The following is a 72,089-nucleotide window of genomic DNA, read 5'->3' as shown; positions in this document are numbered from 1 at the left end:
GCCTCGTAGATATCAAATCGATATTTCAATTTTGTTTTTTCGCCCTTGCCCTTATCTTATTCGAACATAGCTAAGATAGGTATCTGTGACATTTGCTTCTTGTTCACTACGGAGGGTAAGCCATTGGCATGTTGGCTACGCGATCTTTTGTATACCTAATCCATTATCTTATCATATATTATCTAATCCATCGCCTTGGTTGCTTAAAACGGTTATCGAGTTATATTCTAGCTCGTAGTTTATAATTAAACAGAAAGGGATGGAGGTAGGAGTGAGAAAATTCAATTTACGCCAGTTCTGACGTCTTTTGAATAGCGATACAAGATATGACGTGTTATACGAGTATCATTTCTTGACGTTTCATTCTCAATAAAGTGGATACAGAAGCGTTAGAAATTCTAGTTGGATCCGAGTTTCTCAAGCAAGTATTTTTATTTATATGTTGGAGGCTCCGACTAGAGCCTCATTAAAGAAATATACCAAAAATATTTAAAGGAATGCAGTGCAGTTGACTGCGATACTTTTCAATTCGAATCTGACTGACGCGACGGTTCCTCTCAGGATGCCAACTCACCACGGCTGTCATTAATGTCATCTCTTGAATATGTGGCACAGAGAAACATGCAAGCCCTATTTCAAAGAGCATAAATTACTCACTCTTCCATCCATTTATAATTTGGAGGTTGGCATATTCGTTAGGGACAACATGCACTTTTTCCGCCAAATTAAAGATGCGCCCTATAGAAGAATGGTAACTCGACATGAGAATAAACTAGGCCTACCAAAATCAAATTTAACTATGCACAGTAACAGTCCATATGTTAGATTTATAAAAAATTATAATAAAATTCCGGAAAGAATAAAAGCTGAGACAAAAGTCCATCTATTCAAACGTGAATTTAAAAACCTGCTCACAGAAAAGGCCTATTACAAAATAAACGACTTTTTAAATGATAATAATTTGACATAAAATATAGGTTAGATGTAAGTGACAAAGTTAATTCAATGTTTCTATAATTCAATTGATGTAAAACTTAAATTATAAATATCTAATGTGACTGAATGTATAATACTAGAACTGATAATAAATATACCTATGCATGTATAATTAGTAAAAAATTCAATAACATAATGTATGACATTGCAATGCCCTGCCAGGGCCCATATGACTCTGAATGTACCTAGTTGTTAAGATCTGTACTACACTATGGTTGCAATAAATAAATGACTAAATGACTAAATGACTAAATCTTAACCAGCCAGGAACTAATCCATTTAACAGCTGTTCGGGTCATATAAATAACGGACGCTGTATCGCAATCAAACACACTCAAGCATAGACTATTTCCATAGACTATATCTTGACATTCCATCATACGCAGCTGTATTAACAGCATACCAGAACAATGTACCAGTAGATGGTACTTGCAACCTTAAGTTATTGTCAGCAAATTTGACTTAATAGCATAAGACTTTGTGGCTAAGAATACGTATGAGATGGCGTACATGGGCATTTTCAGAATTTGGGTCCCCCCAATTAGCAAAAGTTGTTAACAAAAATTAACTCGCTGTCAGTTTTGTGACGACATTTGAGCATGAAATCTGTCTAAAAAATTACTTTTTTCACATTCTGAATGTAGATTATCGCTTAAAGTTTAGGTAATTAACACAAAAATAATATTTTTATTGAAATTTCACGCTTAATTATCGTCACAAAACTGATAATGAGCTAATTTTTGTTAACAACTTTCGCTAATTGGGGGGACCCAAATTCTGAAAATGCTTACACGTCAAAAATTCCTGTCATTTTTGATTTAACACGTTTTACTTAGTAAGTAACGATTAAAGGCCAGTTGCATCAACCACATTTGACAGACACATCATCGTCACGCAGCAGATGTCTATAGAACTTCCCATACAATAAAATATAACGAACGATTTAACGGTGACAGACGGTTGGATGCAACCGGCCCTTAATTTTGGTGCGTTATTCAGTTTCTCTTTATAGGTATTAATGTAATTTTTTGTGATATTCCTATCGATTAATTATTAAAACTTCATGGTAGCCACACAAGTGACAGGATTCACGATATCCTTAGAAGAGAATAATCCTTTTCTTCAATTTCCTCAAAAAATATTTAGAAAATAAATGAATAAAATAAATAAATAAATAGTATAGGATATTCTTACACAAATTGACTGACGACCACGGTAAGCTCAATAAGTAGGGTACTCAGACAACGATATATATAATATATAAATACTTATATACATAGAAAACATCCATGAGAAACAAATATCTGTGCTCATCTGATACAAATAAATGCCCTTACCGGGATTCGAACCCGGGACCGCAGCGTAGTATACGTACCGACTGCGCCAAACCGGTCGAATACATTTTTTTATATCTCTTAAAATTATTATAAACTACCCTAAAACACTTATTAATACATTTTTTCTTTGAAATATATTATAGCTTGTTAGACTATCTGGCATTGTAAATGGCAATGCAGTCAGTAAGCGGTTGGCGACCATCCAGAGGGTCTTTGGGGGCACGTGCGAGGTCACCCGCATGCTTAATTGCAGGTCAAAGTTAACGAGCTTAGAGACCATTATGCGACCGGCATGGCCAGAAAAAAACCTAATTATTATATTATAGGACTTTCTTACACAGATTAACAGCCCCACGGTAAGCTCAAAAAGGCTTTTAATATACTCATACAATGACACATCATATTATTATCATACATCGGGGTTTTCGGAGCGGGAATTAATTGAGAAAGAGTAGAGATAAACAGATATGTTAGTCTAAGAAAATATCATATTATGCCTAATGAATAACTACCTCTCTGCGAGTTGTATACAATCTGTGACAAAGTTTTATTTTAATTTCCGTAAAAGTCTTATAACTTTTAAGCAGAGATCGGACGGATTTGCGACATTCTTAGTGACTTACGTCATTTTAATGACTTTTAGTATGAGATGACGCACAAAAATCCGATCTCAGCTTATAAGATAACAATAAAAATAACCTTAATTAATTACCTGCTGTAAATTTAATAGTTGACACGATTTTCAGAATAAACTATGAACCATTTTCTTATTTATAAATGAATAAACTTAATTAAAGAGGTTGATAATGAATGGCCATTATAAAATATGTACCTATATGTATGATTAATCTTTATTTATTTTTCAATCAATTATTCATTCGGTAGAAACCTGCTAGAGTACGATCTGTTTTTAAGTAAATACCTACTATTTGGCTAATCTCAAACGTTCCGCTCCGAAAACCCCGATGTATGATTATTATGCAAATACTCAGGAAGAAATATATGTGCTCATTACACAACTAAATGCCCTTGAATGCGAACCCAGGAAGGCAAGCTCGGTCGCATAATGAAACGATATAACGTCAGGCCGTCCTTTTCGCACTATTTGTATGTATGATATGGACGCAGCGATGCGATAAAGTTTATGCTACGGTTATAGAATTAGGCTTATCGACAACACGCCTATAAAGTCACTACGTAGAGTAAGACAGGTGGTAAAAAGTTACAACAGAAAGATGCTTGCTGATGAGGTAAGCAGAAAGTGGTCTCCTAATTTCTTAGTAATAACTAACCATTATCAAAAATGTTTGTACAATACTCACGATTACAAGTTTAAAACTTTAAACAACAAACGAATCCACTACATATTTGCAAAAGCATTGCCCTAATACCTATCCACTTTTAAAAATTGGATGGCCAGCGGATCGCGGAGTTCACGGATGAAAAAACGCAAGAGAAACATCTGCTTTGTCGCAATTCCATGCCGACGTACGGAGCCAATCACGCGGAAACCAATACTTGGCTAACAGCTACCAAGTAATGATAATGCCTTAGATACACGGTGCCAGTAGAAAGGATTTAGTTGCTAGACTACCTATTGACTTGTTTCATCGATCGTTCAAACGAGTCGGCGTGTAAACCACTACTTTGCTGTTTCTACTAGCTGGGTTTAGCTGCTTACTGCCTGATTCTATGTAATTTTAATCAACTTCAAATAATATATTATTATTGTGGCACTATCAAACAAGGCATTTTCTTTGATTCAATTGGGACGTTGGTGGAATCTGTTATTGTCAAAAACGACGTTTTTGTTGGTTCCATTGAAGTGTTTCACATTGGAAAAAATCAAGAAAAACATCTGCTTTGTCGCAATTCTGTGCCGATATACATAGGTATATACTCTATAGTACTACAGTGTAAATACTTATTTACAATGAATGATTAATATTTCATGGTGGTACAAGTTACTGGTATGCTTAGTCAAACTCCAAGGACTACTTGCCTCGTGTAGCCTGCGCTTTACTCCCGCTCCTCAAAACGCCGATGCGGCATGCCAAAGGGGAGATTGTTTTCCTTTTATTTCTAGAATCAAGGAAACCTTAGGTTCTATTTGTTTAGGAGCTACCCACAATCCTCTTTAAAGCATATAGCAGTATTTCTTAGCGACATTATACCGTTTATAACCCCACCTTACGAACAAGACATGTTACTTGAAAGTACTTTTTGGTCTCGGTAGGTATTCTTTGTCATACAGACATAAGAATGCCTGCCTGGTTTAACTGTTTACCTTTAAGGTGTCATGCAATTGTAAACGGGTTTTTCAAATGAAACAAGGTGTAAAGTTGTACAGATATAGTGCGAAAAGGGTTTCCTCCGAAAACGTTCGTATTTTTGATGCTAGTTAAGAATTTCACCACCCCCTTTCTTCCCATGGGTGTCGTAGAAGTCGACTGTGGGATACCGGTTAAATTGTGGCGTAGGCGAGAGGCTGGCAACCTGTCACTGCAATGTCACAATTTTCGTTTTCTTTCAATCCCTTTTTGCCAAGAGTGGCACTGAAACTTGAGTAGTTCATGTGCTCTGCCTACCCCTTTATGGGATACAGGCGTGATTGTATGTATGTATGTAGTTAAGTCAATCTCAGTACATCTCGTACTGACTGACTGAAATAGCATGACACGTTCGTACGTTTCCGTAACAATTCGAAGGCAAATCTTTTCGCACTACAACTTTACTGTAAACAATATTTTCCAAGAACTTCCGACAAAATCACATTGCATCACAATATTCACCAATTCATAACAAAAATATAATATATCCCCATCAACCCAAGAATGCCGCAAGACGATAAACAAAATCTGCCTTTCTTTATCACCGCACACAATTTACCGCTCACCCTTGCCCAGGAAGTGAAAATGCTATTTACGGTACCGACATAAAATTTACAACCTTTTTTACGGTTAAAATCAATGATTTCTCGGTCCTCTTTACTACTCGTACCGTCCGTGTTTAAGGAGTGTAAAATAATCCATTCTCACAGATTACATAGACATGAATGAAGCGTTTACAAAGCACGTGGTCACCAGGGTACAGGGTAGATTTGCCTTCGAACTGTTACGGAACCGTACGAACGTGTCATGCTATTTCAGTCAGTGTCAATACAAGATGTACTGACATTGACTGAACTAGCATGACAAATACGAGCGATTCCGAAGGAAATCCTTTTTGCACTACATCTGTAATGAAATGAAATGAAATGAAATGAAATGAAATATTTATTTTCCAAGTAGGCATATTACAATGCGCTTATGAACGTCAAATAAAGCTACGCCGGCTCTAACCCTACGCCTCAGCCTCGAGAAGATTTCAGTCCCCCCTCAGTTGGAGGGGGGTATCCACTATGGGACCGGCAAGAAACTCGGCGGGCCACTTCTTTTCAAAACATTACATCTTATAATTAACATGCATTAAAAAACGAGATACAATTTAATCAGCAAAAGTATTCATCAAAAAAAAAGAAATATTAAATTAACAGACTAGGTACCTACTCTATGGAAATTCATTTCAATAAATTATAAAAAGTACAAAGCTACTATGATTAATAAGAGATTTTAGAGATGTATAGTCTCTAAGTGTTAAAGTACATCTAAAAAAAAGAAAAATTATACATGATGTACAACCCTGAAGGCTTGATTTTGGCTTCAAGTTCACAAACGCTTACAATCATATCGATATCTCTATCGCTCTTCCATATTAGCGCGAAAGAGCCAGACTGTGTCTCGGTTGGCGTATAGCGTCGACGATTGTCATTCGACTAGGCCGGCAGACATTTAATTTTGTACAGTTTTACTGGTAAAATTCCACGATTTGAGGACAACAATAGAGACATCTTGCACCATTACCATTAACAGTCTAGGTTCAAGCCTAAACCTCTTTTTTTTAAATAGGTATTTCAAAATTACATGAGTGCTGGTTGTAAACGTTGACACAACTAGATCAGGCGGTTGCGTTCCTAAATTACTACGGAAGATCATATTTGTAGTGTCTTTGAGTTGACTTGAATGCTCCGTCGTCCGCTAAGGTGATCTGTGGCTATTCCAAAAGTAGTTACAGCTAGCGTTGAACTTTATGACAAAACCTTAAAGTGTACAATTCTCTGGATCTGGTAACTGCTGGGAATAACCCCGTAAAATTTATCTAGTTGAAATAATCGCGGGCAGACGGTAAGTCGTTACGGTTGGCTACCGTCCAGGGCAGCACGCATCGCCTATTGCCAAATATCACAGTTTTGCACTAAATAGATGTAATACTGAATCCGCATATTGTTGGCCTGGATCCTAAAGATGATCCCTGGTTATGATCATGTTTTGCAGCTTAAAGATGATCACTATAGTACGTTTATGAATATTGTCTTAGGTTACCACTCATTGTGAAAGAAAACTTTGGAATCGGATAATATCGAATTTCAATGAGTTTATCATGACATCCTGAATTTATTCTAACCTTTTGAGCCCTACTCAGCGTTCATCGTACAGTCTAGCTGTGACATTAGTGACCAACCTGGCATTTTTAAATGTTATTGTAAAATTTACTGAGGCACATCAAACCATTGTAACTTCTCAAGTTCTCAGTGGTTCCCTCACGGCTGAGGATCGCGACCAACCAACAGTGATTTCCTTCCACTTGGGTCTAGGGCCATATGGACTGCCATCTGCATGGAACCACAAGCTTTCTTCACGGTGTCAGCCCACCTTATCGGTATTCCACCCCTGCTGGAGCGTCGGCCTTCGACTTTGTCGAGCATAATGTTCCTTTGGAGAGTGTGCTGTTTAGAACGCATAATATGCCCAAAAAACCTGAGTATTCTCTCCTGACAAATACTTGAGAGCCACTTGGTGATATTCAGTTCTCGCAGTATAAACCATTGTAGAAACTCATATATATTATGACGAATATGTGACGTCATCAATTCATCATGGCACCACGTTATTTACCATAACATGGCATTACGTTATTATCGTATAATATTTCTTAAAAAATAGAGATGTTGGAATGAAAAAGCGGTACCACTGTATTGATGATATAAAATGATTTTAAATCCTGCTTACTACTACTGCTGTCTAAATTTTTTGCTATGTCTATGCAACAAACGAGAATACTCGGTCGGGATTATATGAACGGGCCTGTCTTTACATTTGAAATCTTTGCCTTCGTAGTTTGGACATTGTAAATGCCCAGCTTAGACGCTTGACAGGATTTAGTGCACTGGTCTTCGAGTAACTGACAGCATTTTGACAGCATTTAAGTTCAGTCAGACACAAGCAAGACAAACCAGTGCCTATAGTGGATTTATGATATAAAATTAAAAAGTGAGGAAAGTGAATTATTTCAATAAAATAAATCAACGCAATAATAAACACAACAACAACAACCGTACTACTTAGGGCCGTAATCGCGTAAAACTGCAGGGTACTTCAGGCAGGCAAGTATGGTCGCGCGATAAATGATAAAACAGCAGGCCGTCCCTATCGCACTATTTGTAAGTGCGATAGGGACGGCCCGATGTTTTATCATTTATCGCGCGACCATAATTGCCCTGCTGGATGAGATTAGCCCAGGACCTGGATAAGTGGCGTACACGAAGGGAGGCCTATGCTCAGTAGTGGGCGATTAACGGCTGAAATGATGATGATGATGACTTGTACTACTTGCAAAATTGAGAAGTCAAGTGGTCACACTGAGAGAAATTTGTATTGTGAATTTAACAAGTTCGACTTGTTGCGGTTTATTCGTTTGAATCAGCCAAACGTATGTTTAAAACAATATGTGTCAGGTTGTTTTTATAAAATCGACTTGTTGATTCAAATATATTGCCGATTCAAATGACAAGTAGCTTGTTGTTTGAACCAAAGAACACGTAGGCGCTATTTTAACCAAAAAACTTGTTGAACGAACATGAAAACTGGTTGTATTTTCTCTCAGTGCACCTTTCCTTAAGTTTAAAGCCGGAATGCTTGAATGCCTTGAATTAAGTACGAGTAATGTAACTGGCTGTAGTCAAACGAAAGGGTATTGAACACGGTTGAGAGTTCATAGGAGCTGATTGGCTTTGTGGGACATATCTGTCCGTTTGACGGCAATCATTGCGACAGATCTGACACTAACTTAGTTAGGCGATGGCGATTCCGATCGATGATGAGTGTAAACCGGGGATTAGTGATGGACGACATAGAGTAGATAAGATATTTTGTATATATTACTTACTTACTTACTTACTTAGTTAATTTAGATGTATACTTCCATTTAAACTTAGTTGCTACTTAGGATTAAGAAAAAAATTTCAAACATGCATGCCGTGTTTGCCTGATCAGCCTGATGTAATTGGGTGACTACTCGAGCAAGCTTATCTTATAAGTAAATTTAATGTATAAGTATCTTTGTATTACACCTGTTGGCAAACCTAAATAAATAAATAAATTATATTGTTTGCTTTGTAAGCAAGTTAGAAGATTATGCCGTGATAATACATTTACAAGTAAGTTGTCTGTTTGAGCTAATCAAACTTAAGAAATTATTTAGTTATATATAATATGGCTATAAATAGATGTCATTTTGCAAGTTTCAATTGTAAAAACGTTAAGCGCAGTGTTGACAGTGTTAGACAGTTATGTCAAACGTGTGACATCATTGCTCTGCAGGAGACATGGCTGATGCCTGAAGAAATACCCTACTTAAATAGTATCGACAGTAGGTTTAGTGCTACAGGTACGTCGGCTATGGATACGTCGGCGGGAATGCTGCGTGGGCGTCCCCACGGCGGCGTCGCTCTATTGTGGAGGAGTGCGGTGTTTAGTGATGTATCGGTAGTGCCGTGCAATAATTCGCGAGTAAGTGCAATAAAAATAATTACAGCTGATCGCCCCATTGTAGTGATAAGTGTATATATGCCAACGAATAGTATGGACAACCTGCCTGACTTTACGAACTGCTTCGGTACGGTGAGTGCGCTTGTCGACGAATGTGACATTGAATCTGTATACATATTGGGAGATTTCAACGCACACCCAAATGAACTTTTTTATTGTGAACTTATTAACTGCTGTAATGAACTGGGATGGTGTTGCATCGACGTAAAAAAGTTAGGTGTTGATTCTCAAACTTATACCTTCATAAGTGAAGCGCATCATTGTAAACGTTGGCTGGATCATTGCCTTATCACACAAGCTGTCATGTCGTCTATATGTAATGTGTATGTAAAGTATGATGTTACATGGTCCGATCACTTTCCTCTTTTGCTAGAATGCGACTTACGCTTAATAACACCTAGATTAGTTAATTTACCTAATAATATTTATAATCAACATGTAGCGTGGGGGAGGAGAGGGGCGGATCAGGTGGCACGTTATAATAATGAATGTAGTAAAGGACTGAAATGTATCGATTTTCCATCAGAGCTCAGACTTTGCGCAGACAAGTATTGCAATGAAACTAGCCATAGAACAGTAATTAATAATTTATACAAGGATATTGTATCAGTTCTATGTGCAGCTGCTATTGCCAGTCGTAAGAGTAGGAAACGCAAGTTTAAAAATCGTGTCGTGGGTTGGAATCGACATGTCAAGGACGCTCACGGGGCAGCGAGGCTGAAGTTTCATGAGTGGAATCTTAAAGGTAGACCTTCACATGGAAGTTTATTCAATGAGATGTGTGAAACCCGTAAGATTTTCAAATCTCGCCTTAAATGGTGTCAAAATCATGAAACCCAAATTAAAATGGATCACATAGCCTCGCAGCACTCCAAAAAGACTTCCGTTCTTTTTGGAAGGCTACCAATAACATGAAGCTCCGGTCTGGATGTCCAGTGAGCGTTGGAGGCAAAAGTGATTTAAAAGAGATCGCTAACCATTTCAAAGAACAGTTCTTTGTAAAATCGCCGCTCGGACCATCTCTGGAGATGAACAGTGCTGAGGTTATTACGGAACCGGTTGGTCCGTGTTTTACGGCTAAGGATGTAGCTAGAGCTATTCGTTCGATTTCCAGAGGCAAGTCCCCGGGGCATGATGGCCTCAGCATTGAACATCTCCAGTATGCGGGTCCTCATGTCTCAAGGACGTTAGCGATGTTTTACACGCTGTGTGTTAGACACTGTTACCTACCTGAGGACTTAATGAGGACTATTGTAGTCCCTGTCGTAAAAAATAAAACTGGAGATTTATCCGACTCCTCTAACTATAGACCTATTTCCCTTGCGACCATTATAGCAAAGGTGTTTGACAGTTTGCTTAATGCACAGTTAAATAAGTACGTGCACCTAAATCACAATCAGTTTGGTTTTAGACCTGGTCTATCCACTGAAAGTGCGATACTGTGCCTTAAGTATACTGTCAAATATTACGTGGATAGGAAAACACCAGTCTATGCTGCCTTCTTAGACCTATCTAAAGCTTTTGACCTGGTCTCCTACGATGTGTTGTGGAAGAAGCTGGAAGTTATTAAAGTACCCTCAGAGACAATCCGTATACTTAAGTACTGGTATGGGGGCCAGGTCAATAGTGTTAGATGGGCAGGCACGATGTCGGACCCGTACAGATTGGATTGTGGCGTGAGGCAAGGCGGGTTAACCTCGCCCACACTCTTCAATCTGTACGTGAATGGACTACTTGAGGCGCTGGGTAAGATGCGTGTCGGCTGTCATATAGATGCAGTTTGCGTAAACAATATAAGCTATGCAGACGACATGGTTTTGCTTAGCGCGTCGGCTTGTGGCTTACGTCAATTGTTACATGTATGTGAGAAGTACGCCCATGAACACGGCCTTAAATACAATGTAACAAAAAGTTATTTGATGGTATTTGACCCAAAAAATCGGATAAATGAGGTTCCTCCTATTTATCTCAATGATGTTCCACTTGAGAGAGTGGGGAGCTTCAAATATTTAGGTCATATTGTTACGTCTGACCTTAAAGATAATATGGACGTAGAACGAGAACGGAGGGCTCTGTCGGTTAGGGCAAATATGATTTCACGTAGGTTTGCGCGGTGTACAAAGGAGGTAAAACTTACCTTATTTAGAGCGTATTGTACTTCCATGTACACATGCAGCCTATGGAAATTCTATACGCAGCGGACTTACGGAGCCCTTCGGATCCAGTACAACAACGCGTTCCGGGTATTGATGGGGCTGCCTCGTTTCTGCAGCGCATCAGGGATGTTTGCAGAAGCGCACGTGGACTGTTTTTATACGACTATGCGCAAACGGTGTACATCCCTGGTGCGCCGGGTGCGGGCCAGCCCCAACCCTATCCTGTGTATGTTAGCGGATAGATTGGACTGTCCGTATATGCGACACTGCTGTGAAATGCATGTTTCCAGCAGTGAATATATATTGTAATTATTATTATTAGTTTAAGTACTAACATTTTAAACGTAAGCTTACTAACAAATTGTATGAGTCATTAGTTACTCGAAATAAACAATTTCATTTCATTTCATTTCATATGCTCGGCATTTTTTGCAAGTCGAGAATTATAATTATTGCCTCCCACTCCCTTTGCCCATTCCTATTACTTATAGCACACCTCGAACACTGGCGATCAAAATATGAAAGAGGCGCGTTCCTAGCACACATTCTAAGCTCGTGTAGGTGAACGCGTACCATGCTTGTATGAGTGACATATTATGACAGGTCGACTGTTCGCGTTTTTGACAGGCGGTAACTGTGAGGTAACCGAGAGGGGGTGGGTGGCACTTTCAGCGGGGAGCGGGAGTGGCCATACTGTACGAATAGTACTCTTTATTTTACTGTGCTTATAGTAAGTAGACTCAGATGAAAGCTAATTTTTCTGATTTTAATTTGAAACTTTTTTTTTATTGGTATTCAGGATAACAACAGCCGTAAAATATAACTAAGACATACTACTGCTTACATATAAGAAGGCCAATAACAGTTTTATATCTACATTTTGAGTTCAAAACTCGAATAAATGATTTGTACTTACCTACACAACTTACGAAGTTAAGTAGCACATGGGATAATAATTACGGGTCCATATTGGCTCATATAAAATTATTTGTTATAAAATTATTGTTTATACCGATTTGTGCTCCGAATGATCATTTCTCATAATTTTACTTATCATAATTTTGTTTCATTATTATCAATAGTACTACTATCACTGTTCATAATAATCATTTAGTCGAAAATTTTTAACCATAAATTCTATACATCATCATAAAATTATTTAAAAAGTTTTGGGGAAGTTCTATGAAAAATTTACATTAATAATTCGTTTCGGATTCGCACACGGTCAACCTAACACGCTCCTCCTCGCTACGCTCGTCGTCGCACCTAACTGGACTGTCACATGTGATGTCTGTTCTGTTAAAAATAATATAACGATAAATTATATTACTCGCAATCGTTATGATCAATAAGTATATAAACATAAACATTAGTATAAAACGTATTTATGATGAATGACATTATGAACATAAGTCATTCGAAGTTACGATAGTTATTAACATAAAATTGTTATAAATAATGATCGTTATAATGTAAAATTGTATGAGAAACATTTTCGGACTAACAATAATCTATATAACAATTTTATATGAACTTTGGCGCACCCAATAATTATGGATTACCATCATAAAAGAGCCCATGTTCTTCGTCTTCAATAAAGACGATTGTCTGTTCGAATGAAAACATCCTTATCTCACCTGCGGCATAAGGACCCTATTCTAACGGAAAGCCGCATGCACGGTACATGTAGATACGCCGCATAAGTCTTGATATCCCTGAGCTATTTCATTAGTCGCGACGCGGTGACAAGCGCGATCATTCATTAGAGAGAACTTATGTGATCCGTCTCATACGCCTTACGTAATTATGGGAAGGTAGCGTTTACATGAGAAACTTCGGTACGGCTACCATTATGCGGTATATTTCGATTGCTTGGGTATCAATATTAATGCGGTTAAAGAATAACTTTGCCTCTTTGTAAAACAAATACCTATAAATATATATTTTTCCCCTCACTAGCTCGGAAACACGTGTTTTGCCCTTTAATACCAGCGGGTAAAAACGCATTTTATCCGCTAGTGGGTAAAGTAATTTGACCTTGAATAAAATCAAATTAACTGCTTTAAAATTGATAAAAGTAGGTGAATCTAGTAATAAAGATGATTTACCACCTGTGGAACTACTGGAAGCAGTGATAAATGCATTTTTTGCGTTGTAGTTTCCTCGCTATAGTGAGGGGAAAAGTTTTGTGTTACACTCGGGTGCAAATGTATTTTACTTCTCGTGTGTTAAAAAACTCGCAAGTTCCGGATTCTTTTCTCGAACCACTCGCTTCGAACCATTCAACTATAGAATCCTTTCACTTGCTCGTTTTTTCAATTCCACACTCGGCGTTAAAATACAACTTTGCCCCCTTGTATAACAAATAACTATTTTTCGTTTGTCGTTTTGCTGTGCAAAATAGTCTGCACGTAAGTAGTCATGTAACAGTATCGCCATTTGTACGTAACGCAAAGTAATCCTCTTAGATAAAAGTAATTCCGTACAATACAGCCATGGACCGATTTTTTGGCAGAAGGGTAAGCTCCTAAGCACATCACGGACACTAGTGATCAAATATATGAAAGAGGCGCGTTCCTAAGCATACATTCTAAGCTCGTGTAGGTGAGCGCGTACTATGCTTGAGTATGAGTGATGAGTGAGATATGACAGGTCGACTGTTCGCGTTTTTGACAGGCAGTAACTGTGAGGCAACCGAGAGCGGGTGGGCGGCACTTTCAGCGGCGAACGGGCGTGGCCATACTGTAATAGTACTTTTTATTATACTGTGGTATAAGGCCTGAGTGGACCCTCGGAGCGGAGCGTTCGGCGGGGCGTCAGCGGAGCGTGCGTTCTATGCAGCGTCGACTCAGAATGGGAATGAAATTATTACACGACCAAATAAGAAGGTTAAAGACAGGTCCCCCAGTGAAAGATATACTTGTTTTTGTATTTGGTTGGTTTATCGACAATATGATGTATATTTTTTTAAGTAGGTACCTAAAAGTACGCAGATATCAGAAATCTTTTTACTAATGTCGTGCATTAAGTTACGTATAAAAATAAATGTCATCAGAATATCCTACAGATAAATCATAAAACGGTAAGATATCATAAATAAACAATAAGCTCGTATTTTCTGCGACATGTTTAACTTACATTATCCGTAAAAGCCAACATGGCATTGTGCATACATATTTAGGGTTACCATAAAAATCAATTAATCGGAGACTAGTCCGGACTCACATTTTTGGAACGGTAGGTAATTACTCGTTTTTGTCAACTAGCAATAAATTTTGCACGAGCGCTTTGCTTGTTTTTTCTACTGCGCACTGTTAAGGAGTGAAATTCCTTACCGGCGTCTATATTTCCCTGATCATATAACCGAGAACCCTTCAAATGGACGTAGTTACGCAGAAACGTTCCAATCCACATGAAATTGTCATTAAGTTTTAGACCTTGTATGAAAAACAAAAGCCTTTCATTTCAATGACAATTTCAGATGGATTGGAACGTTTCCGCGTAACTACGTCCAAATCAAACTGGAATGGGCACCTTCTGCGAGCTTGCTCCATCTTAGGCCACGTTTTCGCCTTGGCTATTTTGTGGGCAGGAATAAACCCATGTATAGTTAAAAAATGGCATAGTAAAATTCGACTCAGGACACTTGTATGAGCTTCAATTGTTTGACATGCACGCCGCACGCCCCGCCCCGCTGCACGCTCGCATATGAGCGTGCACTCAGTCCTTACACTCACGACCCTATTACGGCTGCTTTCAAAAAAAACGTCAAAAGAATGTAAAATTGATAGTTTTAGTCGGTGAAATACTACACTTTCCGTTATCCAATAGATTTATTTAATTCAAGTTCCAGTTAGAGCATCTCATTATCTTGATTTTTATAAGACTGGATTTTTGAAAACTAACTCACTAAATTAATTATGAATTTTTCTCTAATGCACGTTTAGAAAAACGCACGTATAGAGCTGAATCAGTCGATCTTATTTGTAAAATTTGGACAATTTTGAATATTAAAACGGGTAAATTTATAATTCGTATATCCTGTACCACAATCATTTCTGACTAGATTTTTATTTTAAGTTTTTGAAAAAGAGTAAACTAGCCTAAGGCGAATTCAATTTTTTTCAGAAATTACCTAAAATTAAGTGACAATTTCTTTGAAAATCTACATCACATCGAAGTAAGTTTTGTACTAAATTAATCTGCAACGTTTACTTAAATTGCTGTTATGCCTTAGTGATTATAAATTGCTATTATTGATTTTTTGAAAACGAGCCTTCACCGGTACAATTATTACCACTTTTGGACATTTTCTCATATTTTGTTAGACCAAGTAGAAAAAGTCCTATAATGTGATATATATTTATAAACTACTCGCAAAGCCCTTTAATTTGATACCACACACGGTATGATCAAGCGCTCGGTTGCGATTTCACTATTTTATTTATTTATTTATTCTTTATTGCACATAAAAAAATAAGTACAAATGGTGGACATAATGCCTTAAGGCATTCTCTACCAGTCAACCACTGGGTTAAAAAGAAACATTTGGTACGTGCAGGCATCGTGACAGAAAACAATAATCAGATATCACTTTCTATTCTACTATTTACAAGTTAAAACTATTATCATTAAATACTATAATGAGGGGATGAACTTACACATATACTCTATAAGATATACTTACATAAACAGCTACTTATATACATAATACCTACATGTACCTACAACGAAACGTTAATCACGAGCCAGTGAAGTGCTTACGAACCATGCGTTTGAAAATAAATTTACTTGGAGCTTTTCTAATATTTAGTGGAAGGCCGTTCCACAGGCGTATTGCCTGGACTGTAAAAGAATTGGTCATGAAACCGGTGCGATGAGGCGGAATGGAAAGCTTGAGGCTGCGGGAGGTACGGAGAACACACCCGGGGCGAGCAGAAACAAACTTGAACTTGGACTTGAGATATTCCGGTGTATTCGGTTCAAAAAGGACAGAGTAAAGGGAAGTTAACAATCTCAATGACCTACGCTCTCGGATGGTTAGCCAATTAAGTCGCTTACGATAAGCTGATACGTGGTCGTATTTCCGAAGGCCAAATATGAACCTAATACAATTGTTAAGCAATCTGTCCAGTTTGTTGAGTGTGGTTTGCACAACGTTGGAGTAGCACACATCAGCATAATCAATTACCGGATGTACGAGACCTTGAACGAGAAGGGTTTTTGTGCTTACTGGCAGGAAGTTTTTGAACCTGTAAAGTGATCTTAGCGTGTTCGTCACTCTGCGACATACATCAGACACCTGGGGTTCCCACGTAAGACCACTGTCTATAATTAGACCAAGATTTTTTACTTTGGATGATAGCGGTATCACGACATCCTCGAACATGATTGGTGCGATACTTTTTAAATCCATCAACGCAAGCATTCGTGGACTCCCAACTACGATCGCTTGACATTTAGTTGGGTTAACGACGATCCCAAAAGAACGTGACCATGCAGAAAGACGTATTAAATTATTATTTATGATAGAGACTGCATGATCCACATCTTTAACGTTCGCTTGTGTGTATAACTGTAGATCGTCAGCATAAAGGTGGTACGAGCAGGTAATTTTAGGGGTAATCATATTGATGAAAATTGAAAAAAGAAGAGGTGAAAGAATGCCGCCCTGTGGAACTCCAGCAGAGAGATCACACCAGTCAGAGGTGGTACGGTCAGCACGAACAGATTGTCGGCGATCCTGGAGATACGAAGCAAACCACTGAACTGCCGACGATGACATATTTAAGTGACTAAGGCAGGCCAGCAGAAGGTCATGGTTAACCGCATTAAACGCGTTCGAGAAGTCAACAAGTACTAGCAATGTTAACTGAGAGGCCTCCATACCTTGTCTGACATCTTCGACTACTTTAAGCAGAGCGGTGCAAGTGCTGTGCCCCGGGCGAAAACCCGACTGAAAAGGAGACAGAATTTGATTGGAGTAAACATGAGACGACAACTGCTTATGGACGATAGCTTCAACTATCTTGGAAAGAAAGGGAAGAATGGAAATAGGGCGAAAATCTTTTAGAGTAATGGGGTTTGAAATTTTGGGAAGAGGTATGACATAGGCTTTTCGCCATGCTGAAGGAAATACTCCGGTAGTGAGTGAAAAGTTAACAATGTGAGTTATAACAGGGAGGACACAATCCAAGATGCTAACGATCATTAATCTGCTCAAATCGTCATGACCTACTGCGTTTGATTTAACTGATTTTATTACCTTACCTATATCATCGTCAGTGGCTGGAGATAGTGAAAAAGTTACATCAGAAAGATAAGGCAATGTCTTAATGTACTCTAAACTTTTGGCTAATGTAGTTGAATCTAAAGGTAACGTTTTAGCAAAGTGACAATTTAAGTCATTAAGGGGCAATGAGGAGGTAGTTGGACAAGTGGATTTGACAACGCCAATTGATTTTAAGAATTTCCACGTTTCGGCTTGTGAAGAACATGCGATATTGTCGTGGATATATTTCCGCTTGGCTGCCCTCACGATCTGATTACATTTATTCCTGGCTGTTTTAAAAATGTTCCATTTATCTACGCAGCGGTCTCGCTTGTACCTCCTAAATGCCCGATCGCGTCTTGCCATAGCAGTTCTCACTGCCTGGTTAATCCACGGCGCAGGGGGGCGCTTTAACTTTACTGTACGTATGGGAGCATGTATATTAAATAGCTTCAGCACAGTCGAATTAAATGAGTTCACAGCCTCGTCAACGGATGGTGCCGAAAATATCGTCGACCAGTCCTCTGTGTTAGCGTCTCGTCTTAAAGTGTCAATGTCGAGCTTATTTTTAACACGAAAGCCCTCTTACAAACAAGGACAAACAGAGAAACTGACAGGGAAGGTCTTGACAACCCTACTGACTCATGGCAACCCTATCCATACAGGACTACATCAATCTGCTCGTATGCCAAATTATTTATTCAGTTCGCTTCCACCTCATTCAATATTGAATTACTTACATGAGCCGAAAATTTCGGCAGTTTTTTCGAGGGAACTATGTACAATGTACATACAACAGTGCGATACAGACGAATAGAATTGAAAAAAGAAACATACAACTTTACTAATTACATATTATTAAATTGAAACGGGACTTATTAAATTGAATCGCGTATAACTTACGTTTATATTTAACCCAAAGTTTCGGACGTGACATTAAGTGGTCACAGGTAGAATGGCGGGGAGTTGTATCAATATCTTCTAGCTGTACGCGTTTTTCGAACTACCCGCACTTGATTCTCATTAGTCACTTTTATGCCTGTCACTCCCTTGACATAGGGCATAAATGCCGGTCGTCTTGCAACATTCGGATGCTTCTTCGTAGGCTTTCGTCTCGGTTGCCGACAATCCGACCTGTACCCATTCTTCCTAAGAACTTCTTGAATTTAATAATTTAATTTATATTCAATATAATTACATACCTACTTAAGGCTTGCGAATCTATTAAAGTTGCTCTGTACATGAGAAATTAAATATAAATAGTTTAAAATATTACCAATAATAAATGTAGATAAAAATAAAATAAAAAATCAGTTGAATTGAGAACCTCCTCCTTTTTTGAAGTCGTTTAATAAATAATTATCGAATATAATGCAATTATAAAATTTACTAAAACCATATAAAACCAGCTTAGCCTTATGCTTTAAACATAAGTGGTAAAATGCGAATAATAATTGTAATTTTTATGAATGTACCTGCACTTCCTAGCTGTAATTTAGTTTTAAGGAATACTTGCTGTGCCCTAACAGGGTTCATGTGTGAACTTACCTTATTGTAACACCTGCTTGTACCACATGATTATTATGCAATAAATTATGAATTATGAATTATGAATGTGTGTCTAAAAATTCAGGGTCACAAAAGTCATGTGCTCTGTCTGATTAAGTCCCGTTTTAATTTAACATTACCTATTGAGTGAAGATCGTGTGACGGCCCAGCCACGACATTGGTCTAAGCACGACAGCGGTGAGCGGCAGCCATATTCATATTCATATTCATATTCATTTATTAATAATATCATTCATATTACATGTCATTCATTATTCAGTAGTATTATAATTTATAATTATTATTATGCTTATAGTTATCACATATTTAGTATACTATGTATAGGTAGTATACTGCAATATCTGTACATTTAAAAATTCATTAAAACTATAAAATGTGTGCTCAAGAAGCCATGTTTTTAGTCTAGTCTTAAAGCATTTCAGGGATGTAGCTGAGGTGATTTCTTTAGGTAACCTATTATAGACGGTCGGGCCCGCCACGTGCGTGACGTTCTCGGATTTCGCCAGTCGTCGCTTCACCGGGAGAAGCCTATCTGGGTGTCGTAAGGAGCGCGCCGAGTCTGCGCGTTTTTTATACTCGCCCAACTTGGTGTAGGTATAAATCGCTATCTGGTAGATTACTACCGACGGCAGAGTTAATATTCCTAGCTCTTTAAAATAGGGTCTTACGGAGGTTTCTTGTGTTACTCGGACCACAGACCGTATGGCTCTTTTTTGTAATCGGAACGCGCGCTGCCATTCTGCGGCGCGTCCCCAGATTTCAGCACCGTACTGCAGCAGGGAATGAACGGTCGCGAAATAGCTTGTCCGCACGGTGTGCTGCGGCACGACTCGAACCAGGCGGCTAAGCGCGAAGCAGGCGGCGCCCAGCCTACCGGACAGCTGGTCAATATGGGGCTCCCAAGTCAGTTTCCTGTCTATCTTAAAACCCAGAAAGGTGGTGGCTTCCATTTGGTCCAGGCTCCATACGTGCGAATGAAAAGTCCCATCGCTGTGTCTCGCTCCAATGTATGGCCGCCGCTCATCGCTTTCGCGCTTAGAACAATGTCGTGACTGAGCCGTGAGTTAATCAATATTTATTTACTAAGTACCTACAGAATTGTTGCCACTGTTACATTTTGCGTTAGTTACAAAAAAGTGGTGCCCTCATTTTCTACTAGGTACTTTTCTGCCGTAATACATACATTTAGTATCAGTAGATACGAGGTACATATTTTCCCCATGTACTCGGCTATTACGCTCATAACACGCAACTCGCGTTGGTAATGAATGTGCTACGCGCTACGTATGTAGCCAATAACATGCGCACGATTGTAGCAAAAAGTGCCTACGGACCTAGCATTCATACGCATTCATTCATATACTGACTTTTAGGTACTTAACAAAACACAAATAAAGAAAAAAATTCTAAATGTACTACATTTTTATCGATTAACCAACCAAATACAAAACCAAGTAGGTACTTAGATCTTTCACTGTCTTTAATCTTCTTATTCGGTCGTGTAATGATTTCATTCACCCTCAAGTGGCTTAAGGAGCATTTTGAGGGTTTTTTTTACTTGTATTTAAAAACTTAAAGATACAATACAGACTAGCATGATAGTATTAACACATTCACTGCCCATACGGCTCACAGTTTGTCATATTAAAAACCGTTTACAATTCTGAGCGGAACAGTGAACGTGTTAACCCCCTGAAAGTTACGTCATAAGCAAAACACCACAAGGTCACGTACAAGGTCACGAGCGTAAACTGGCACGCGGCTGTATTGACAAATATTTAATTCGTGTCTCTTTCGCTTCCTAAACAGAATATAAAGGGTGCAATATTACGTATAAATTTCCAAGGTTATATGTATTCTGTCGCATGTTCTTGAACCCACACAAACGCCAGGACACCTAAATCTAGGGTTGCAAATAGAAAAAAAACAAATGTTTTTTTTTTTAGAATTAAAAAAAAAACATGGAAAAAAAACCAAGCACCATGATTTTTTCTAAATATGGTTTTTTTTTTTTTCAGATGATCAAATAATGCGACAATAACGGTTTTTCGTGATTTGTAACGTTTATTAAAGTATATTTGCATTCGATAAACATTTAGTACCTATGCAAACGTTTAATGGGGAATCTCCGATGCGGCGTGGAGCGTGAAGAGGCGGCGGTGTTGCCAACCAGTAAATAGCGACATCTACCAACTACATATTGTGTAAAAGTTAATTTTATAAAACCAGCAATTAAAGTTATTAAATTAAATTCGTTTAATAGTTAACATAAAGTCTAAAAAACCGTATAAAAATATTAACTGTTTTGAAATTTTTGAGATTTCGTCCTTTAGAAAAAAAACATACTCCAGAAAAAAAACTGTTTACGTTTTTTTTCATGATTTTTTTTTTCAAGCCAGAAAAAAAACCGTTTTTTGCAACCCTACCTAAATCAAACACACACTTGGACACACACTTGGATGGACGATCGGTGACAATGGACGGTGAAATGGCGGCGTTGTATGCTCAATGAGCTCACATCTGCGACACGTGCGTACACCCTACAGCGTCGACTGGCACTTATGTGGGATTCAATTGTTTGACATGCACGCTGCACGCCCCAAAGCTTGCCCAATATGGCGTGCACTCAGACCTGACGGTGCTATTACAATTGCCAACAATCTACATACCATTACCGCCTTTGTTCAATACGCACCGGCTAACTATGGAGCAAACGCGGCAATGATAATGTTGCTTGGAATTGTGTTGCAAGAGCACCGTTACACTTACTGAAGATGGCGGTTGGATGTCAAAGTTGTGTAGTGACTCATTCGTGCCCGTCGGCTGCGTTCGCTATCAACGTTACACACTTAGTGCGTTTTCACATTATCCGATCTGATATCGGATGTCGGAAGGATTTCAAAGGCAAAAATCTAATATGGCGGTTTAAATATATCGAATATCGGTCCTATATCCGATATCGGATCGGATACTGTGAAAACGCGCTTACACTAACCCTTTTTAGGGTTCCGTAGTCAACTAGGAACCCTTATAGTTTCGCCATGTCTGTCTGTCCGTCCGTCCGTCCGTCCGTCCGCGGATAATCTCAGTAACTGTAAGCACTAGAAATCTGAAATTTGGTACCAATATGTATATCAATCACGCCAACAAAGTGCAAAAATAAAAAATGGAAAAAAATGTTTTATTAGGGTACCCCCCCTACATGTAAAGTGGGGGCTGATTTTTTTTTTCATTCCAACCCCAACGTGTGATATATTTTTGGATAGGTATTTAAAAATGAATAAGGGTTTACTAAGATCGTTTTTTGATAATATTAATATTTTCGGAAATAATCGCTCCTAAAGGAAAAAAAGGTGCGTCCCCCCCCTCTAACTTTTGAACCATACGTTTAAAAATATGAAAAAAATCACAAAAGTAGAACTTTATAAAGACTTTCTAGGAAAATTGTTTTGAACTTGATAGGTTCAGTAGTTTTTGAGAAAAATACGAAAAACTACGGAACCCTACACTGAGCGTGGCCCGACACGCTTTTGGCCGGTTTTTAAGCTTAAAACCGGAACGCTTGAATAAGTACGAGTAATGTAACTGGCGGGGATTCAACGAAAGAGTATTGATCACGATTGATAGTTCATAGGAGCTGATTGGCTTTGTTTAATGTTTAATGTTTAATGTTTATTAGGGCACAAACGGTACAATTTATCTTATAAAATAATGTTATCAGTTAATACAAAAACCAATGAAGATGCCACTTTGTGGGACATATCTGTCCGTTTGACGGCAATCATTGGGACAGATCAGTGTGCTTAGCCGAATGCACAAACGCTCACGAAACGCTCACGATAATATCTCTTTCGTAGCTATCTATCTCTATCGCTCTTGCGTGTTGGCGCAACAGAGCCAGACTATATTTCTGCGAGATTTCGGTGGCGTTTCGCATAGCAGAAATGCCATTAGGCTACGGGGCAGGTGGTAGTGGGTCGTGGTCGCACTCACACTTCTGTCAATGCATAAATGTTGCGAGTTTCACTTTGTGGTTTCCGTAATCGCTTTATAAACCTACGTTTATACGTTGTTTTTGGCTTGAAATTATCCATAACGGCCTCATAAACATGTACTACTTAATTTTCCAAAGCTCTTCACCACGTCATGTTGTCAAGAAACCATTTCCTAATTTCCCAGAGCCATCAGGGTACCTAGCCAACGTACCAATCGCTTACGCTTTGTAGGCGTAAGTAGTTCTTGCTATCAACACATTATAATATAGTATTTTATGCAACAGGCGTTTAAAGGAGGTCAAAAAAGACTAGTGGCGTGGGTAACAATTTGAGACGAAGCCGAAAATTGTTAATAAAGACGCCACGAGTATTTTTGACTCAGTTAAACACCGTTGCATAAAATACTTTTTCCGCGAGCATGCACTTAGTTTTTAATAGTTTTCTAGAATAAATTTCGTGAAAACACTGTATTTTGACGCAAAGGTTTGCACTGTCAGCGCAGCTGCCCAAAGCCATCCCGCGCACGCGCGCAGTACCTATCGTTATAACAATGCGTTGCCATGGTTACAGATCCAAACATTGCGTTTTCAATTTTTTCGTTACTGCACGCATGCGCGGAAAGCCGGCGGAGGCTGGCTTTGGGGACCAGAATTTTATGTAGGGTTTTAAAGATCTATGCACGACCCTGTAAATGACGAATAACTCCCCGCTGAAAATGCCGACCACGCGTTACCTCAGTTACCGCCTGTCAAGATAACGCGATCAGTCGACCTGCCTTATCTCACTCATACAAGAATGGTACGCGTTCTTCACGAGCTTAGATTGTGTGCGTAGAAACGCGGATTTTTCATATATTTGATCGCCAGCCGGCGTAGCCGACGGCAATCGTCGACGCTAGACGCCGACAGAAATTCAGTCTGGCTGTGTCGCGCCAATACGCAAAAGGGATAGAGATAAGCTACGAAACATATATTATCGTGAGCGTTTGTGCATTTGGCTACGTACGGGTGTGTTTCTGTAGTGGCGCGACAGAGCTAGACGGCGTTTCGATCGCCAAGTACCGTCAACGATTGTAACCTCGGCTAGGCCAGTGCCGTACGCGATAAAGCGAGCCATATTAATTAATTTTGAGGCGCTGTCATTGCGGCGTTGGGGCAAATTAGTTTGGCAAGCCTTCATTCATTAGGGCAAAGTTGTAGCTAACTTTGGCTGTCTCCTGTATCCGAGTTGTGATTTACAATACAATACAATACAAATACTCTTTATTGCACACCTCAATACACGAAACAACATAGCAAGTATAAACAACAACTTAAGAGGTAAAACAAGAGGCGGTCTTACCATGTTCTGATGATTCTGTTTGTTAGTTCAGACTTTGACCTGTATAAATATGGTGAAAACTAACTAGTAACTATTAAAACTAGGCAAGTTGAGTAAAACTACGGTCAAATCAGGTTTCTAAATAAATAAATATTATAGGACATTCTTACACAGATTGACTAAATGGTCGGTAAAGCGCAAGTAACACCTCTGTTGCAAGCGTCCATAGACTGTGGTGATTGCTTATCTATGCTTGTTTACCGTTAACCCTTTACTGCATACGAAGACATTTATGGCCGATATGATGTTGAACTGTAAATGCCTCGCCATATGTATTCTAGTAACAGGTGCAGACATTACAATTTTTTTTTTGTAGGTAGGTACTACGTCGATGGCAAATGAGCAAACAGCCTTCGTGCCATTAAACAGGTACATTCAATTTCATATTTCCTGCATAAATAAATAAATATTTAAGGACATTCTTACACAGATTGACTGAGCCCCACGGTAAGCTCAAGAAGGCTTGTATTGTGGGTACCCAGGCAACAATGTATATAATACACAAATACTTATATAAGTACATTATAATACATCCATGACTCGGAAACAAATATCTGTGCTCATCACACAAATTAATGCCCTCACCGGGATTCGAACTCGGGGCCGCGGCGTAGCAGGTCACTACTCGCTAGGTCAGACCGGTCATCGTTAATTGAAGTCGACCGCTGGACTTCTTCGAAATTGTTAATACAAATAGTACCTGTATGCTACACATTACGCGCGGCTATACCTGAACCTACATACATGTTTTTTTTAAATAACTCAGTCCCTGCAAGTGATCCAAAGTTGGTGTCATACAACAAAATAATGCTATTATCCAAAAGGTACCTTGACACCAAGCTGAGTGGAAACCTTTTCAGTGACGTTTTATTTTTGTGACATGTTTTTGTAATTTATATTGTTTAAGCGTCCTGAATAAAGTTTTTTCTTTTCTTCTTTCTTTCTATTAATAAGCCCTTTCAAACGAGCTATGTCCCACCTATAGATATACACTCATGAGACAACATACCCATTCTCCTTTAGAAACTTCTCTGCAGTGCATTTCTAGGTTGTACCTACACCTACATACATGTGAATATCATATTATTACCTACACACAGGTAAAAATCCTTTTACAAATCTACATCAAAGCGTTCTAATTCCTTTGCCACGCCACGTTCCCTCCAATTTGATTACATCCAATGATGGCCGAATTAGCATTTCTCAAATTGATTGTTTTTGCCTTAGCTTTTCGAAACAGGAGGAATTTCCTATAAAACCGTGATGAAATTTATTGGGTGCTTCAACCTACGTCATCCCCACTCGCGTCCATTTGCATAGGAATGTAATCAATTCGAGTTTCTTTTGTTTACTGGTATCAAAGGGAAGGTATAATGGTGTTTTTAAATATTTTAGGTCTATAAAACTCCCGTGAGACTCATACATATTTAAAAAATATTTTAAGCGGGTTACTCACGTATTAAGTCGATATAGCGTTCGACATGTTTCGGTTCAATTTCGAGAACCTTTCTCAAGAGTAGCGATACCCCGCCTTTACATGTCGAGAGCGCGACGCATACTGCGGGCGCTTGCTCGGTGCGCGCGGCTGCTGAGGACAGGCGCAGGGGGGGTCGGCGGCGCGGGCGACGTCACCGTGGCGAGATCGGAGCTACCCACTATGTTACTTTTGTCAAAAGCAGGATTACACACAACACTTATTACGTCACTTGTCACATGTCTTGAAACATGTCGAACGCTATATCGACTTAATACGTGAGTAACCCGCTTAAAATATTTTTAAATATTTTTAAATATTTTAGGTCTTTTGATATTCTAGATTCCTTTATAGTCGTTAAAATCGTTGTGATTTTTTTTCATATGACCACTTTGTCGGCGTGATTGATATACATATTGGTACCAAATTTCAGCTTTCTAGTACTAACTGTCACTGAGATTATCCGCGGATGGACGGACGGACGGACGGACAGACAGACATGGCGAAACTATAAGGGTTCCTAGTTGACTACGGAACCCTAAAAATGCAAGAAATACTTAAACAAATCTTTCTGAAAGAGAAGTGTACGGCCTAGACGCTTGAAGCGGAGCATTCGGCGGGGCGTGCAAGCGTGCGTCCTCCCTATGCAGCGTCGACTCAGGACACCTGTATGAGCTTCAATTGTTTGACATGCACGCCGCACGCCTGGCCCACGCCCAATATATCCTCTTGGCGCCCAATGTACTTTCTGAAGTAGGTACATTTGGTTTCAATGGAATTTTAACTTTCATGTAAACAAATAAAATATAATTTCTTTTGTTTCTAAAATTTTTGGAACAAATGAAATTGAATTCAATCTCAAGTACAATAAGAATGAAAATTCCCTAGCAAAAATTTTGTATGGTGGGCGCTACGAGGATATGAGCGTGCACTCATACCTTACACTGATATTAATAACAACAAAATTAAATTTTGAAAAACCGATTTTCATAAAATATGGCTAGGAACACTTCCGACTTACTCAGCTTTCAAACAAAAAAAACTAAATCCAAATCAGTTCATCCGTTCGGGAGCTACGATGCCACAGAAAGACACACACAGACAGACAGACACACACAGAGACAGACACGGCAAACTTATAACACCCCGTCGTTTTTGCGTCGGGGGTTTTTTAGTGGAAAAAATTACAACTATCTCGAATAATTTAATTCATAGAATATAAAATGTAATAAATGATCGTTGGCAGATAGATACATTAAATAAAACAGATATTTAAGCGCTCAAAGAAAATTTAATTAGTAATTATAATGACAAGCGTCTAATTAAGTAGACTAAAACGAATAGTATTAAATAAGCATTACGTCATTTAGTAATAGGTTATTAAATAATAATTTGTAACTATCAGTTTGCCGGACAATTAAATATCAGCCTGTTAAAGGCAAAAAGTAACATCGCTTAAAACGACTGACAGGACGTTATAGACCGAGTAGACTACTTCTTTAAATACAACAATGAATTTTCTTTTTAAACCTTGGACCTAAATATTTTAATTGACTGATAATTCAAAAATAAAATTGGAGACTGTGCGGTTTCAGAAGTAAACCTGCTTTTTGGTAGACGTTAGTATGAGGCGTCATAAGTGCGCACCGTAAGGTAGGTACTCGTAAAGTTCAGATCTCAAAATCTGTACTAATATTATAAATGGGAAAGTGTGTGTCTGTTTGTTCGTCCGTCTTTCGCGGCAAAACGGAGCGACTTATTAACGTTATTTTTTAAGTGGAGATAGTTTGACGACCGGTCTGGCTCAGTCGGTAGTGACCCTGCCTGCTAAGCCGCGGTCCTGGGTTCGAATCTCGGTAAGGGCATTTATTTGTGTGATGAGCACTGATATTTGTTCCTGAGTCATGGATGTTTTCTATGTATATAAGTATGTATTTATCTATTTAAGTATGTATATCGTCGCTTAGCACCCATAGTACAAGCTTTGTTTAGTTTGGGGCTAAGTTGATCTGTGTAAGGTGTCCCCAATATTTATTTATTTATTTAGTTGGAGGGATGGAAAGTGACATACGCTACTTTTTGTCTCTTTCTAACGCGAGCGAAGTCGCGGGCAAAAGCTAGTCGGCTATAAATAACACTCCCCATTCTTAGAATATCTCTAAAGTAGCTATGCAACATGAACATGAACTTAGCCTTATTGACAGATTGAAGTCCGCTGTCAGTGATAACTTTTTTTTTTATTGTAGGTATTCTGTCCCCAACTTTTTAATATTCTTTGACAGACTTTTTTGACACTAAGTGGTCTAAGTAGTAGTGTTTTAAGTAGTCTCACTACCACAGATGTCATATATACCATAGATCAAGCAAACGTATCTACTTAGCGTGTCAAATGAACTCAGTGAAATCCACTGAGTTGTCCGTCTTTACTCGCAGCTTGCAGCTTTCGGGCGTCAATTTTTGTAAGTTGAAGTCAACCAAAACATAAAAAATGCCTCGTTACGTGATATTCAATTGCAACAACACAAAAATTATGAACAATCAAGAGCCTGAGACATATTTAAAATTACAGGCAAGAATCATCTTCAGTACAAAATTTGACACGCTCGGCCCCTATACAAATATATGAATTTGTTTCTTCTATCTAAATTAAGTTCTGTGCTCACTACTATTATACTATAAACTGAAATAAATATCATATAATACAAAGAAAAAGTGACCAAGGCTTCCAAGTGTCCCGATGGCCGAGCGGTTTAGGCAACAGTCCGGTAAACGGAGAATGCTAATTCGTAAAATAAATAAATAGAGGTAAATATTATAGAACATTTTTACACAGATCGACTGAGTTAGGACTCAAGGTAAGCTCAAGAAGGCCTGTATTGTGGGTACTCAGACAACGATGTATATAATATACAACTACTTATATACATAGAAAACATCCATGATACAGGAACAAATATCTGTGCTCATCACACAAATAGATGCCCTTACCGGGATTCGAGTCGTCAGATCAACCTCGGGACACTTGGAGGCCTTGCCACTTTTTCTTTATTAAGTAGGTATATGACTGTTGACGATTGGCTGGTGATATGCGCGACCTCCTTATAAAAGTTATGGCATTGATATCAGTTTTTGAATACTATTTTGATATGTACTCGTATGCTAGCATTCTCAGTCGGCCTTTGATCAGAGAACAGAAGTTTAGTATAGATATTTATCTAAATTCATTAAGTCTATCCATCATCTCCACATTATATAGTCCACCATCAACACCGCTAATTAACAATGACATTTATTTCAGTTTAAACACTTGACTTTACACACAGATAGGCTCCAAACATCTACCCTCCAATAAATTTCGTATCTTTTTGACGCCAAAAACTTCCAAACAAATTCCAATAATCTGAGCATTAGACAATGTTGCATGTTTGCTACACATTAATATCACCGCCACTGCCAATTATACCCATTAGTTCCTATAATGGGCGCCTTTTATGCTCTATTCCTAACGACTGTTCTAAATCACTAAAATTAGCTTTGACTTCCACAACGCGCCGAATATTGGCTGAATTCTATAAAACGTCAATGCAAATTTAAAGCGACGGCGTACAGAATTATATTAAGTGCTATTTGATGCCAAGTGAATATTGAATGTCGAATTATAAACGTCGTGTTGTTAAAATTAAAGTGGTCCAGCATTAGACTAGGCGACAAATGTCGACACCGACGTTGGTTGAATTCGTTCGACAATGCCAAACTTCATACGACATATTTGACAACCTCGTGTCCTGGCAGTGTAGATTTTAATAGATTTAAATAACCAGAATGATTGTGATAATTGGTAGATGAGGTTATTTTGTGATTTTACCTGTGGCTTGCAAAATGCAATTTAAGTAAAATAAATCGCGCATAGTTAATATGTCGAGCAGTCTGCAAATGACAGCCTTAACCGCTTAATTGGCGCCCAACGTGGGGCTCTGGGTATTAAATAAAAAACACCTAGTCGCTTACAAAATATTTAAAAAAAAAAAGTGGAACGAACCACTGTAACCCCATAAGTCCCTGTGTACCAATTTTAGTACATATTTCAAAATATATTTTAAACTTTTATTGTATTACAAAGGGTTGTATACCCAAAAACAAAACAATGGCTTTTGGCTCTCAGGAGGCTTTAGGTCTATATAAAAGTTCAAAATTAGCGGGTCTGGTTTCCTGGTAGGTCGGTACTTCCCTATCTAAGGAGGTGATTGCGCTGCTGGACCACGTGGTTTCTGGTGACACGTTTTGTGTCGTGTTGTGGAACATTTGTCGCCTAGTCTATCCTTAGCTTAATAAATAATATAATAAATAATAAATATTGGGGACACCTTACACACATCAACTTAGCCCCAAACTAAGCAAAGCTTGTACTATGGGTGCTAAGCGACGATATACATACTTAATTAGATAAATACATACTTATATACATAGAAAACATCCATGACTCAGGAACAAATATCTGTGTTCATCACACAAATAAATGCCCTTACCGGGATTCGAACCCCGGACCGCGGCTTAGCAGGCAGGGTCACTACCGACTGAGCCAGACCGGTCGTCAATAATTATTTAATTATTTATTGTGAAAGTTATATTGACATTTACCTACATGCTATGGTAGTTCACTGAGTTACATTCTACTCGACGTCACAATGCTTACTATAGATGAAATAAATACTGTTGTAGTCTTCTTCGCACGTCAACGTTGGCGTCTGAACTGAAACGTTGACGCTGAAGTCAGATGTAAAGCATGTAGAAGACCATACAATCATAAGTAAGATACTGACTGACGTCTAACATGGCCCGCTTCTTAAGCTCTCATACTTTCAGAATGAATTGCACACCCTTGTGTGAATTAGCTTAATTAAGTATCCTCGTATTTTAGTACAATAAACAAAACTGCAAGTTTATATTGGAATCCAATATAAACTTGTAGTAATTGGACGATGGGATCTTAGGCGCCGGTACCTAAATTATTTAAAGAAATTGTAATTTTAACTATATTATGAAATACTCGTAAATATTAAATAAATCTAAAGCACAGCCTAGCTCTCGTCAAAGCATTTTCACTAAAATTATTTTCCGGTGAATTAAGTACTTCATCGTGGTTTATTTCTTCATTTTCCTCATGACTGCAAACGCTTTGTAGGACCAATTGATAAGCTGTAAAAAATAAAGGTGAATTTTTAAAATATTCTCAAAATTATGAAGAGATTGTTACAAACAAATCAAATTATTTATAAAACTAAAAATGTTTTAGTTTACAATAAAAGAGACGCATGTCGTGAAGCACTATTACGTATTCCTTGGAATACGTAATGATATTCTGATAAATGATATTTTTAAACAGTATTATAATGTATTATTCTTTTGGGAAGCCCTTAAAGATAACAGAAATATAAGCACAAAATACATATTAGTACCTACTCGAAAAGTCCATCTTTCAGATAATAAATTCATACATACATACATACGATCACGCCTGTATCCCATAAAGGGGTAGGCAGAGCACATGAAACTACTAAAGCCTCAGTGCCACTCTTGGCATATAAGGGGTTGAAAGAAAACGAAACTGTGACATTGCAGTAATAAATTAAATTTTAGTTAAATCAGAAAAGTTGTCAATGCGGACCCCAGGCTCCCATGTGCCGTGGCAAATGCCGAGATAACGCAAGGAGAATGATGAGACAAACATTAACAGGCTGGTGCAGAGAACGAATAAATTCAAATGATCCAGTAATCGCCTTGTCCCAATCCCAGTTTCATCGACGAGTTTTTGTTAAAATTGATTTGATAGGTGCAACATTTCAACAAAACAAAAGAACACGACGAAAACTCCTCGAACATTTGTTAACAACGAAACAAAGAGGCTGTTACTCAAAAAGTTTGTGTAAAGTTTCCACAGGCCATTATCTAAAGTGGGAGAATAAAACGCTTTAGAACCATTTCACACTAGCGTTTTCCAGCCGGCGAGGCGAAGTGACAATCGTTGACGGTACAGTCACCGGCATAAATAAGTGATGATTTTTGGACCTTGTCGCTTTGAATCGTTTGACAATTTCGTATGACATTTCAAACAAGACGGTAATGTGACAAGGTACAGAAATCATCACATATTTATGCCAGGGACTGAACGTGACGATTAAAATGCGGTCTAGCTGAGCGATAAGGAGAGTGATTGTGATGTTAGCCAGGTACCCAGCGCTATGGAAAATGGCGTTACTGTTGCTCCCCAGTTGCCCAACATTGCCTCAATTTGTAATCATAAGCAACACGGCCAGTTTCCATCCTTTCTTGGTAGATATTCCGCGAATTCGCACGAAGCGCTTTGCTTCTTCTTTTCTTATGCGCACTGCCAAGGAGTGTAATTCCTTGCGGCGGCTATATTTCCGAGCTCATAATATAACCCGGCGACTTTCAAATCAAGGGTGAACAGGCATCTTCTGGGCGATCTCACTCCATCGTAGGCCACGTCTTTGCCTTTGGCTAGTCTGTGGTCAAGAGTAAGCCCGTTCATTATATAAAAAAAATCGGGAAGGATGACGTCACTGCGCACTATTTTTCTTCTACTGAAGCTTATGTACTTGTGGCTCCTATCTCCTATCCTATGTGAAAATCTTGGAGCGGAGCGTTTAGCGGGGCGTGCAGCGGGGCGGGCGAGTTCACCCTAAGCAGCGTCGACTCAGGACACTTGTATGAGCTTAAAACGTTTGACATGCACGCCGCACGCTACGCCCCGCCCCACGCCCAATATGAGCGTAAATAAATAAATAAATATTAAATAAATATTATAGGACATTCTTACACAGATTGACTGAGTCCCACGGTAAGCTCAAGAAGGCTTGTGTTGTGGGTACTCGGACAACGATATACATAATATACAAATACTTATATACATAGAAAACATCCATGACTCAGGAACAAATATCTGTGCTCATCACACAAATAAATGCCCTTACCGGGATTCGAACCCGGGACCGCGTCGTAGCAGGCAAGGTCACTACGCGCTAAGCCGGTCGTCGGAGCGTCCACTAAGGCCCTCCATTAAGAGTAGTGTATGTCCAGAGGCAGTGTGAAAAAAGTACACTTACATTTGTATAAGTATCTAGAGACAGTGTGAAGATCTTGCCGGCGGTGACGCGTAGAGGGCGCTTGCATCGCTCCATGAAGATGACGATGAACATGGCAGTTTTGGGGTCAGTTGAAGGCCAGGGAGATTCGAAGGCGGCTTGGTGAAGCTCCCAGCTCTGGGAAAGGTAGACCATTTTTTTTAAATTTGGTTTTAGGTACAATAACATAATGGAGACAATAAACATTGTAAAATATTTCTCCTTACATAAGCAACTTATTTATACGTTACTTACGTTACGATTAGGTACAGTTTGTTAACAACATTATCATTCAGTATTTTTACGTTAGAGTCTGGCTAGCCAAATATTGTTGACAGATATTTCCTTGTGGTATCACCAATTGTCTATGGTTTAAAAAAAAGGCTAAAAGTCTGCTGTCAATTTATGTCACTTATTCAAATTGTTCGCGGGTTATTAAGGGTAAATCTTAAATATTATAACAATGACGATACCAAGCGAGGTCCGCAATTTGCTGTTTAAGCTAATAAATAATTACAACCAAGAGCGAAGTCGACGTGAAGCGGCATATAATGAAAAACTGCAATGTTTACAAGTCGTAAACAATATAGTAGGTTGGTGCTCTATTAATATTTTGATACTTTAAGTACTACTTCTAACATTTGCCTATAACTTTGATTAAGTATGTGAATATAATAAAACTTAAATTTCATAAACAGGAAAAGAGTGTAAAGACAAGGAGAAACTCGAAGCTCTGGAAAGCATTAATAAAATAAAAATATTGGAACGTAACGACTTACTTACGAAAAACCAATATTTAGAAGAAATCAGTGAAGTGACTGGTCAGTAGTAATTTGATATAAAAATATAAAAAATAAAATAAATAATATAATTTAGCCTATATACGTTCCACTGCTGGGCACAGGCCTCCTCTCATGTCTGAGAGGGCTCGGGCTATATAGTTTCCACGCTAGCCCAATGCGGGTTGGAGACTTCACATCTTTCGGCCTCTGTCTTGCCTGTGAGCAAACAAGCAAATGCAAATGTTGTAAGTTGGAGTTGAAATTTGGCATAGTAGTCTAATTTAAACTGTGGTAAGACATACTAACAGGCACTTTTAATTTTTTCATCCATACTTGTAATACACGTTAATTATTAATATTTAAATGCCAATAACCATCGTCAAACTTTTAGGTTAATACGTCAAATGCTAACAGATTTTGTCAAATTTCTGTACATATATTAGCAATTTCTATTGATTTTCAATATAAGTGTGCACAGAAAACAAAAATATTTTCTAGTATCAAAACTATATCTCCTACTATACCAAATGTGACCAGCCCTAGATTTTTTGAATTTTCCGCCAAAAGTTGGGGCAATATTTCATTAGCCACACTCTAATTACCTAATTTATTTAAATAAAAAAAATAGATCTGCTTTTAAATAAATGTAGTAAAGAATCATAATTGAATTTAATGAATAAAAATCACATATTGTACTTTAGTTTCAATCAAACCAAGCTATATTCGTATAGTCCATAGTTAAAATGAAGCTTGATTTTACATATTTACATTATATTCCGCGAAAATCAAAGAAAAGTTAGTTTAGATGGACTCTAAACAGCAACTTTTCTGAACTTGTATAGATATATGTGACGGCTTCTCTCAATTTTCACCCAACTTCCGGGCAATCTCCGACACGACTAGATAGATAACTAATGTAACCATAGAGAAGTCGGTATTTTGCTCGCGGCACGCAACCGGTATTGAATTACTCGTTATTTTCATCCAAAACCGTTCCGCTCATTAAGAGCCGATTACATAATTGCACATCCATGAGCTAAACGCTTTAGTTCGTTGTTTATACAGATAATGATATACTAATGGTACATTACGATACAAGTGCGGAAAAGCTTTCTCTTTTCAAAACGAGTGCCGATAAATTAAAACACGACCGAAGGCAGCGTTTAAAATCGACAGGAAATACGAATTTCTTCTTGGCACGTGTCTAAGAACGTTTTTCAGTACTGGTGCCGTAGCCGAATGGCATATCTGCGACGCGAAACGAAAATGAAATGTCGCGAAAGGTAGTCTGGCTCTGTCGCGCCAATACGCAAGAGCGATAGAGATTGATATCTACGAGCGGTTCGTTTCGTGAGCGTTTGTGCCATTCGGCTACGTCTCCAGATGACATTTTGAAGTTTCGACCTGACAAAAAATGAGATGAGACTTCGAGACGGACCCGCCCGGCCGGATTATGTGTGAGTGTGTGTATAATCGTTTTCATGCTAACGTAACATGTACCATTCGAACTATATACTCGTATTCAAAACATTCTTCATTTAATTACATTATTATGTTTAACAAATACGAAAGCTAAAGGGACGAGAAATCTCCATAGGATATTTTAACTGGTAACTGAAAAAAAAACAACATACTTATCATTATTACGTGAATGTACAAAAACGGGTTTGAAAAATGAAACGGTTTAAAACAGTTTTTTTAACCGGTAACCGCTGGTGAAACGAAGACATTATCGTTCTAAGCAGAATGTACAAAAACGGTTCGAGGAATAAAACGGTTATACCGTTATTTTAATCGGTAATCTCAAATGGAAATCCTTAACGTCCTCAGGTACAAAAAAGACTTGAAAAACAAATCGGATAGGAGGAATGGTTACTTTACCTTCCATATGAGCTCATCTCCGAACCAGCAGATAATGAAAACTTCGATGAGCATGCAAGTGAGATAGATTGCCATCCAGGCGATTTGTATCGGATGTTTGCTCGGCTCTTCAATCTGCAATATAATAATATAGTTTATTTTTTATTTACACAATTATATAAGAAACTAAGACTAAACTTAAAAGCTAGCTAATGTCTAAAATAGGCCCTTGAGGCATTGTACTAAGGATACTGGCGACATTTCCTCGCTGTCTCGCAATGCTGATACGTTGTGCGAGGAAGTCACCAGCTCTTCGGTCACCAGTTACCTCAACCAGACGCTTCGCGATTTCTGTGAACAACTTGTTTGCGCTGGGGCCCCGTGGACTTAGAGTTTCTACGCCAAAAGGCACAAAAAGGTATTCTTTGCAAATAGATTTGATGTAGATTTTAGAACGAACATTCAAATATACCTAAATAGACATCAGAATTATATCGGTAAGGTTTGCCATTATGGTCTTTAAACCTAAAAATTTAAATATACAGATGTACTCAAGTATTATAAGGTATTATTTATACGTTTGGCGACATGTTTCCAGTTATACCTATGGACCATCCTACATGCCTGATGAGTGCTCGCGGCGGCTAGATTCCGTGCACTGTGCAAACGAGATATATTAACTTGAGTACCTCCGTATATTTAAATATTTGATATCCGAAAGATGTCGTTCTGTCTTAACATTGTAAGCAAAATGCATATTATTTAAATGAAATCCTAACGATACCAGTGTTTGTTTATACCACATCGGTGGCAAACAGGTATACGGCCCGCCTGATGGAAAGCGGTCACCGTAACCTATGGAATAAGGTTTAACGGTTAAAACATAATATTAAGATTTTAAGTTTTATTTGTCTAATGTATATTATTAGTGTAATTAAAGCTTTTGCTTGGGTACTTAATAATTAATTCCAAAGTGCCTTTTTTAATTTACTAAAAAAACACAATTTTTTATTACTGATAAATCTTATAAAATCAACTCAAACAGAGCTAAAATTGAGTATCGTAAAGTAAATGTGTGCCCACACAATGTGTTTAGAATCACACCTCACAAAACCGGGATAAAAACAAACAGTGCCTATACCGTGAGTTTTTGTTTCATACTTACTACTGTTTTTTTTTAATACTTTGCTCAATAGCACACAGTTTATGGAAAATAAAGTATGTTGGTTATTGTAGGGCAGACCAAGGTGAGTTGTGTCAGATGCGAGTTGTAACAAAATCAGTTTTTGGGAACTTATTAACATCAGCAGAATCGCAATAGCGTGACGTGTTTGCTAGCCAGAGACTTGAACTAAAAAACCTGCGTTGTTGCGAGCTTGTTGATAGTTAATAACTTCCTAAAAATCGACGTTGTCACAACAGATTACTCTCCTCTGTCACAACTCACATAGGTCTCCCCTAACCGTTTGGAGGCGCTGTTGTTCACTTTCTCCGTACAATGCATGTAATTTTTCGTAAACACGCTATCGTCGAGTAAATTATTCTAAAACCTCGGGGAATCGTCGTTCTTCGACCCTTACCATCGTGACGGGATAGCTAAGCGGTTTAGGCATCCATCCGGTAACCTATCGCTGGTTCGAACCCAACTCAAGACACCTGGTATTTTTTCTTCGTACAGTTATGATAATTATTTTGGTTTGCGGAGGAGGTATCTACTTATGAAATGGAATTAATTCTTTCTCAGTGCGTTTTCACATTATCCGATCCGATATCGGATGTAGGACCGATATCCCATACATTTAATTTACTTGAGATTGAGAAAGCGAGGTGACAATACAAAGAGTAGAAATTAATTTCTACTCTTTTTAACCCCTGACGCAAAAACGACAGTGTGTGTGTGTGTGTGTGTCTGTCTGTCTGTGTGTGTGTCTGTCTGTGGCATCGGAGCTCCCAAACGGATGAACCGATTTGGATTTAGTTTTTTTTGTCTGAAAGCTGAGTTAGTTGGGAGTGTTCTTAGCCATGTTTCATAAAAATCGGTCTACTATGTCGCGGTCTGGGTTTTTTTCAAAATTTTAATTTTGTGGTTAGGTTATTTGCCAAGCTGTAGAACGTCACACACTCGTGGCAGAGGCGCATGCTTACCGAAAGGAATTGTATCCCGACCAAACATAGGACCATGACACTCAGCATTAATTGCAGGGCCGAGGCCAGGCTGAACGCGCTCTCGATCAGGGACACGTACCTGAAATCAAAAACGAAAGAGGAGCGAACTTGCCAACTGTACAGTCAAGTTTAAATTTAGCTCAGCTTTCAGACAAAAAAAAATAGATACGGACGAAGCGCCAAATATATATATACACGACTTTATTGCTTAAACGAGGTTATACACCCTGTTTTTATTGAATTCCGTTAACTTTAAGGGAAGGTTCTTTAGGTTAAATACAATTAATTTATCTAAGAAACTAGCGTCATAACCCTTACGGTTATCGAGTTATTAAAAAAAATAAGATAATTACTGAACACGTGTGTGACAGCCTTTACCAATTCCTAATGTTATTTGTTTTGACAGGTGCCGTCAATCACTTGACATTAACTTGAATGTTATCCTTAACACTGATTAATTCATTTATTATGTATGAAAATGATTTAGTTAAATTCGCAAAAAAAAAAATTCATCATTTGTGTTATACACCGTGTTTTTTTTTTGTTTTCCGTTAAATTCGACACGTTGTTATGTTCATTATCAGCAACCATCCAATCCACTTTTAGTTAAATTCGCAAAAAAAAAAATTTCAAGTGTTATACAGGGTGGTTCCTGATAATGAACATAACAACGTGTCGAATTTAACGCAAAACAAAAAAAGCACGGTGTATAACACTGTTTTTACAGCGTGAAAGAATATTTAGAATATTTTAGTTGATAGAATTAGAATAATTGAAATGTAAAGTAATACAACGCCTACATATTAAATTCCCCTTTTCCATACGAAACTTTTAAACGAAGTATTGTAGGTAACTCAATTTTTAAACAATGTCATACAATCAAATAAACGTTTTAGTCTGGCGAGAAAACTTTACCTGGTGCCGCAGCCGAATGGCATTTCTACGACGAGAACGAAAACGAAACGCCGCGAAAGGTAGTCTGGCTCTGTTTCGCCAATACGCAAGAGCGATAGAGAAAGATTTCTATGAGCGTTTTCTTTCGTGAGCGTTTGTGCCATTCGGCTTCGTACCCTGGATTGGCTGTTAAAAATGTCTCTTAAAAATTATGAGATTACTCTCTACACCTGCAATTTTGATTTGAGATAATAGATAAAAATACCTATTTAAAATGGTATTGCTTGGCTTCGTTTTTACCCTCACATGTAAAATGTACAATGTGTTCAGGTAATAAATAGATTTTCCACGTTTCAATATAAGATAAGAACTTTTCTGTGGTGAAAAATCGCAAAATCGACGTCATTCTTTCATTAATTATCGACCCAGGCGGAAATAATACTCTAACATGTTTTCCTTTGAAATTAACCTTCCTTTTTCCTCCTTCCTCCTCCTCCTTCCTTCCTTCCTCCTTCCTTTTACATCCTTTTAGATTTTAAATAAACGATTCAATATTAATTGTAATATATTAATTGTGTAAGGTACTGAAACAATTTAATGAATAAAGAAACATTTTTCATTCAAAATACGCAACCTTTTAAAAGTATAACAAGCGATATTTTTCTAACTTTATTAACGTAAAATACCCTATAATGGATGGTGATGCCATTATGGACAAAAAACACAAATCCTTAAAAATAAGTATCTAAAATTAGTTTCTAAAAACTGACGGCAATGTACCATAAACTAGAGTTGTAGAGCTGTTTAATTTTGAAGTTTCAATTAATTCGGTTATTTCTGAAGGATTTGGCGACAAGATAAAATTCACCAGATTACTGAAAAAAATATCAAGCCGAATTCTTAGCAATGTTGCTAAGAGAGTTGAGTTCATGTATAAAAAAAAATACTCGGTGTAAACTTAAATGAGTTTTATTTACTGCATTAAGCATGAGATAACATACTAGTTTGTTGCTCCAAAGATAGCGTTATTTTGCGAGTGTCCAGTACTGGAACCGAAAAACTGCGTACCTCCTATGATGGACAAGGAACAATTCACAAAACCAAAATTTACAAGAAACAATCCTATGTTAAAATAACCCAAACTAATTTTATTTATGGTATATAAAATTGACTGATTGAGTATCAGTTGGCTTTAAAAGTAAAATTTTAAACTTATTTCACTGTCCATAATGGGGGATCCATTACTGGAGAACTGCCGTCCATAATTGGAGAAAAAACACCTCGTTTTAATTTGTTAACTATGAAGAAACCAATAGGAGTATCTATTCTGCAATACGCTTGAAATGTAAAAGAAGGATAGGACATTCAAGATTTAACACGCTTAGCGGTAGAATTTTTAGATTTATCAGTGAAATATCCAAAACAGGCGAAAATTTTTCTTTAACTGTCCATGATTGGGTCCGTTACCTTATTAACATTTTCGCATCAATTCAACGAATTCTGCCTTAATTCACAAGTCATAACTGTAATACAAATTGGCTTGTTAACTTAAACTTTCAAAGAACTCATCGAATTCAAAATTCAAGTGAACGTGCGATAAACCCATGAACATGCAATCAAAGCTCCACAAGTCTAGTTCGTTTTGCTTCGCGCTTTCAGTTCTAATCGTATTGATCGAACGTGGTCTGCAGCGTAAAGCTGGGGATAGACTTGCGAGTAATAATATTGTGCGACAAGTCAAGCGAGAAAATTCGTTTGACGATCGATTTAGTCTTTGTGTAACGTATTTTGTAGTTAGCTTAGTACCACTCATAATCGGGCAAATCGTGCGATTTTTCGCCATATAGTTACCTACTTTCGACATCACACGACTCGTTGATCGAATGTAGTCTGCAGGGTAAAGCTGGGGATAGACTTGAGAGTAATAATGTGTGACAATTCAATGGAGCAAATTCAAAAATATCTGGCGAGTTTTAGGGTGATGTAATTTACTTTCTAGTTATCTCACTCACACTGGAATAACGGGCGACTTTTCGCCATATTTGTTAGTTACCAACTGGCGACATGGCACTAATTAGCATTCTTTAATTTCTTTTTGTGATGAACACAGACACGTCATGAATACGTTCCTGCGTCATGACTATATACATACATATATCGTAGTGTGAGTATCCCCAACACAAGCCATATTGAGCTTACAAATGGGACTCATTAAATGTGCGTATTTATTATTTACTTACGTAAGCTTTTTTCACTGAATGTGTTAAACAAATGTCACCTTCCGACTTGTCACACTTGGACGCCATTGGAAACAGGTTTTGAGAATAATAGAGATGACGACTACATAAAAAAAGGCATTCTGTTTAGTCCGTCATCAGTTACATCGTCCAAAAATACTGAACACATATTTTTCGCTTTTTCTAATTCATGAAAAAATACAAAGATTTAGAGCATCAAAGTTCCGGAGTTGTAAAGTCACTTCTAAGTAAAAATTGTACCTAGGCGTGACGTCACGCGAATCTTCAACGCACCGTACCGTCGTCATTTCTCGTTTACGAGAAAAAAGAAAATATACGTGTCTAATATTCCTTGATAATCTAATTAACGGACTAATGAGTTTTTTTTAGTTGTCTCGCCTATTATCCGCTAGTGTATCCCTACCTTAACTAACAGAGAAACCTCAAGCACAATATCGGCACGTCACTCAGCGTGCTATACGATTCTTTACTTTGAGATTCTGAGTTTTTGAATAATGACAAGACTCGTATTTCATTAAGGTTCGTTCTACAGTTTTTAAGTTACGAACAACTGGAGTTAGGTACTTGAAAATATTCACAGCACTGCAGCAGTCAGAAATGTACTGTAAACATTGTTGCAATGACATTGAGCGTTTAACGCTAGTGTGTTTGCATTAGCTACATTCCGGGCTAAATTATTTTGTATTGATAAAATTTAATTTCAATTTTAAGAAAAAGTTATCTAATTTAAAACTCTTATATCCTATACTAACTCAACTTAATGATTACAAAAGACCAATAAATCATAAAATCCAAACAAGAAGCGTTACCAAACAATCAAGTAGATCAGAACTATTATGGAAAACGTACCTACTCGAAAATACTTAGTGCCCACGATTCTAAATAAAGTACCAGATCAGTTAAGATCGTGCAAAAACATGTCAAAGGTGGTGTATAAAAAAAGATAGAAAACATTCATTTACTCCAAACCCAACAGAATACCTCATTAATGTCGTTGTCGTTGATTATTTTTACTTTTATAAGATTAGTGCTTGGATACCTTAGGTAGGACATACTTGCATGTTAAAATTACATACTTTTTTATCATTTTTAGGGTTCCGTAGTCGACTAGGAACCCTTATAGTTTCGCCATGTCTGTCTGTCCGTCCGTCCGTCCGTCCGTCCGTCCGTCCGTCCGTCCGTCCGTCCGTCCGTCCGTCCGTCCGTCCGTCCGTCCGTCCGTCCGTCCGCCCGCGGATAATCTCAGTAACCGTAAGCACTAGAAAGCTGAAATTTGGTACTAATATGTATATCAATCACGCCAACAAAGTGCAAAAATAAAAAATGGAAAAAATGTTTTATTAGGGTACCCCCCCTACATGTAAAGTAGGGGCTGATATTTTTTTTCATTCCAACCTCAACGTGTGATATATTGTTGGATAGGTATTTAAAAATGAATAAGGGTTTACTAAGATCGTTTTCTGATAATGTTAATATTTTCGGAAATAATCGCTCCTAAAGGAAAAAAAAGTTCGTCCCCCTCCCTCTAACTTTTGAACCATATGTTTAAAAATTATGAAAAAAATTACAAAAGTAGAACTTTATAAAGACTTTCTAGGAAAATTGTTTTGAACTTGATAGGTTCAGTAATTTTTGAGAAAAATACGGAAAACTACGGAACCCTACACTGAGCGAGGCCCGACACGCTCTTGGCCGGTTTTTATAAAATACAAAATAAGTGGTTCAACATAAATGGTGGAGGGTAGAATAATTTTCTGCCTACAAACTGCTGTGCAGTTTGGCAGATAAGTACAAAACTTTATTGTAAGTTTTCTTTTCTTATAACGAAATAAAAAAAAACACCGCTAAGAGAATCGCCCGTATTAGATTTAACATAACACCGGCCGCAAGCAAGTCCACTATGTCACAGTCGGGGGGTATAAAAAAAAAACTTTGTGGTTAGGTTATTAAAGGAATTATACAAACTTTATAATGCTGTTATGGTGCTTAATGATGTTTTTTAACACCGTTCGGATGCAGTCTCGAGACTCGTCGTCCGAAGACAGCTTTACACTGTTGTTCACTCCGAATGGCAGCATCTTGCGCCGTCGCTCGGCGAGCTGGTTGAAGTTCCTGAGGTTGAAGGCTAGCACATCTATTTGACCAACTGAAAAAAAAAACAACTGTTATAAAGGCTTACATTTTAGTAGCCAAACTTTGTATACCTTTGAGGTAATAATGAACAACTTTTTTTAATGGACCAACTGACCAAGGCCGAAATCGCGAATTTTGGCCGTTTCATACATTTCAACCATAGAGGAATATGTAAGGTAAGAGTATGGTGTTCCATACATCAGTAAATGCGAGTTATGTGTATAGGCATATAGTTATAGTGGCATCTAGCGACAATCACGCGTCAACTAGAGTAAATTATCAGTATCTACTGCTACTTGTCAATAGATGTCGCGACGAACGAAGAATCTAATGCTCACCAATTTTTAGCTAATATTACAATTAAATAGTACAAATCAGTATTCTGTTTTCAATTCCTTCTGCTTGCAATATAAGGTTGTAAACTGCTCTAATACTAATTTTTTGGCAGACGAGACACTATTGACACCTATTATCGAGTTGTGTAGTGGTACTGATAATTCACGCTATTTGACGCGTGATTGTCTCTAGGTGTCACTATAACTATACCTATACAAATAACTCGTGTTTACTGATGTATGGTAGGCTTGTGTCGTTCATGAACTATGAACTGTTAGGAATAAAATCCCATCAATGACCGAAATGAACTGAATCTTTCCGTGGTCTGAGAATCGGTCTTTGCTCATTTAGTTCAGTATAGGATCGGCGAGCGCGAGCGGTTTGGATCGAGAACAAATAGGTGACTGCGCCGACCGAAAGCGAGAGCTACTTAGCAGAGCAACAAAAAAAGTCAAGTTTTCATATTATACTTCGGTTACTTACGGTTGTAAGTACTTCGGTTACTTACGGTTTTCGGCCCGGAATGTTACTATCTGTGGACTATTCGTATAATTTTGACACTATTCGGTCCCATTCGTTCTGATATTTCCGACCGCAGTGGTCGCTGGTCTGGCTGAACTAAATGAGCAAAAGACCTAAAAGAGCGAACTAGTTCATGGGAGCGATTGAACGAGATCGGAGTGCTCCGATCAACGAACGAAACGGCACAAGCCTAATGTATTGGTGCTACAACACTCTTGTTTTACTTATTCCTTTATGATTTCAACTGACGTGACGTGATGCCGATGCACGCTCCTTTTTATCGAACAGCCAATGTTTTTTCCCCTCACTAGCTCGGAAACACGTGTTTTGTCCTTTAATACCAGCGGGTAAAAACGAATTTTATCCACTAGTGGGTAAAGTAATTTGACCTTGAATAAAGTCAAATTAACTGCTTTAAAATTGATAAAAGTAGGTGAATCTAGTAATAAAGATGTTTTACCACCTGTGGAACTACTGGAAGCAGTGATAAACGCATTTTTTGCGTTGTAGTTTCCTCGCTATAGTGAGGAGAAAAGTTTTGTGTTGCACTCGGGTGCAAATGTATTTTACTTCTCGTGTGTTAAAAAACGGCACACACTCGGCACACTCCACACTCGGCGTTAAAATACAACTTTGCCCCCTTGTATAACAAATAACTATTTTCTGTTTTAGTATTGGCCCTATACTAAAAGTTGTTCATTATGACCTTATAAGTCACTATGCAATGTGTTGCCCCTTTCTCACAAATACACAAGTCATCATGTCAGAAAGGGACAATTTTTTTTAACTAATCACTTCAGTATCTTTATTATAAATAAGGTGGTAAATATGTATATTGATTTATAATTTAATCGTAATATGTTACAATTATCAGGTGATTTACATGAATAACCTAACCACGAAATTAAAATTTTGAAAAAACCTCCGACTGCGACATAGTGGACCGATTTTCATGAAACATGGCTAAGAACACTCCCGACTAACTCAGCTTTCAGATAAAAAAAAACTAAATCTATATCGGTTCATCCGTTCGGGAGCTACGATGCCACAGACAGACACACACACAGACAGACAGACAAACAGACACGTCAAACTTATAACACCCCGTCGTTTTTGCGTCGGGGGTTAAAAACAAATAGATATTGAAATTAATAACGAATTTACATAGAAGTCAATATTTTTAAAATATCAATCAGGCTTTTATTGAAATTGGCAAATTTAATCTGCTAATAAATTTGGTCAACAGAAGAGGCCTAGCTAATCCTTTTTCAGCTTTTAAATCAACTGCAGTTCTGCGAAAACGATAAAACTTGTGAAAAATAAACTAGGGAATAAAATGCAGAGTGACATAGTTTGATAACACAATCATGAAAGTACCTACATACATCCAATTTGTTTATAGGAGAACCTTTCCACAGTCAACGTCAAATTGACTTTTTGTGGAAAATAAAAAATGGTATGCGGTAGGTATGCCAGGGTTTTAGAGTGGCCTAGGATTAAAATTGCGTACCGTACCTACTCGGTGGTTCTTTTGATTACAATATTTTTCTGCTAACAATTAAAAATATCGGCAAAAACAACATATACATTTTGAAACAACCCCGACACAGTCTACCGATTTCCATCAAACATGGCTTAGAACACTCTCGACTGCATCAGCTTTCAAACAAAAAAATACTAAATTTCCATCCGTTCATCCGTCGATTTTACGTCGGGAGTTAAAATCTCTTACGAGCACAAAAATGCTTGCGAGAAAACTAAATTCATCTTTCTCGCTGTCCTTAAATACTGCTCAAAATGATTATTCATTCATAATTTATTTATATTTCTGAGTTCCTCTATTTGGCTCTGTGTTGCTAAGTATTCAAAAAGTATAATGTACATTGATGTCTGTTGCTGGAATACCTTCATCTATCTTCCTTGCGTCACCCCGGCATTCGCCACGGCTCATGGGAGCATGGGGTCAGTTGTCAACTAATCCCAAGATTTGTCATAGGCACTATCTAGTTTTACGAAAGCAACTGCCATCTGATCTTCCAACCCGAAGGGTAAATAGGGCCTTATTGGAATTAGTCCGGTTTCCTTCACCAAAAAGCGATTGGCAAATATCTAATGACATTTCGCACATACGTTCAGAAAAACTTATTGGTACGAGCCGGGTTCGAACCCGCGACCTCCGGATCGAAAGTCGCACGCTCTTACCGCTTGCTGCCGTCACCAGCGCTTGGAATTCCTTGTATAAATAAATAATTTACTTTCTTATATATTCTTCAGTATCTATTGGCACTTTATGGACATTTTCTTAGTAAAAATGCATGTTCGAGACACGTCCGTCCCTCGAGAGTCGTGGCGCCTTCGGGAATTTCCCTTTCACATATATCGATGTACGGCGCGATGAAAACTTTGAGATAATTTTAAGATACGTCAGGCCTGTCCCACTCGCGCGTGTAGGTATCGAACTGTACGTACCCCTCGTGGGGGGCAAATCAGTAGGGCCTCACGGGCGAGCGGTGACGCACGCGCGAGAGGTGTTCGTCGCATACCTACGTACTCATTCGACCGCTGTCACAGAATTGGTGGTTAATATGATGACAATGAACATTAAAAAAAGAGCCAACAAATAACAAAAGGGCTGAATTATTGAAAGCTTTTGAGTTAGGCACGTAATATCATGCCTGTTTCAATGAGGTACCTATCTATGTAAGTACGCCTAACTAACTAGTTACACGAGAATTTATAAGAATTAAACTGTGGATACGTCAAATGTTACTAAACTAGCTTTTTCATGCGGCTTCACCCAGTACGCGGGTTTGTTTTTCCATACAAACTTTGGACCCCCATTTCACCCCTTTAAGAGTTAAATTTTGAAAAATCCGTTTTTAGTGCGCCTCTACACCTTATAAGGAACCTACGTGTCAGGAATTTCTAGGACCAGTCCCGGCTAGGCGTTAATATGTCAGTCAGTAATTGAGTTAGTTTCTTATCCATACTAATGTTATAAATGGGAAAGTGTGTGTGTCTGTTTGTTTGTCCGTCTTTTACGGCAAATCGGAGCGACGAATTGAAGTGATCTTTTAAGGGGAGATTGTTGAAGGGATGGAGAGTGACATAGCCTACTTTTTGTCTCTTTCTAACGCGAGCGAAGCCGCGGGCAGAAGCTAGTTTTATATATTTAGATAGATACGATAGGTATGGATTGGATTTGTCAATGTCAAAATAACGCATATTTAGATTAAAAAAAAAAAGAATAAAACAGAACCATAATAATATCACTTCGTTAGCCGTCCGCCCGTGTCTGTCAAATCCCTGTTTCTCAGAAACGCGTGGAGGTATCAAGCTGGAATTTATATCAAAGTTACCAAACACTCAGGTCTACTGTCCCTTGGAGATATGAAAAAATTCAACTGCTAAGCCAACACTACCAAAAGATATAAGACATGTGTACTGTAACGGTATAGGCTTTCCGGTTGTATAGGCTTTCCGGTTTCTAACCCCCGACACAAAAACGACGACGGGTTCTAAGTTTGATGTGTATGTCTGTCTGTCTGTCTGTGTGTGTCTGGGGCATCCATAGCACCCGAACGTATGAACCGATTTAGATTTAGTTTTTTGTTTGAAAGCTGACTTAGTCGGGAGTGTTCTTAGCCATGTTTCATGAAAATCGGTCCACTATAGTCGCGGACGGTGTTTTTTTTTTTTCAAAATTTTAATTTGGTGGTTAGGTTATTCTTAGATGTACTCATATCGTATGTAGGTGGTATTTCAGTTTATAGTTTATCTGACGTATTTAATATTATATTCTATTTGAATCGCGTCAAAAGTTTTATCTTACTAGCTGAAGCGATGAAAGCCGCCAATATGGTATCCATTACGCCGTCAATAATGCACGTAGCTGGCTTGTAATATATCTGCAAAAGATTTGGATGAAACTGTTAAGAAATTACATACTTAAATAAGGTACAGCGTGGCAAATCTCGACTGGGGGGCAATTGTAACTAATCCATTTTTTCCTATTACACTATGATGTTGAGTTCTACATGTATCCACTGGACACGCCTACCATATATAACCGATGGACACTCTATTTAATAATGCAAACATTGTAAAACGGAAAAAATGGATCAGTTAAATTTTTTTATTCTTTTTATCTGTGTCGTTTTGATTTTTTGATACTTATTCTTATTTTTAAAGACGCTAAAGCCCATCAAAAATTTCCAAAAACTTCCTTATTGCTTATGGCGCAAAAAAGGTGTGGTACTTATTCATAATATGTAACAATTAGAAAAAAAAATTAAACGGTCAGTAGTATATATTTGGGAAGTTTAAACCACTTTCATTTCGTTCGAGCGATTCTCGCTCAAACTCATTCCAGTGGTCTAAACTCCCAAATACATCCTAACCCTCAAATATCTGGGCAAGAATTGTATCATCATCGTTGAGAAGTTTAAACCACATCGATATCCTTTTGCGATAATAGTTGTGTTTAAAATCACTTCATACCGTTCGAGCGTTTCGCGGTCAAAGCAGGCATATTAATCGAGTTGACAATGTAAGTCATCATTATGGATTAACATTTCATTATAACAAGACGTTGCTAACTAACGAGTATTTACTATGAAGTTTGTTAAGCAACCTCAAACCCTTCGGTTTGACATACTAGCTTCAAACTGTTCAAAACAGAATTCTTATCATGGAAAACTTTTACCGAATTCAATCCGTTGCGTCATTTGTGGACCATCTAATTGTGGAAAGACCAATCTAATGATAGGTCTTCTTTTACATGAACAAGGAATTCGTTTTCAAAATGTGTATGTGTATTCAAAAACTCTTTATCAACCTTTATACAACTATCTAGAAAAAGTGTTGTCATTGGTTCCCTCAGTAAATTATTTCAAATATCGCGAAAATGATGAAGTCGTGAGTCCTCAGGATGCAGCTAATGACTCTGTATTCATATTTGATGACGTTGCATGTGAAAATCAAAATAATATAAGGGATTACTTTGCGATGGGACGACACAAAAACATTAATAGTTTTTACTTGAATCAAACCTACAGCAAAATACCTAAACAGTTAATAAGAGATAATGCAAATCTGATTATTTTGTTTAAACAAGACGAAATTAATTTACGACATATTTATGATGAACACGTTGGAACTGATATGCGATGGAACCAGTTTAGAGATATGTGTGCCACTGTATGGAACCAACCGCACAACTACTTAGTAATAAATAAGGATTGTGCGAAGAATTCAGGATGCTATAGATCGGGTTTTGATACATTTATTATTTTAGATGAATGTATTTAGAATGCCGCAATTACATTACACCGCCATTTCTTCATATAATTCCAACGAGGTTGCATCGTAATGAACGAAGAGAAGAATTTAAAAGAGAAGCTGCTTCAGTCAGCTGAGGCTGTAAAGAGAAAAGTTAAGTTAATTCGTAACATCAAAACGGCCAATGAAATGACATTAGAGTCAGTTTTAAAACCAATAACAGAACCTCTCAATGAGATGGTTAAAAGTAATAAAAAAGTAACTTTAATAATGAAAATAATTACCTTAGCGACGAATTTAAGACTGATGATACAGACTGGAAAAACTCAATTAAGCGATTGAAATTCAGCCCTGAGGCCAGTGATAAGGAAAGTACTACTCACACCGTTGGTGTGAATTCTACGATCTCTAAAAGTAGAGACGTTTATGATGGAAGCAACGCCTCTTTAGATGACAGTATTAATAGCGAGGAATCAGCTGATGAGTTCTCTTTTAAGACTTCTGATTCGATAGATTCTCCCGGAGATGATAATAGTGATGGTAACATTTCGTATAATTTGGAGAATATCCCTTTTGGCGTACACAAAGAACGTGGTAAAATTATGCTCGGATCGCATGTGGTAGCGCTTGATAATAACAGTATAGTAATTAGCGGAAAAACTTACAATTTAACCCCGGGTTTGAAGGAATTATTATTTACAAAAGTGCCTGAACTTGAAGTTATAACTGAAGAAGATAAACTTAATTATAAGTTACTGCTATTAGAAACGAATGCACACAGGCGTGACTTTAATCCAAATAAACCTATAAAAAGCAACAAAGGTAGAAAATATTTACAAATCATAAGGCCTATGTTTAAATATACTAAAGAACGTTTAAAAAGTAATGGGAGTAATGTCCAGGGACAAGGGCTCCCAACTATGAAAAAGGTAACCAATAATATTTCATACGTTTATTGGGATGATCCAAATGAGTTAGTTGAAAGATTAAAGCTACTTATTGCATCCCGGGATGCTGGTAATACAGGGTTAGATAACGAAATAATATCTATAATTGAAGAATTGAAAGAATCAGATATATTGAAAGATATATAATGACCTAACGATACTTTAGATCCGCAGTCAATCTTAATCTTTTAATAAAGCATGATACATAGCAAAATGAACATTGATAAATTTGGACACCATGTACATAAACGCTTACGAGTATTCGAATTTTCGGAATTTGGCGAAAGGGCACTAATTCGCGCTGATAATGGCGATTTTGATTTACAATCGTCTCGACTGAAAGGTGTTAATACACCTGTGCTGTCTACTGATGGTGTAAACAAACAATATGTTGATCAACTCTTTAGTGGCACTTACAAAAAAAGTGAATTGGATTCTTTGCTTGAAACTATAAATTCACAAATTCATAGCTTGCAGCGCCAGTTGAACTTGAACTTTTATACAAAAAAGGAAACTGAGGGTATTTTGAGCAGACTCAGTAATGGAAAAGAACCAAATAGTAAATGAAATTCATAGGTCTGCTCGCAAAAATTTTGCGCGGCGTTCAGTTGTACTAAAAGGCATAGATGATTTGTGGCAAGCAGATTTACTGGATTTACAAAAATTTCATAATATTAATAAGGGTTATAAGTACGTTTTGGTTGTCATTGATACATTTTCAAAATACATATGGGGAATTCCGATGAAATCTAAGACCAAATTTGAGACCAAAGACGCTTTTAGGCAACTAATTGACACTGCAAAACGCAAACCTAAACATCTACAGACAGATTTGGGGAAAGAATTTTACAATACTGAATTTAAAAATTATTTGGAATCCTTGCAGATAAACCATTATTCAACCTATTCAGTTAAAAAAGCATCAATTGTAGAAAGGGTTATAAAAACTTTAAAAGGCAAACTGTATAAATATTTTAGTTTTGTTGGCAATTACAAATGGTTTGGAAAACCTTTACATGATATTGTGAATTCATATAATCATACATTTCATCGCACAATAAGGTGTAGACCGATAGATGTTGATTTCCATAAAGAGTCTGAAATAAAATCTATACTAAACAAACCTCGCTCATACCTACAAACAAGGGCCAACAAATTCAGTGTAGGGGATTGCGTACGTATAAGCAAGTACAAAGGCGCTTTTCATAAAGGTTATACGCCTAATTGGTCTACAGAATTATTTACAATAAAACAAGTTAAGAATACTATACCCGTTACATATTACTTAGAGGATCAACGAAAAATTCAATATTAGGCACCTTTTATGAACAAGAGCTGCAAAAAACAAAGTATCCTAATGTTTATCTTATAGAGAAAATAATGAAAAGAAAAGGCAACAAGCTATACGTTAAGTGGTTGGGTCTTAGTACAAGCGAAAATAGTTGGATTGAGCGCAGTGCTGTTGTATAGAGGTAAATCTATTTATAATACTGATGCGAATGTTACTTTATCACTAGTTAACTGACTATGAAAGGAAGAGGACTTTTAAATAGTGCCATTAATAATCTTCCATTTGAACTACACATACCTGGGTACAATTATTGCGGCCCTGGAACTAAATTACAAGAACGCTTAAGACGGGGTGATAAAGGTATCAACGGGTTAGATTCAGCTTGTATGCAGCACGATATTGCTTACGACAAATATTCACGTATAGAGGATCGACATAAGGCTGATTTAGAACTTTATAAAATGGCTAAGCGACGTATGAATGCAAAAAACGCTGGGAAAGGAGAAAAACTGGCGTCATGGCTGGTTAGTAAAGTTATGAAATCAAAAATTAAGACAGGGGCAGGTGTTAAGTCATTTAAGCACTTAGTTACAAAAATACGTAGCGAATTAAAGAAAAAAGAATGGAAATATCATAAGCAGTGCTTATACAGCTGCGAAGAAAATATTTCCTAACACAAGTCGTATGCGGATACCTCGTATAATACCTATTCCAAAAACTGGAGGCATATTACCGTTGATTCCTATATTCGCGGGATTATCGGCTCTGGGTTCTCTGGCAGGCGGCGCGGCAGGAATAGCTAAAGCTGTAGGAGACTATAAAGCGGCAAGAAATAAACTAGCGGAATCTGAACGTCACAACAAAATGATGGAATCCATAGCGTTGGGCAAAGGATTACATATAAAACCGTACAGAAATGGCAAAGGACTATGCTTAAAAACCTCAAAAAACTAAATGGTAGGTTACCCAGTCGAGCTCTCACAAATGTCGATATTATCAACAATTCAACGGGTATACCTTATTTTAGAGGAGTATTTATGAGAGACCGCTTACCCAAACTTCCTAAGCGTAGAGAATGCGCGATAATTAACTTAGACGAATCAAAAAACCAAGGAACTCACTGGGTAGCCTATGCAAAGGATAAAAAATATTGTGAATATTATAATAGCTTCGGCGATATTAAACCGCCATTAGAGTTGATAATATATTTGAAAAGATTTGATATTTCATATAATTATAGGCAGTTCCAACAATTTAATACTGTAAATTGTGGTCATTTATGCTTAAAATATTTAAAACAATTTTGGCAGAGGCGTTTAAATTGTTAACACTAATAAAAAAAATGTCATTTACACGATGTCTTTCACTTTATCCATAACGGGAACCTCCTCTAGTCTTACAACAAATTATTCGCCTGAACTTCAATTGGACGGTGAATACGAATGTGGTCTACTGTATTTATCTACGTTTAATTCAATACCTAACATAGATAGTCGAAATTGCAAATTTTACTACGGTGAGGGTGAAGTATTGGAGATACCAGAAGGCTCTTATGAACTCCAGGATTTAAACGATTATTTAAAAACACATGTTCAAGGCTGTTCTTTTAAACTTTTGTGTAATAATAATACTCTAAAAACATCTATTTTTTGCTCTAAGAGCATACATTTTGGTGGCGATAACTCCATAGGTAAACTACTAGGTTTCGGTAATGAAACTGTTCCTGCGAATATATTAATGGAATCTCCATTTCCAGTGTCCATTCTATCGACGACTATAGTTCGAATCGAATGTGATATCATTAGTGGATCATTTATCAACGGAAAACCGAGCCATATAGTTCATGAATTTGTACCTAATGTGCCTCCAGGGTATAGAATAATAGAGACGCCTAAAAACGTTATTTATTTTCCCGTCACTCAAAATACTTTAAGTTCTCTTAAAATAAGACTACTAGATACCAACAACCAATTGATAAATTTACGCGGAGAAGAGATTCAAATATATTTACACCTGAGAAAAAATGATTGATTTCAATAAAACAGCAGTGAACCGTGATAAATCAGGCAGTACCCTTGGTGCTATCAAGAAAAGAAGACCGAAAAGCAGGCTCACTAGTGAAAATATTTTGTTTCTCAGATCAATCGGTTTACTAAAATGAGCATTCTGGACTTAGCAAACTCCTTTAGCTATGATAACTCAATCGAAAGTTATGAATACCACTCGTACAAACCTTACGTTACAAGTTTTAATTTGAACGATGAAATTCGCATACCCATCAATCAGCAAGATATGTACGTGTTGCCTTCAGCTAGCACATTATACATAGAAGGTACTATTACAGTGATGAACAGAGAAACAAAACAACCCGTGTCGAGCGTCCTGTTTACCAATAACCCTGTCCTCCATTTCTTTCAAGACATTCGATACGAACTGAATGGAATTGAAATAGACAAAATAAAAAATGCAGGAATCACAACAACAATGAAATCTCTTTTATCCATGAGTGAACATGAAGCGAGAATGGCAAAGTCGTGGGGGTGGGACATAAAAGGTACTAAAGTTACCCGAGGTTTATTTTCTGCTTCTATACCATTAAACAAAATTTTGGGCTTTGCTGAAGACTACAACAAAATTATTATTAATTGCAAACATGAACTTATACTTTTACGCTCTAACACTAACTTGAATAGCGTTAAATTGAACCCAAATGAATATATAGACAATGTTACTTTATCAAAAGTGGTATGGCGTATGCCTCATATTAAGGTTTCCGATCGGGAAAGACTGAATCTTCTTAAATATGTGGAAAAAGATCGTGCAATACAAATTGCGTTCAGAAACTGGGACCTCTTCGAATATCCACTGCTGCCAAAAACTTCCAAGCACTCTTGGGCTATTAAAACTTCATCTCAAATCGAAAAACCTCGGTATGTTATAGTTGGTTTGAAAACTGGTAGGAAAAATGCGTCCGACAAAGATATAACACATTTCGATCATTGTAACTTGAGAGAGGTTAAAGTTTTCTTGAATTCTATATATTATCCTTATGAAAATTTGAATGTTAGTTTTTCCGATGAGAAGTATGCTATATTATACGAGCAATATTCTAAATTCCAACAGTCCTACTATAATCGTAGTCAGGCACCCTTGTTAAATCCTTACGATTTCAAAGAAATAGCACCATTGTTTTTCGTGGATTGTTCAAGACAAAGTGACACTTTAAAATCGGGTGTTGTTGACATCAGAGTTGAAATAGAGTGCAGTGAGGATATACCCGATCAAACATCTGCGTATTGTCTTATTTTGAATGATAGCATTATAGAGTATAGACCTCTTAGCAATATAACAAGGAAAATATCATGAGCACTAAAAGCTTATTCGTGGATGTTCAAGGATTTAAATCATTAAATAACGATTTTATAATAAAGGAATTCGCACTTAGTACTAAAGAATACACGCAAGTCTTTTTAATAAAACCACCCTACACGTTTTCTCATTTATCTCAGCAAGAAAGAAAAAGAGTAATATGGTTAGAAAAAAACCACGGGATTTTATGGAGGGAAGGATTTGTCGATCACAGAGAATTTAAAAGAATGATTGTGAACCATTTAAATAACAAGAACATTTATGTAAAAGGAGCGGAAAAAATTAAGTGGGTTAAAGATTTGTGTGCTAATTGTGCTGTAATAGATTTAGGTGAACAAGATTGTCCTAATTTTCTACATTTGCATGAAAAATATTGTAATAAGTCTAGTGCATATAACTGCGTGCATCATGAAAAAAAATGTGCTTTAAAAAATGTTATATGTATTAAAAAGTGGTATTTTGATACTATTGTGTCTGCACAAGATTTATAACGATGTTTACTATTTTAGAAATAAGCACTGTATTATGTTTTAATGATAATAAATAAAAGTCTGTAATGAAAGACCCATTTTTTATTTTTTTATTTTACGCACACATACATTTTTAACCTTAACAATAAACTCAGAAATTTTCTTGTAACATTGATTTAGAGATTTGATTTATTAAACTGTATGCCGAATCCACAACATTGTCCACTGGTTCGCTGGCTATATATTGAGCACTAAAGATCATATTTTCTTCATCATCACTCTCTGCCTGGCTTTCCTGCCCGTTACGTAAGCCGATGATTTTTATTTGTATCAGACGGGGTCCCTCAGCAACGGATTTTCTACATTTCACAAAAGTAGTGGATGATTTTAATTTACGTTTTGGAGCACGCTGTTTAGTTTTTATTTTCTTTTTGTTGGGTGTTTCTATTGATGGTGCTGTAATGGTCACGTCATGCTTGTTGGCAAGTTCTGGATATGCGTCTTCAAATGTCTGGGTGTTCCACTCTTGAGCATGGGTAAAAGGATCCTCGGGGTCACAATGTTCGCACATGTTGAAACTGTAACACAATAAGTATTACCTTTAATAAAGCCTTACTATTAAGCATTAAATCTACCTCTTGTAATTTTAAGTTTTTCTTTTGTAAAATAAAGTTTAAATAAATAAATAATAATAATGTATTTAAATTATCACATAATATTTACTAAAAGTATATAATAAAAATAAAATAATTACTTACTTGAACTTATTACTTGAACGACCACTTCTTATTGTATCAAATTCATAAATGCGAACATGCGAACATTATAACAATATAGAGAATGTCAGTATTGCAGTTTTCCAATAATGTTGTTGACCTGCTTTTGCCAGCGCAGGCATGCACGCGCCAAGAAATTAGACTCTATTCAGCTATGCAATATATACAGGTTAGGTAGATAAGCTTCTTGTTACTTGTCGGCGTTAATTGATTTATCAAACAGCTCAAAAGAAGAGAGTCACATGTGATGAGCAAAATTAACACCTTTGTATACTTACTCATTATCATTAGTAAGAAATTGATGTATTTAATTATAATTTATAACACTGAGTGAAAGTTACTCACAGAGCGCACTTGCAACTATTATTTACTATAAGATAGGTATAGCTCTGTACTTCCTTAAAGAAAAATGAATCTACAGCACTCAGGCTTTTGAGTAGGAAACTTATAACAAAAATAATTGTCATCCTTTTAAGAATGTATTCATCTTTTTACATTATTTTCATTGGGAAACATTGTTAAAGCTACTTAAAAATAATATAATTATTTGTACAATAGGTACTAAATATATTGAATACATTCTTAAACGGTTGATCAGTATTTTGGTTACACCCTGTAAAAATGGAAAGTATGGGAGTGTATAAGAAGAAATAAACTGAACACATATTTTTTATACGTTTATTAGATAAGTATACAAAATAAAAGCATAAAATACAGACGTGCGTTATTATATATATATATTTATTTTCCAATGCAGTGAGTTAGCAGAGTATAAGTGGATATCCCTCATCCTGCTAAAATAAAGTGTAATTTTTTCATGATTAACTGTGTTAACTAAGTTTAATAACAGTTTGAAACACTTTCACGGTAAATACAATTGAAATAGTGCATTGAAATTCGCTACAACATATAATATTCAGCACTTACTTTTAGTTACAACTTTTCCATTATTTGTTTCGGATCTACAAAAAAGAACTATTACCCCATGCCATAGTTGAAACTTTGTCTGATAAAATAATTCGTTTATCATCTTTATTACATAAAGCAACTTTGTTGACCGTTTGAGTGAAGATGTCATGTTTGATAGTTTTAAACAAAATATTCTTTTTTCGAATGATTTTATCGTTTAAAAGTACGTCTTTGTAATTTTCCAGTGTCAAATCTTTGATGGCACCAGCCTTAGTACCTTTTGCTTTTTTTACAAAGCCCTTTTTCGGGTGTGTACTAGTTATACAATACAGCTTAGACCGCAATCCTACAAACTCTGTTATAAGTGATCCTTCTAGCTCATCTTTGAATAGTCCCGGAATCTTTTTATTACGCAAAGGAATCTGGAATTCATTTAAAGGACTGTAATTACTCGTATCAAAGAAATCTAAGAAATGTGTCCTTAAGTCTTGGTAAAAGTCTCTAGTTTTAATTTCATAAATGAAACTGTCAGTATCAGAATAACAGAGGCGAACGCGATCACTATAGTGGGGTTTTATTACCGAGTAGTGAAATTTGTACATATGGTTTTTGGATAGTTCTAATACCGAGAATCCTATGTAAATGGGTTTATCCAATACAACTCTTTCTGGCTTCATTTGAATGGCTACCAAGTTGTCAGTGAGCACTGTGGCGCTATGAAAATTGGGTCTTGCTATTAAAGTACCGCCACAAGTAACCTTTTTAGTGCTGTTTCGTTCGTCATACCACTGGTTGACCAGTTTTACGTCAACGCGTCGTTCACAATCCTCAAGAGTTTTTCCGAATATCGAATTGTTCATTAGTTTAAATAGGTCCTGTTGAAATTGGGTTTTCGCATTTTTCCGCAACTCTGTATTTAAGTCTATGTATTTCTTTAAAAAAGAATTTTGTTTAAAAGTGAGTACACGATGTATTTTCTTAATAACCAAACCGTTTTTGAGGCATGTTTTTAGATGCTCGTAATGAATTACGTACTCATATTTATCGAACAAATTTGGAATTAATTTTGTATTTTTCCTCCCGGAGGAACAAACTTTTCTGCGCAAAAAGGATAGTCGTTGTGATCATGATGTAAATATTGCGGATATAGCAAGTCAACCTCAAGTATATACCCAAATTCCGCGTCGTCTGAAACCGATGTAATATCTAGGTGTGAAATTTCAAAGTCATCCAAAAAACGAAAATCTGACACAGGCAGCGGTTGTGACATTGCATACCCGTACAAATTATTACAATCTATGTATATGAGAAACGAATCAGGTGATTTGTTATCGTAGGTTTTCATATACTGATTATTTGCAATGGAATGTCTAGTTGAACACATACAAATCCCTCCTCGAATCCCTTTTTGAATAAAGCGAATGATTTCTAGGTTTGATATTAGCTCTAATTTAATACCAGTCATTAGTAACATTGCATCGAATGAAAGACTAGGGGAGGTTAAATAGAACGCAGGATCTAGTCGATAACTAACCATACAATTTCGCCGAAAATTTTCAAAGATGTCTGATAAAAGTAAAACGTCGGTCTGAAGGTAAAGATCCGTATATTGACCAAGATTTTTTATATTAAATGTATTCCATACAGTTTGCGCATGCACATAATCCTCATCACTTATGTTCTCCGAAGTTAACGAGTTATAAAATAAATCCTGCGAAGGTAATTCAGTCTCGGCAAACGTGTCCCAACATGTTATATAGTCATAAGGATAAACACCTTTTCTAGTCAATAGGTCAAATTTGATTTCATCAGGAAAAACAATCGTAAGTGAGAAAAGTCTGCCTTAGCAAGTCCCTTCGCTAATTTTTCTAAACTTGTATCTAGGAATTTAAACGAATCTACAAATCGTATCCGCACATACTGATCGTCAGGCATCTTTAAAAACTTACTGAAGGATATATAGTTTTCCTTGTTCTTCGCAATTATTTGCACCTTTGAACCTACATCCTCGCATAACTCCTTTATAAACAAGTGCGCATCATATCCTGCTAAGTTATGAAAGAAAACAGGAATAAATTTGGGAACACTATAACGTAAGTTACAGTATTGATGAGCGGCCCCACGATAAACACCAGTTAAGTGGCAGTGATCTCTTACTTTGTCGCCAAATAAAGCAGTCAGGCAAATGTGGCATGTCTGAGCATTTTTGTGGGCTAAAGCATTTGTTTCTGTGAAAATCATAGGCACTTCTTCACGCAATATTTTATAAATATCTTCAACATGTCTGTATAAATATTTTAAAAATTTAGAAACACAGTCGGGTCCTCTGTATTGAATAAATCTATTTAAGCGTTGATCATAAGAGCAGACTATGTTATAGGCAAAAGCTGCGGGTATATGCATTTGTTTATTTACAGTGAAACTTCCCTGAGGTTCCTTTTCAGGCTCACATGATTGAAATGGCCTAAGAATTGTTTCAAAGTCACAATAAACTACAAAAGGAACATTATAGTGACGTTCATAATGTTTAAATTGTAGATATGTACCTCTTTCCGGGAGTACAGTGGCGATTCCACTACAGGAGTGACTTTCAAACTTGTCTAGGGAAGGAAAAATAAGAGGCAATCTTCACAAAAGTAAAGTTTACCATGATGTTTAGTTATTTGGGAACGAACCAATCGAGACAAATTATTTATTAAAACGTAGTGCGATTTATTTCCTTTCTCTATTAAAAGTAAATTAATTTTCTTACTCCTTTTATATTGAGATCTATAAATAGGTCCTGCCACTGTACGATTATCCATTAAAGAATACACATTAATACTTAAACCCACATTTTTATGCTCAAACATAGCAATATCAGAGAAAGTTATGGGAAAACTGAGACCATCAATATTCAACACGTCTTTAAAGTAGGGGTATGAGGCCGTACGCTCTTTGTGATTTTTTGAGGGATAAAGCGCAGCAACAATACTCCACAGAAAACAATATTCATCTTTATTCTGTATGTTAATACAAGCTTTCTTGTTTTTAATAGACTTAGGTAAATCTATGTAAGAAGATCCTTTCAGAGGCTGGTATTTGTTAACATTAACCTCTAAATATAAATTAGATAAGAAAGTCCATCCACTATCGCGCTGCTCAAAATTTTCAATGTTATTTTTTATGTCGTTTATAACTTTTTGGTATAACTCAGAAAATGTATAGTTTTGATGTACTGTGAAGTTTTTTGTCGTAAACGACTTTGTTTCCTGCCGGTTGTTCTTAAATAAAAGAAAGTTTCCAAAATACTCGAAATTGATTTTTAAACACACGTGCTTTATCAAACACTGTTTTATAATATTTTCTAGTTTCGACGTTAAATTATCTAAAAACTGTTCAGGTATAGCAAATTCTAGCTCTTCAGATCCGAAAACTCTATAAGATGATATACGACCCTGAAAGGCAGACGAAATCTCAATTACGCCATCAGTTACTGCCACTAAAGAATTATTTTTGTGTTTAGTACTTCTCAAATGACCAACCCATTTATTTTTCAGAACTTGGATTGAACAGGCAGAGCAAAAAGGCATTTTAGTTCCACCTAACTAAATTCGCGTATAAAACAGTAAAATAAGTATTTATCTAACTAAAGTAAGTACCTATATGTATATGTGTGGTATCCGAATACAGTTCAAAATATACACTTAAAAATTATTTTTGACAATGCTGAATTTTTAACCTTTTTTGTTGTGAAAAAATGTAACTTCAGCATCGTCAAAAAGAGTTCTTAAATGCTTTGTGAGTTTTTGTAGATATTCCCACTGAGGAGTATCGTTATTTATTTGCGCTTTAACTGCCAGAAGGGCCTTTTTCCACTTATGCTCCGCTAACTCACTGCGTATATCGGCGGTGTTGTATACTCGCAGCTCCAAGAAAAACTCCCCTCAAGATCAGCAGCACGCCGAGTCAATCCATCAGCCACGCGTTGAGTTATAGACGAGCGTAGCTGGTCTGGTGTAGGGCAATTTTTCGCAAATGCCTCGTCATCAGGAAATAGCTCGAAGACGTCGAAGGGGTTGCTGGCAGTCTTTTTCTTAGACGCTCCACTAGTAGTCCTGTAAATAATACAATAAAATATAAGTAATGCAAAACAAGGCAACAAAAAATATTTTTCAGATTACAACATAGGTGGGTGTCACAATTATAATAATCGAATAGATGCATATTTTAAATGTGTAACATACCTAGGAGATTTCGCCTGGCGAGGCTTCTTCACCTTCTTGGTCCCCGCGTCAATTTCTTCCCACTCTCGTTCTGAATCGGACCTGAAAATATTTTAACAATTTGTAAATTTAAATTCATAATGTAAGTAGGTAAAATAAAACGTAATAATCAAAAACAATTTACGTATGCAACGCATACAATATGTAAGTAGGTACGTGCAGGTGTCATATCTTTTTACCTATTAGCAGCATCGGACTTTCTTTTCTGCACCGGTTTTTTCGCTTTCGCACCTCCAGTCTTGTTATTTAGGGGTACAATAGTTTCAAACTCGGAGTCCGACCTAAAAGTAAATTAAAAAAATCATTTTAAACCTTGCACATGAGCAACTAGTATTATAATTTATAAAAAGACAAAATACAACACTTACTTACATGTTATATGTAGAAATGACGGTGGTTCGAACTTATTATTTATAAGACGTATGAGTACGTAATGTGCACTGTAAAGAGCAAAGTAGCAAAGGAATAAACAATTAGAATGATGGTTTATTAATAGCAATTTATTGATGATTTTACTAAACGAATCAGGGGTGTCACAGTCCTCATTTTACTAGTACTCGTAATAAATGCATGTAAGCCATTTGTATGACTAACTTACTAACTACGGTGTTTAAAATGCAAAATCGAGGCAAACTTATTAAGTGATTAAGTGATAGTGGTATCTTAGGTGTAGGTAATCTTATTCAAGAAATCACTCCATAGCGGCAAGATAACATGTTGCTAAAGTAATTTATACTACTAAATTATTTTTGTAATTATTCTCAATTTGGTTTAAAAGCCAATATTCAAACATATTATTTTAGTGTACTTAGAATAAGTTAAACACCTAACAAGAAAACATTGGTTTTAAAACGTATGTTTTGCGCTGATGAAACATCCAAAACAGTGAATAAAGAGATTAAGGTGTTTATCCCGGTTATGATAATGTTACTTTATCATATCACCAATAATCATAAATCACCAAATACGTGCCGGCGGCAACCCTATATTTATGCCAATACTATGCTAACGCAAGTATCCTATAACAATTTACATCCGTTTCGAAATTACGAAATGTTAGATGTTGTTTTTAACAATTAGTGTAATCAATGCAGAATACCTAATTAGAATAACATATGGATATGACGTTGCATTTTCGCAACACGAACCTTGATGATCGGCTAAGTAGCAGTACTTAACAGTACCTATAAAATGGATGGTCCTGGGTTCGAATCTCAAAAATGGCCAACATTTCTGTGAAGTGCTTATTTTTTTTTTTTCTCTTCGTCTTTAAATGAATGAATGAAAATGTTTATATCAGATAAAAATATCCATATTTTTTAAATAAGACTTTAGACTATTGCTATTAAAAGTAATAATTGAGCAAATATATAATGACGTTACAATATATTTATGTGCATCTATTAAGTATTTATCCTCCTAATACAAACAGTCTAAAACTCTTGTTCCAATAAACATACATAGTTCGAAGTCATTATGAAATAATTGTTTTGCTCAAATAGGCTCCTTTTGTTGAGTGCTTAACTAAATGAACCCATGAGATTTTTTTAGTTGGAACCATTGAAGGGAAGCTCCTTACTATGGAAACGATAGTGAACGACATCTATGGAAATGAGCGCAACCTAGCATAATAATATATTGGATAACACGATGCATTAGAAGCATCTAATTAACGAAGTAGCTAGTTAGTACCATCCCTCACTAATAGAGGCCGCACTTGCAGTAAAACATCAATGATAATAAATATGATCTGATTACATTCCCCCTTGACATAGCAAAATAAGACTATAGTGTATTTTCTGCCGTTTCAGACTTTTACTGTTTAATTACAAAGTCCACAATTGTTAATCAAAAGGTGGTATTTACTTCGTTTATTATAAACGATAGGTCTACATCGCACTATCAAAGTTTTTGATGTTACTTCGTATAAATAAACGCCTTATAGACGACGTTGATGAGTCTCGACGACCGGGGACTCCAACGTTCACACTTTTCGGAATTGGCCAACCGACTTGTGTGCAATGTTGAATCAGATACTTAGGGAAACTCTGTATATACGCGGTCGATATATATGGATTTCCATGCCTGAAGAGGATTGTACTTAAATGATGCACGTAAAATGCGGCCTTACGCCGGGGTTGAGCACCTTGGAGGTCCATTCATGTTCTGTGACGCTGACGAGTTGATCAGACATGTTGTGTGAAAACGCCATAGTCAACCGAGCATTCGCTTGGAAGAGACTCGCACTCTGGGACTGGCCACCTCAGAGAGTGAGTTGCGTTAAGCTTTTGCATCTTTTTTCAAGAAACATACATTTTATAACGTGTTCTTATAACTGATATTCACTGAAGATTCAAATAAAGTGCTCTCAAAACACCTTTGTTTCAAGAGACGACAAGTAATTTGAATAGTATGTAAGATAGAAAAAATCTTAGCCCGATGTTTGAGAGCCCGGATATATGAGTTTGTAAGCACTGAACGATTTCGATCGCGAAACGCTCGAACGGTATGAAGTGATTTTAAACTTCCCAACGGTATGGCTAACATGATCATGCAAACGCGATTATTATAGCAAAACGATATCGATGTGGTTTAAACTTCCTAACGATGATGATACAATTCTTGCCCAGATATTTGAGGGTTAGGATGTATTTGGGAGTTTAGACCACTGGAATGAGTTTGAGCGAGAATCGCTCGAACGAAATGAAAGTGGTTTAAACTTCCCAAATATATACTACTACGGTCCGACACAGATTATTTCATTGTTATTCAGATTCTCAAATTTCGTTACGATTGACTAAGTTTTGAAGGAGGAAGCAGTCGTGAGCGGAACCACGATTGGACATTTTTTCCATAAATCTAGTTAATAACACTAGTATATTTAACTAAAATTCCCAAATTGAAAGGGGGGCTCCTTTCCATTTTAGCATTTTCGCTTCCGCGGGCCGATTTTTGAGTCTCACGCGTTCTAATTCAGAAAATTGTCACTGAAAATAATAAGCAAGTCACCGTTTTCAACCGGTATTTTAGTGACAAAGTCCCGTATGCGAGATTCAAAAATCGCCATCCTGTAGCGTCTTAAAATCATTCGAGTTCCTTCCTTCCATCCTTGTATACTAATTTCAAAAGTAACACATTAATTCAAAGGCTTGTTCTTGCGTGGAAGCCTTCACGAATCAATCAGAAATATAAACGTACACAAACAGGATAACGCTAAGATCCTACAGATCTCATTATTCCGTTCCGCGAAAAGTTCCCCGCATGAAAAATAAGACACGCCAATCTTTATCAGGCCCAAATGGATTTCGCTTTATATCGCATTGTTTTCTAAAAGGTACAAGCCCGTTTCTAGCCGCACGACTGCTTTTGAACGACTGCTTAGACTTTTTATGTACTAGTTATGTGTAGTTTTTAAACCTAATTTGATAATCAGAGACCTTATACATCTTTGATGAATTCTACTAGTTTTAAAAACTTTAGTTAGAATTAATATTATTAATTGCAAATTTCGATTGAATTAATAATTCAAATATGACGTGTAAAAGTGCCCCTGTGGTATATTTGATCAATCAATTGTTTTGTATTGGCTACATTATGATAATATCTATTGATTCTGACATTTACAAGCCACTGACGAGCCGTAAAGTATATGTCGAGGAAGGTAAGGAGAAAATTCTTGTGGTAAAGCAATTGTAAAAGTAGGTATTAGTTTTAAATAATAGTTCCATATATTTCTGGTGGTGTTAGGGAGAACATAAGGACATTACGTGAAATTTAGACCCATGCTTGCGGCGACTACTAGGTACGGAGAGAGGCTATAAATGGACGGGTGTTACCTTAACAATTGGTATACATTTTCTAGTCGTGCAATCGTGTAGCTGTGTATGTAAATGATTCCGTAGGCCGGTGATTTGTACACGTCGAATTACAGGAAATGGACAGACCTTTAAACCATTGCTATATATTTTATACTATGTAACAGTCGCGCAGTCGCGCGGCTGCAGTCGCGCAGTCGTGCAGCCAGAAATAGACGAGCACCTTAACACTTACGTGGTGTATGTAAATGATTCCGTAAGCCGGTGATTTATACACGTCGAAGTACGGGTACTCGACGTTCGTGGGCAGCACCTCGAAATGCTCCGCGAGCGGCATCAGTATTCCCACTACGGAAGGGTTCGTTTATTTTCGTTTGTTGTTGGGTTTTAGTCGGGATTGATATGTTCCAATGGAAATTTTGTTAAGATCATACCTATACCTGACTACAAAATAAGTACTTACCAGTGGCGGCTGGTGAAAATTTCTATCTTACCCATTAGGTACTTTACTAGTAATCAATTTTAGGCAAGCCGTTGGGAATCGGCTTGTATAGACCAGCCGCTACTGTTACTGTTAAGATCATACCTATACCTAAGCCTACAAAATAATTACTTACTGTTAATTGGGGTTACTTAAAATAGCGGACAAGAGAACTTTTCTTTGAGGATAAAATAGTTGATTTTTAAAGAGATAAGTATTTAATAAATCTACCCATGAAGCTAGTTTTAGCCAGTTATTAGTAATACCTATGACCTATGAGGCATTTGCATATTTTTTTCACTTAAAGGTTTTTTTTTACTATAAATGGGCCTACTTTTGGTCACAGACAAGCCAAAGGCAAAGACGTAGCCTACGATGGAGTGAGCTCGCCCAGAAGATGCCTGTTCACCCTTGGTTTGAAGGTTGCCGGGTTATATGAGCTCGAAAATATAGCCTCCGGCAAGGAATTCCTCTCCTTGGCAGTGCTTGGTAGTTTATTTATTATCTATAGCCTCTTGCCGCCCAATGTAAAATCAGATGTACATTTTGGTTGCAATGGAATTTCTACTTTCATATAAACAAATAAAGTAGAATTTCTTTTGTTTCTACAATTTGTAGAACAAATGAAACTCAATTTAAAGTACACCTATAATCAAAATCCCTTAGCAAAATTTCGTATGGTGGGCGTTACGAGGATAGACATTTTATATTCTTAGACATATTTTAGAAACAAAACTTTGGAAACCTGTAAATCACGGTTGTTTTATTGCACAATATGTATAAAACTATCTGCTTACAACAAAGTAAGTAGGTAACTGAGTGAATGCAAGTACAGGTTGTATTGTAAACAATTTCAATACAAACTACACCGTTTCTGTGTGTATTGTAATATTTGCTCCAGTTTCGCGGGTTAGTAACAAAGTATTTTGCACCACACCAACTTAAAAGCTCTCTTGATACTTCAAAAACGCATAGCAAAATTGTATTTTATCCACAAGAGCGCAATGGCGTAAATAAAATTTCATACTTTTAACTTGTGGGCTGCAAGATACAGGCCTAGCCTAGTTTGCAGTCCACCGGACAATGCCTATGTTCATGCATAACTTTGTGTTTTTTAAATTAATAAATTTACTTTACTTTACTTTACTTTACTTTACTTTACTTTACTTTACTTTACTTTACTTTACTTTACTTTACTTTACTTTACTTTACTTTACTTTACTTTACTTTACTTTACTTTACTTTACTTTACTTTACTTTACTTTACTTTACTTTACTTTACTTTACTTTACTTTACTTTACTTTACTTTACTTTACTTTACTTTACTTTACTTTACTTTACTTTACTTTACTTTTTACTTTACTTTACTTTACTTTACTTTACTTTTTACTTTACTTTACTTTACTTTACTTTACTTTACTTTACTTTACTTTACTTTACTTTACTTTACTTTACTTTACTTTACTTTACTTTACTTTACTTTTTACTTTACTTTACTTTACTTTACTTTACTTTACTTTACTTTACTTTACTTTACTTTACTTTACTTTACTTTACTTTACTTTACTTTACTTTTTACTTTACTTTACTTTACTTTACTTTACTTAATGCCTTAAGCTGGCTGGTAGAATTGACATATAAGGTACAGCGGGCGGGAAATCTCGACTACGGGACAAATGTAAATGGTCCATTTTTTCCATGTTTTACAATATTTGCATTACTAAATAGAGTGTCCACCGGTTATATAATGGTAGGCGTGTTCAGTGGATACATGTAGAACTCAACATTACTGTGTAATAACGGAAAAAATGGATCAGTTACAATTGCTCCCCAGTCGAGAGTTGCCCCGCTGTACCTACCTTAAAGGACAATATTGAATTAAGCTCAAGGATTTGATTTAGGTTGTTCTGTAGTTAGTAATGTTAGTTAAGTATTTTGTTCGTATTGGTGTGGTGAAAAATGTTGTTTCACTCAGTGGCAAAATTTGTTCAACCTTTGTGCCTTGAAACCCTCGCAACGCTCAAGATTACACTTCTCAGATTCGGATTAAACAACAACTTAGCTCTCTTGTAAACAAATAACTATTACCGCTCACTGCGCCCACACACATGCTCGAATAATAAGTCATCACGAAACGGGCCCTCTCAATACTCCTCCGCAGAATCTCTCTGTGCTCAGGCTCCTTCACTTTGAACTCATCCCGATGGAGATACTCGAGCAACGCCATTATTTCTTTCCTCTTCAACCAAAATGCTGACAGTTTTATGTAAGTATACATCTCACTTAGAAACAAATACAATCTGCAATAGAATATCCATAGATTTAGAATTATTAAACTAGATTGTTTAGTTAGGTCAAAAAGTGTGTCCACATGAGAGGTAATTGTTTGGGCTGGTGTCCCTCTCGCACTTGCTGACAATGTCAACATTATTCAGTGACGTCATCACACGACATCTTTGATTTACTGGCATCAAAATAATTACATTATAATTATTTTCAAATTTTTTGAAATATATCGAAACCCTAGTTTGAATATAACATTAAAATAAAATAAGAAGTTATAAAGTCGGGTAATATACAGATAAAAATACTACTAATACGGGAACCTCATTAACACTGGCAACACGTGTGAGAGGGACACCAGCCCAAATAATGCCCTCTCATGTGGACCGTTTTCGCTAGTCTGATACGATCGACTTTCTGTTTCAGTAATAAGGTTTAATTTCGTATGGCAAAAAATGTGATTGAGCTGTCCCCTGTAAAGGTCTTTGAGAATATCAATTTATAAGCAAGTAACTAGATTTTACCTGCGGCTTAGCTCGTGTTAAATTCTAAAATTGCAGAAAACTCCATAGAAACTATCACTTCCTATTTTAGGGCAGTGGGGGGGGGGGTAGAAACAGACAAAAAGTAGCCTTTATCACTTTCCATCCCTTCAACTATATCCACTTTTTTTTGTAACAAAAGAATACTTTTTTTACATTAACATATTTACATAATTATATAAGAAACTAAGACTAAACTTAATAGCTATCTGATGCCTAAATAGGCCCTTGCGGCATTGTGCCAAGGATACTGGCGAGATTTCCTCGCTGTATCGCAATGCAGATACGTTGTATGAGGAAGTCACCAGTTCTTCGGTCACCAGTTAACTCAACCAGATGCTTCGCGATTTATCCACTTTAAAAACGTCACGTCAATTCATCGCTGTTTTGACGTCAAAGACTAACTAACAAACAGACAAACACACTTTCCCATTTACAATTATTATTATGGATAATATTCAGATGTATCTTCAAAGTAAATATATCGCCAATTTTTTTCAATCAATATGCAAACATTTTGTTGAAGGACGGTAAGATAGGTGCACGAGTATAGATATTTCGTGTAAGGAAGTCTTTGTACGACACAAATGAGGAAAAAGTTACCCCTCAGCGATATCTCCGATGTTATCCCGCCGTTTGTGTAAATAGAAGAGCTCGCCGATGCCTGGCAGAAAACACACAAGCCAGAGCACCACTGTCGCGTAAACTACGTGCAGCCAGAAGTAAAAACTTGTTGGCCGATGCGTATTGTACCATAACCCGTAGAATTTCAGCCAGTATATATGCACTGCATGGTAAAGGCGTGGATTAAGATCCTCCCAAGACTCTAATACGCCATACGGCAGAAAAGGAGTAAGGAAAGACAATGTCTCCCTCATATCCCTCGGAAATTTCATTATTTAAAAACAAGCGGAGTACGCGGGTAATTTGAGAATGTCTGATATGCTTCAAAATGCTTTCTTAAAGCTGAGAGGGAGCGACATTAAGTGGGTATTTATACATTATTTTGTAAGCAGAAAGACGTTTTTAAGGGGAAGCTTGTTGAAACGAGTTTGAAAGTGGATTTTTGAGAAGGAAAACACGTATCATATTCCAAGGACGTATTAAATATTTTCATTGAATATATTTTAAGACACTACGGGAGCGAAAATGCTGAATTGGAAAGGAGTCCCCCTTTCAATTTGGGAATTTCAGTTAAATATACTAGTGTTTATTAACTAGATTTATCGAAAAAAAAATGTCCAATAAGAACAACTCAGTTAAAAGATATTGCGAAAAAATCTTTAAAATCGAGGTTCCGCTCTTGAATGTTTCCTCCTTTAAAACTTATTTAAACGGAACTAAATTTGAGAATCTGAATAACAATGAAATAATCTGTGTCGGACCGTTTAGACGGTCCGACACAGATAAAAAAAATAATAATCTGTGTTGAAAAAATCATTGCTCTTTATTCAAAAACCAGGGAGGAAACAGTTGAGAGCATTTGTATGGAGAATTGACCCATATCGTACCGTCTTAATTTCTTTTTTTTTTCATAGAAATCCATCATTCATCGCTCGCCATCATCAGGACGCTCATCCACACACCTTGCAATCTAAATGGTCGTGCACCGTGCGGTTTCAGAGGAATTTCCTCCGACGAACGCTCCGGCTGTGGAATAAGCTCCCTGCCGAGCTATTCCAGATGAACTACAGTATTGGCTGTATGGAGTTCTTCAAAAAAGGAGCGTACAAGTTTCTAATGGGTCGGCAACGCGCATGTGACACCCCTGTTGCGGTGACCGCTTTCCATCAGGCGGGCCGTATGCCTGTTTGCCACCGACGTGATATTAAAAAAAATACACATTACATATTACATTAGCATGGCTTGTGGTCGTGTTTGCCGCTCCCGTATACGTATGTAAAACTCTGCCATTCTACTACTTTTAAAAGACACTGTTTTAATAAGTTTGTAATAGACAGGCAATTATGACTCCCTATAACCACATCTCGGACACTGGCGATCAAATATATGAAAGAGGCGCGTTCCTAACACACAGTCTAAGCTCGTGTAGGTGAACGCGTACCATGCTTGTATGAGTGAGATATGACAGGTCGACTGTTCGCGGTTTTGACAGGCGGTAACTGTTAGGTAACCAAGAGGGGGTGGGCGGCATTTTCAGCGGGGAGCGGCAGTGGCCATACTGTACGATAGTACTCTTTATTATACTGTGCTATAACTGTCAATCAAGATCAGTGGGCTATTTAACCACAGTGATATTGACACTTGACTAACAATTCTGTGCCTATTTCTGGGTTGAAAAGTAACATGGTTACTCAGCGTCAATATCTTCTTGAGGACCAGGCAATGGACGGCGAAGTATCACTGTCGGGCGACCATTTTCACTGTTGAGAAACAGGCCACTGTATAAAATCGGGTTAAAAGTTAAAACAAAACGTCACCCGTCAAATCTCAGCTGTCCCTTAAAACTTTGTTTAATATATCACCGATAGCAATTACAATAATTAGACCGACAGAATAATTACCAAAGGAGCCTTCTAACGGAAGATAATTGTTTTCCAACTAAGATATTTATAATTTCCAGCTAGGAATCTTTGCGAATATTTAAACAAGGAATGGGAGATGTTTCAAAAGGTTTTTAAATTGTGAATTTTAGATGAAACAGGGTACTCGTGGGCAAAATGAGCAGTTTTTAGAGAAAAGCTTTCATTTTACCACTAAATATAACTTTAACGGCAAGAACCAGTTTGCCACTTGAAGGAATATTTAAGATATTTCAAGTTAATTTGATTATAAGTAGGTTTTACTTTACCACTTGTTCCACATAGGGATTTTTTCTAATGTCTGATATTTAATATCTTATTTTACTTGTACCTACTGAAAATGTTCATGTTTATTGGTTGCTTACGTTAATTTATGTTACAAAGGATGAACGTACTGTTTAAAAAAATACTTGTTGAGATATTTATAAGGTACAGAGGGGTAATCTCGACTGGCACATAATTTTAAGTAATCGCTTTTTTTAATACTACGTCGGTGACAAACAAGCATACGCTCCGCCTGATGGAAAGCGTTCACCGTCACCTATGGACGCCATATGGTATGGTCGCTTTATTCACGTTTTACATTATTAACTAAGTAGAGTGCCATATATGTCAACTGGACAATTATGGGTCGCGTGTACAGTGGTCACATAATCACTCTAATTCATGTTGTAAAACATTGAAAATATTTATAAATTGAAATAGATATCATACACGAAAGAAAAAACGACAAGGCCCACTGGTGGCCGAGCCGGAAAACGAACCCGGGTCTTCAGCTTACGCGGCTAACGTCTTCACCACTAGACCACCCGCCCACCGTGGTACCCGACGAAATTCCTCTAGTGTATGTTATCTCTGATAAGGCTAGGCGCCTTTTTGACCAACTCTAAGGGCAAGCAAAAAAAAACAAAGCAAAAATA

The 72,089-nt window shown here is 37.0% G+C and overlaps 1 protein-coding gene across 1 annotated transcript; it reads right to left on the bottom strand.

The window, feature by feature from the left end:
- Positions 1-31,246: 31,246 nt before the first annotated feature.
- Positions 31,247-69,522, bottom strand: LOC125233865 (odorant receptor 46a-like). Its single transcript, XM_048140008.1, has 9 exons — positions 69,230-69,522; positions 67,890-68,101; positions 65,555-65,667; positions 48,030-48,105; positions 43,172-43,352; positions 38,034-38,133; positions 35,910-36,023; positions 33,229-33,384; positions 31,247-31,300 (listed from the first exon to the last, which is right to left on the bottom strand). The coding sequence occupies exons 1-9, from the start codon at positions 69,520-69,522 to the stop codon at positions 31,247-31,249; spliced, it is 1,299 nt and encodes a 432-aa protein (XP_047995965.1).
- Between the last annotated feature and the right edge of the window lie 2,567 nt (positions 69,523-72,089).

This window comes from Leguminivora glycinivorella, chromosome 15, assembly GCF_023078275.1.
Source record: "Leguminivora glycinivorella isolate SPB_JAAS2020 chromosome 15, LegGlyc_1.1, whole genome shotgun sequence".
In the NCBI taxonomy this organism is placed as follows: Eukaryota; Metazoa; Arthropoda; class Insecta; order Lepidoptera; family Tortricidae; genus Leguminivora; species Leguminivora glycinivorella.
Note: the sequence above shows the minus strand (reverse complement) of the source record. Positions and strands in the feature narration are given on the sequence as shown.

Coding starts and splice junctions, on each gene's coding strand:
- LOC125233865 (XM_048140008.1), bottom strand. CDS start 69,522: ATGAAATTTCCGAGGGATATGAGGGAGACATTGTCTTTCCTTACTCCT. Junction 68,102..69,229: donor ATCGGAGATATCGCTGAGGG/GTAACTTTTTCC, acceptor ATTCTATTGCAG/ATTGTATTTGTTTCTAAGTG. Junction 33,385..35,909: donor GAGATGAGCTCATATGGAAG/GTAAAGTAACCA, acceptor TACCTTTCCCAG/AGCTGGGAGCTTCACCAAGC.